We start from the raw sequence: 71,247 nt of genomic DNA on the forward strand, positions 1-71,247 counted from the left end.
AATTACTAAGGTTCCACAGAATATGCACACAAAAAGAGGAATTTGAGATATCAACAAAAACACTCTTTCATTCTCTCAGAAACAGAGGATACGGCAGATCCTGTTTAAGACAAATACGCAAAACCTTCTTAGACAGAAAAGAGAGGGACACCAGGCCAACCATTCCTCTGATAACCTATTACTCAACACTGAGCCAGATAGCCAATGCCAAAATTAAACACAACTTTGAGACAAGGGAGGAGGGCACCTTGGATAATTACAAAATAATCTCAGCATATCGGAGGAACAAAAACCTACAGGACTACTTAGTACACAGCAAACTTAAAAATACAGGGGGAAATAAGCCCAAACGACCAGAATACTTTAAGCCAAGAACCATGATCAAAAATAGGAGAACGAAACAATGGTTCCCAATTAAACAACAGATTCTAAACAAAACAACAAACTGTGTTTATCTAATCACCTGTAAAACATGTGGAATGCAATACATAGGAGAAACCAGGAACTCCATTCAGACTAGAATTGCACAACACCAATATAACATCAGGAATAACAAAGAGAAAAACACATGGGTCGTGAAACACTTCACACTACATGGCCTAGAGGCACTGGAAGTCACAGGCCTACAACACAATCAATACTGGACTACCAAACAAAGGAGATGGCAGGAAGGCCAATGGATCACTAAACTGACCACTCATTACCCACTAGGGCTCAATGAAAGGAACACGAATAGGGGCCAATTAGCCAGTAACGTTTAAAAAAAAAAACTAAAGTAAAGCTAAAGAGTAAAGCTCAAAACAACCAAACCTGGTGGAAGGAGGAGAAGAGAGAGAATCTTCTTCTTCTTCTTCTTTTTTCAATTGGCGGTTGACAACCACATGGTGTATTACCGCCACCGCTGGACTGGAGTGTGGCACAGGACTTGCTTCTTAACTTTACTAACTTAAATTCTTTTTAAAAGCCCTGTTTCCCTTAAAAAGAAAAACAACAACTTCAAAATCTTCCCTTCCCTTCTCTGTAAAATATATTTCATCTCAAATACTTCTTTATTTTCCTCCACCTGAGCAATAAACCTACGCCTTTCGTTATGATACTTTTGGCAGTGTATTAAAACACGTTCCACTGTTTCTGGTCTATTCCATAGACACTGCTCACAGTTGCCATCTGCATGCTTGTTTATTAAAAACAGGGTACTATTTAAATTGGTATGTCCAATCCTTAACCTGGCCAGCACCACCTCTTCACGCCTGGACATGCATGTACTATTATCCACCCTCACTTTTGGTTGAAAATAAAAAAGGTGTCTCCCAGAGGTCCCACTGTTCCAAATATACTGCCATTTCTCATACGATTTTGCCTTTATAATACTTTTTACCTCTGCCTTACTGTATTTAATTTCCACCTCCACTCTCTCTTTTTCTACTGCTTTCTTGGCATATGTGTCAGCCAACTCATTTCCCTCCACCCCTATGTGAGCTGGCACCCACAGGAAAGAACATTTAAAACCTGCCTTTAACATCCCACTTGCTAATTGTAAAATTTCTAAAATAATATCCATCCTGGATGCTGAGTATGCATTTTGCATACTTAAAAGAGCAGAGCTGGAGTCAGATGCTATTGTGTTGTTGTCACTGAGTGCATGTTAGCATGTAGCAGAAAGTGAGAGAAGTAAACAACCTCGACTCCAACCTACGTCTGTCGTCTCCTTGTTGCAACTCCCACATCTTGCCTGTTACACCCAACACTTTCAACCCATAACAGGGCAAACCATATGGCTAAAAGTTCTGCTGTGTAAACCGCCAAATTATCCGTCAGCCTCTTTGTTATAGCCAGACCCATTTCCGGTATCACATGAGCTACTCCCACCCTCCCATCACTCCTTTTTGATGCATCTGTAAAGATAATCAACCTCTGATTATACTGTTCCCTAATGTATCCCTGTAGCCTCCATTTATCTACTCCCCCTTCCTGTTTTGCTTCAAGCAGTCCTAAATCTACGGTCACCTCTTCAAATGTCCAGGGGGGGACTGCAGGGAATGCCTCCGTGGGGCTGATATTAAAATTGCTTATGCTCATATTTACTACTTTATGTTGGATTGTCCACCCAAAGCTTTTCCCTCCCTCATACAGCCTCTCTTGGCAATCCCTCAGGACTGGCTGCGCAATATGGTCCTGTGTCCCTTGAGGTTAGCCCAATATACCAGAGCAAGCTGGTCTCTTCTCAAATGCAAAGGCATCTCGCCCACCTCTACCTGGATTGCTGCTATCGGAGAAGTTTTAGCTAATCCACTACAAATGCGCAACATATCAAGTTTCCTTAATGTGGATTTAGACGCTGACACATAAACCACACAGCCATAATCAAATACTGATCTCATCATGCCAGTGTAGATTGCTCTCAATGCAGACCCAGACGCACCCCACTCAACTCCACACAAGCACCTCATTATATTTAAAACTTTCTTGCATTTAGCCTCCATCTCCTGTATGTGGAAGGCCCAAGTTAACCTCTTATCAAACCACATCCCGAGGTATTTAAAAACCTCAACTCTTTCCAACTCTCTGCCTGTCAACTGAATTTTAAATTCAGGACCAATGTTCCCCCTTGAGAAAAACATAACCTTGGTCTTCTGTACCGAAATCCTAAATCCCCACTGTACAGCCCATTGCTGGACTTCATTAACTGCATTCTGCATTTTCTTAACAATAAATCAAATCAAATCAAATCAAATTTTATTTGTATAGCGCATTTCTTACAAGATGCAACTCAATGCGCTTTCTTTCTCTTTTTTTTAAATTTTTTAAAATTTTCTTTTTTCTTTTTTTCTTTTATTTATAGAAAAAAAGTTTGAAAACATTCTACTGGATATCCGAAGGATGGACCTGGCTGTGCTTCATTCCAGGAAGTTGTTCCCTTCCCTTCCCTTCCATCTAGTCTCATTCACTTCCCCTCACAAATTTCGTTGTATGGTACCTGTACTATATTAATGACAATAAAGACCATTCATTCATTCATCTCAGTCAATTTGGCACCTGTAAGCTCAAGCTCCACCTAGATGTTTCACTATGTTGCTTATCCCTACCCAGTCCTATCAGATCAGTGAAAAGGAGTGAACGATGGGAGGGAACAACGTTCTAGAATGAACTGCAGCCCCAGTCTGTCAAGTGAACAAAAAACTGGCAACATAAGACTGACACAGGTCCCTCTTTCTAAACAGCACCTAGCAACCTCTAACCACAGGAAGTCACCACCTTTTGGACCATTAAGCTGGCAACATTAGGACTTGGGGAAGTCTCCCCCCCCGAGCCCCCCTTACTTTTCATAAAAAAGGCCCAGACATTTCAAATAAAACAGTTTGTACTACACACATTTCTCAGTACATGATTGTGTAATCTGGTTGGATTCAGGCCTGGCTTGCTGCCCTCTCCTTGTCGTGAGGAAGTGCTTGGCAGCGCTGGTGTCCTCTACATAATAAAACCGTACATATACATACATGGTAAGTAAAAAGAAAAAGAAGGAATTGATGGTGGTAGTTCCTGGCTCCGAGTACAATCAAGTCCATGATCTGTGCAGTCTTTTTAAAGAAACCATCATTGTTTTGGTGGAGAGTGGGACTCACTCTATTCAGAGACTGCAGACGCCTGGGGCGTTGTGTCCCATCATGAGCGATCTAACAGGAGAGTTTGACAAGGTCCGAGCTCTCAGATCTCCACGTCACTCTCTTTGTCGTTGTCATGGTCACCGTCATAGTATTCATTGGGTGCCTCTGGCCTGGAATAGTTTTCCTCGGAGCCCCTCTCGTCGGGGTCTCCCTCGTCTGTGCGCTCGTAGCTCAGTATGTCAGATGGAACGTCATGGATCTGGACGCTGGGGGCGTGGTTCAGCATCTTCAAGTTCTCAAACACCGTTTGGCGGATCTGCTCCAGGTACTGTCTGGAGTTCTGGTTCTCTATCCTGGTGCTGACGTCTGGATGGAGCGTGAAGTCTGGAGCGAAATACTCAAAGTACTCACTATAGGGTAACTCATCGCAAATAGGCTCGTCAACCAGGAGGGAGGTCTCGTAAGTCCAGCATCTGGCCACGTTGCGCACCGTGTATCCCCCTCCACCCAGCACCAGCAGAGGGATCGTGAAGCTCTTCACAAACTCCACACACTCCCCATGACCTCGTATACTGAGATTGAAGCATCCTAGTCTGTCACAGCCCAGAGAGTCAGCCCCACACTGGAGAACGATACAGGTTGGCTGGTAAAAGTCCACCACTTGCTTGATGACTGGCTGAAAGAGTTGTCTGTAGCTCTGGTCATCGATCCCATCCCTGAGGGGGACGTTTAGGCAGTAGTACCGACCACTCTCAGCCCCCACCTCATACATGTCACCTGTCCCAGGGAAGAAGTAGTTGCCGTACTTGTGGAACGACACAGTCATGACCCGATCAGTCAAGTAGAAGGCTTCCTGCACCCCGTCGCCATGGTGAATGTCAATGTCAATGTACAGCACGCGTGGGTGATACTTCAACAGCTCCAGTATACTGATGACAATGTCGTTCACATAACAAAATCCAGAGGCCTCAAATTTCTTAGCATGATGCAGACCTCCAGCCCAATTGATGGCAATGTCACATATCTTGTGGTTTAGCTGTGTTGCCCCCTGTAGCGAAGCACCTGTATATCTGGAGCAGAACTCAAACAGGCCTGGGAATACAGGGCAGTCATCTCCCACATTGTTTTTTTATTTTTTTTTTATACTTTATTGCAGGACTTTACATCACATTTCACAAATTCATTTCACACACTTTACAAGTTCTTCACTTGTTTAAGTTCATCCTGCAACATTTTTGTTTGTTTTTTTATTTTTTATAGAGAGAACAAGAAATAAAGAAAATAAAGAATAGAGACTAGAGAGAAAATATAAAAGAAAAAAAAAAAAAAAGAGAGAGAGAAGTTATAGGGATAGAAATAGAAAAGTAAGAGACAAAGGGAGGGGGGTGGGAGGGGTGGGATCGGGGAGGGTTGGGGGGGGGGGCTTCCTTCCTACTCATTCATTCGGTCCATTTACTCCAGTTCATAGTGAATTGCTCTTCACGGCCTCCCACTTTGCAAGTAATTCTTTCCATTTCTTTTATGTCTTCAACAGTTTTTTTCCACATTGAAGGTGTTGAGACTCTTTGTGAAGCCCTGCATATTATTAGGACTGACCTTCTGCAGAAAGTCAATGTAATCTTCAGAGTGAAATCGGCACATGTCATGTTGGGAGGCTTTGTATGGTTTGAAAACCATAATTTTTTTGTAGAGGCCATAGTGCAGGACAAGGCTGTGTGTCAGGGAGAGACGATGGGGCTTCATTGGGTGACCCGCACCATAATGGAAGTTCCCCACGTCCGGGTCATAGAAGTACGCTGTTCTGTTGGACATTGCAAAAGAGCTTTCGCTAACTATGTATTTGGTGGTGTAAAATTATGTTTCAGTCATTTAGCAAATAGCCGCCATTGTAAACACTGAATGATGACGTGGATAAATAAAACCTACATTCCTCCCCTTCTTCCACATAGCACCATCATCAGCAAACAAAGCCACTCCGTCAGTTCCCTGTACATTTTTAAAAATATGATCTATCATAATATCGAACAATAAGGGGCTTACAATGCTTCCCTGGGGGGTTCCATTCTCTGCTATATATCTAGCACTGACCTCCCCATCAATTTTAACCCTCAGGCTCCTTTCATACAAAAAATCCTTAATCCACCTGAACATTCTGCCCCCAACCCCCATTTCCTGCAGTTTTATCAACAGTCCCTTTGTCCACATCATATCATATGCTTTCTCAATATCAAAAAAGACTGCTACCACTACCTCTTTGTTTACTTGAGCTCTTCTAATGTCATCCTCCAAGCATATAACAGGGTCCATAGTACCTCTCCCTCTTCTAAATCCACTCTGGTAACTGTAGCAGATTTTTTGATTCCACCCAGTACCACACAGAGTCACAGAACTTTCTCCAGTGCTCCCTCTTTGCCTTCCTAACAGCTCTCCTTACTAGTGCCTGTGCTCTCTTATATTCAGTCAGTAACTGAAAGTTATGGAGATTCTTCAATCTCCTAAATGCTCCATTCCTTATTTTAACAGCATCTTTGCATTCTTTTGACCACCAGGGCAGGAGCGGGGGGGGGGGGGCATGGAGGCGATGGTGATGTAGATGTCTCTGTTGTTCTTGTCACTCATGCTATGAGTATTGAAGCCAAAGATGACTATCTTGGAGCGGTCGTTGGGCCACTCACACACAGTGAGGTAGAGGTCACTGTCGATGTCCTCCCCTGAGAAGAGACGCACATGGTGCACCTGTTTGAGACGGCTGTGCAGGTTGAACCACCACCAGTACAGGTGGTAGGTGTAGTCGTAGTCCTCGCCACAGTCGCTGGTGTAGGACAGCACGTAGCGACCACACTTGGTGAGGCCCAGGAAGATGTGTCCGGCACTGAGGAACTCCTCGCTGACAATGTTCTTCAGCGGAAAAACACGCAGCTTCCGGAACAGCCGTTGAGAAAACTGACCTGACAGCTGTCAGTACACAGCTGAGAACCGAAAGGCAACTGAGGACATAGCCAGCAGAAGCTAACGAGCATGCCTACTAGTACTCAAGTAAACACCAGCAGCACAAACGGGTGGAGGTGGACAGACACCTAGCATTGTACCTAGCTAGCACTGCCTAACGTTAGCTAACTAACTACAGGGTTGTTTAAAAAGCAAGGTCATGGGCTTGTACAACTGACTTGTAAGCCACCATCTCCTACTTCTGCAAACTTCCCCCAATCCGCTTTCTCTAGTATCCATCTCCCTCCTCTTATTTCACAATCCTTTCCCAGTTCCACCCCCACCCGAACCCTGATGGGGTAATGATCACTTCCAATTGTATTCCCTGCAAGAACTTCCCACTCACATTTATCTGCCACATTCCTGGATACTATGGTTAAGTCTAAGACTGATTCAGTCCCTCTGGTGATATCTATTCTAGTTGCAGACCCATCGTTAAGACACACTAGACCCTCCTCTCCCATGAACTCCTCTATAACAGTCCCATTAGCATCATCCCTATCTCCCCATAGTGTGTTATGCGCATTAAAATCCCCACACCAGATTGTTTTCCCAGACAGATCCTTCCAAATACCTTCCAGTTGTTTAATTTCTAACTGTCTACATGGGTTATAGAAATTACTGATCAGGACTTTACCCTCCTTCGACCAAACCTCAATAATGATAAACTCCAAGTCATCTCCTTTCCTCACCTCCCTGTACTGTATGCCACTCTGAATAAAGGTGATGACCTTATCCTGCTATCACAAAATCTAGTTTAGGAATCAGCCAGGATTCTTGTACACATATTACATTTGGCATAACCTCCAGATCTTCAACATACTTTTTAAATTCCTGCCCATTAGAAATCAAACTCCTTGCATTCCATTGGAGGATAGTTAATACCATTATTATATTTCTGAACATGACTTTGATTGAGATGATTCCTCGACACTACTAGTACCTGATTCATTAAGCGCATCTACTACATCTCCCCACTCAATCCCTTGCGCATTTAAGTACTTTCTGGCAGACTTAACTATAATCTTAATTCTATCTGTTCTACTATGTATTTGGGCAGCTCCATTGATAACATCAGCAATAAAAAGCACAAAATCAATTTTCTTTACAATCAATGTGTCATCCTGAATTTTTCCACACGCTGTAGGCCTACATTCTCCTCCCTTCATGTTATGATATGATATAAATCAAATAAAGATATGATATAAATCAAAGAGAGAGAATCAAGGGAGCAGCCAGCTTAAGTAAGCCACTCCCCAGGTGCCTCAGATCACCTAATCAACCCCTCCATATATGGTTATGAGTGAGAGGGCTGCCACATTCCCTCCCTCAAAAACCCAATAATCCCCCCCAATAACCAAACAAAAACAAACAAGAATTCATAAATTCCCAGTAACCCTGCTCATGGCTCAAAATGCTCAAAATGGCTGATCGCAAAAAGGTGAGGGGATTGTGGTCCGTGTAGACCACCAACGGAGCAACGCCACCCCCCCACGTACACGTCAAAATGCTGAAGACCTCAACTGATCCAGACAATCCTCCATTCTAGGAAGAGGAAAGGAGTCTGGAGGTCTAACCCAATAAAAACGCTGCCGGATGGGTGTTGCATCCCCAACATCCACATCATGCTCTATCAGAGGAGTATGTGACGAGGCATCTGAAAAAAAAGACGGACAACTTTTATGATTAATAGTTTTTTATTATTTTCAATTAACAGACAATGAACAAACATCCATCACACGTAACAGTTGACATTGAACAATAAATTAAAAAGACAAAAAATAGACACAACAAAACATAAAGGTGATGTACAGCAATGTTAATCTACAGCATTGTCTAACAATCATACTTATAGCAGTTTACTTTCACTTTTTACATTTGGGATATTGCTACTTATAATTAAATAAAATAAATACAAATTAAAATAAATGCAAAATTAAAGCTGGATTTCAATCAACATTTCACATGAAAACCACAAAAAACACATCATACTGTACATTGTACTGTATCATCTTATGGACATATCAGTGCACCTGTATTTCTTCTGAAAATATAGAACAAATCTTACCATTCGAAATAAAGCAATTGTATCATTCAAAGAATGCCAGTGTTGGACTTGCTTTAACCTCATGTCTTTGAATTAGGAAACAACTAAACGTGGCTCCAATTGACTGTAAGAACAAAGCAGCAGAAACTGCTGAAAGGCACACTTTCGGTCAGCTCATGAATTGGGTAGCAATTAATGGAACAAATCCCTCAGGCTTTTTTTTTTCAGCAACTGTATTGCATGTATCATACTGTGCTCTTGGATCTATTAGTCACAGTGTTGTGTGTGTTAAACCCAAACAAGTGTTTAGCTTGAAGACTGTGTGATAAGTCAGTCCCATTATTTCAATTCATGCATGTAAAGGTGAGGCGCTTTTGTCATGAATAAAAGTTGTCGGTAAAAGTTCTCTGCTGCAAAAACTATTTAAAAAAAACACAAAAGGTGAGGGGCATCACACTTGTTATTGCTTAAACTCCCGTTGCTGCTGATTTCCTATATCAATCCCAACACGAACAACAGTATCCAATTAACACCAAGACACCTACCGCAGGGAAAGAGATGGCTTTGGCAAGAGTCTATTGAGTGTCCAATGGATCACATTGTTTTTCATTTTTGGCTTCCATTTGAAGCCAATCGGACTTTAATAACAGGGTTTTATTGCAGGGAAATTAAACCCAAAAGCATCAGGGGAGTGGAGTCTTGGGCCCTGTGGGGGTGCGGCTGGGAGGGGCGGTGGTGGTGGTCTGCTTGGCGCCGGCGATGGGGGTGGTGGTGGCGAGCTTGGCTGCAGGGTCGTGGCTCCGTGTTGACATGGCCACAGCCACACCTGGCTCAACTTCGGGGGGTCCTGAGGGGCTACTGTCACCGTCACCTTGGGCCCTGTGGGGGTGCGGCTGGGAGGGGCGGTGGTGGTGGTCTGCTTGGCACCGGCGATGGGGGTGGTGGTGGCGAGCTTGGCTGCAGGGTCGTGGCTCCGTGTTGACATGGCCACAGCCACACCTGGCTCAACTTCGGGGGCTCCTGTGAGGGGCTACTGTCACTGTCACCTTGGGCCCTGTGGGGGTGCGGCTGGGGTGGTCCGTTTGGCGCCGGCGGTGGGGGTGGTCGCCTTGGGAACCACCTTGGGAGCGAGCTTGGCTTCACGTAGTTCCGGTTCTGGATAGTGCCTCGGTCCATTGCGGTCACGCCCATGCCGGCGCTCGGGAACTTTAATAACAGGGTTTTATTGCAGGGAAATTAAACCCAAAAGCATCAGGGGAGTGGAGTCTTGGGCCCTGTGGGGGTGCGGCTGGGAGGGGCGGTGGTGGTGGTCTGCTTGGCGCCGGCGATGGGGGTGGTGGTGGCGAGCTTGGCTGCAGGGTCGTGGCTCCGTGTTGACATGGCCACAGAGGGGGTGCGGCTGGGGTAGTCCGTTTGGCGCCGGCGGTGGGGGTGGTCGCCTTGGGAACCGCCTTGGGAGCGAGCTTGGCTTCACGTAGTTCCGGTTCTGGATAGTGCCTCGGTCCATTGCGGTCACGCCCATGCCGGCGCTCGGGAACTTTAATAACAGGGTTTTATTGCAGGGAAATTAAACCCAAAAGCATCAGGGGAGTGGAGTCTTGGGCCCTGTGGGGGTGCGGCTGGGAGGGGCGGTGGTGGTGGTCTGCTTGGCGCCGGCGATGGGGGTGGTGGTGGCGAGCTTGGCTGCAGGGTCGTGGCTCCGTGTTGACATGGCCACAGAGGGGCTACTGTCACTGTCACCTTGGGCCCTGTGGGGGTGCGGCTGGGGTGGTCCGTTTGGCGCCGGCGGTGGGGGTGGTCGCCTTGGGAACCACCTTGGGAGCGAGCTTGGCTTCACGTAGTTCCGGTTCTGGATAGTGCCTCGGTCCATTGCGGTCACGCCCATGCCGGCGCTCGGGAACTTTAATAACAGGGTTTTATTGCAGGGAAATTAAACCCAAAAGCATCAGGGGAGTGGAGTCTTGGGCCCTGTGGGGGTGCGGCTGGGAGGGGCGGTGGTGGTGGTCTGCTTGGCGCCGGCGATGGGGGTGGTGGTGGCGAGCTTGGCTGCAGGGTCGTGGCTCCGTGTTGACATGGCCACAGAGGGGGTGCGGCTGGGGTGGTCCGTTTGGCGCCGGCGGTGGGGGTGGTCGCCTTGGGAACCGCCTTGGGAGCGAGCTTGGCTTCACGTAGTTCCGGTTCTGGATAGTTCCTCGGTCCATTGCGGTCACGCCCATGCCGGCGCTCGGGAACTTTAATAACAGGGTTTTATTGCAGGGACATTAAACCCAAAAGCATCAGGGGAGTGGAGTCTTGGGCCCTGTGGGGGTGCGGCTGGGAGGGGCGGTGGTGGTGGTCTGCTTGGCGCCGGCGATGGGGGTGGTGGTGGCGAGCTTGGCTGCAGGGTCGTGGCTCCGTGTTGACATGGCCACAGAGGGGCTACTGTCACCGTCACCTTGGGCCCTGTGGGGGTGCGGCTGGGGTGGTCCGTTTGGCGCCGGCGGTGGGGGTGGTCGCCTTGGGAACCGCCTTGGGAGCGAGCTTGGCTTCACGTAGTTCCGGTTCTGGATAGTGCCTCGGTCCATTGCGGTCACGCCCATGCCGGCGCTCGGGAACTTTAATAACAGGGTTTTATTGCAGGGAAATTAAACCCAAAAGCATCAGGGGAGTGGAGTCTTGGGCCCTGTGGGGGTGCGGCTGGGAGGGGCGGTGGTGGTGGTCTGCTTGGCGCCGGCGATGGGGGTGGTGGTGGCGAGCTTGGCTGCAGGGTCGTGGCTCCGTGTTGACATGGCCACAGAGGGGCTACTGTCACCGTCACCTTGGGCCCTGTGGGGGTGCGGCTGGGGTGGTCCGTTTGGCGCCGGCGGTGGGGGTGGTCGCCTTGGGAACCGCCTTGGGAGCGAGCTTGGCTTCACGTAGTTCCGGTTCTGGATAGTGCCTCGGTCCATTGCGGTCACGCCCATGCCGGCGCTCGGAAACTTTAATAACAGGGTTTTATTGCAGGGAAATTAAACCCAAAAGCATCAGGGGAGTGGAGTCTTGGGCCCTGTGGGGGTGCGGCTGGGAGGGGCGGTGGTGGTGGTGTGCTTAGCGCCGGCGATGGGGGTGGTGGTGGCGAGCTTGGCTGCAGGGTCGTGGCTCCGTGTTGACATGGCCACAGAGGGGCTACTGTCACCGTCACCTTGGGCCCTGTGGGGGTGCGGCTGGGGTGGTCCGTTTGGCGCCGGCGGTGGGGGTGGTCGCCTTGGGAACCGCCTTGGGAGCGAGCTTGGCTTCACGTAGTTCCGGTTCTGGATAGTGCCTCGGTCCATTGCGGTCACGCCCATGCCGGCGCTCGGGAACTTTAATAACAGGGTTTTATTGCAGGGAAATTAAACCCAAAAGCATCAGGGGAGTGGAGTCTTGGGCCCTGTGGGGGTGCGGCTGGGAGGGGCGGTGGTGGTGGTCTGCTTGGCGCCGGCGATGGGGGTGGTGGTGGCGAGCTTGGCTGCAGGGTCGTGGCTCCGTGTTGACATGGCCACAGAGGGGCTACTGTCACCGTCACCTTGGGCCCTGTGGGGGTGCGGCTGGGGTGGTCCGTTTGGCGCCGGCGGTGGGGGTGGTCGCCTTGGGAGCGAGCTTGGCTTCACGTAGTTCCGGTTCTGGATAGTGCCTCGGTCCATTGCGGTCACGCCCATGCCGGCGCTCGGGAACTTTAATAACAGGGTTTTATTGCAGGGAAATTAAACCCAAAAGCATCAGGGGAGTGGAGTCTTGGGCCCTGTGGGGGTGCGGCTGGGAGGGGCGGTGGTGGTGGTCTGCTTGGCGCCGGCGATGGGGGTGGTGGTGGCGAGCTTGGCTGCAGGGTCGTGGCTCCGTGTTGACATGGCCACAGAGGGGCTACTGTCACCGTCACCTTGGGCCCTGTGGGGGTGCGGCTGGGGTGGTCCGTTTGGCGCCGGCGGTGGGGGTGGTCGCCTTGGGAACCGCCTTGGGAGCGAGCTTGGCTTCACGTAGTTCCGGTTCTGGATAGTGCCTCGGTCCATTGCGGTCACGCCCATGCCGGCGCTCGGGAACTTTAATAACAGGGTTTTATTGCAGGGAAATTAAACCCAAAAGCATCAGGGGAGTGTAGTCTTGGGCCCTGTGGGGGTGCGGCTGGGAGGGGCGGTGGTGGTGGTCTGCTTGGCGCCGGCGATGGGGGTGGTGGTGGCGAGCTTGGCTGCAGGGTCGTGGCTCCGTGTTGACATGGCCACAGAGGGGCTACTGTCACCGTCACCTTGGGCCCTGTGGGGGTGCGGCTGGGGTGGTCCGTTTGGCGCCGGCGGTGGGGGTGGTCGCCTTGGGAGCGAGCTTGGCTTCACGTAGTTCCGGTTCTGGATAGTGCCTCGGTCCATTGCGGTCACGCCCATGCCGGCGCTCGGGAACTTTAATAACAGGGTTTTATTGCAGGGAAATTAAACCCAAAAGCATCAGGGGAGTGGAGTCTTGGGCCCTGTGGGGGTGCGGCTGGGAGGGGCGGTGGTGGTGGTCTGCTTGGCGCCGGCGATGGGGGTGGTGGTGGCGAGCTTGGCTGCAGGGTCGTGGCTCCGTGTTGACATGGCCACAGAGGGGCTACTGTCACCGTCACCTTGGGCCCTGTGGGGGTGCGGCTGGGGTGGTCCGTTTGGCGCCGGCGGTGGGGGTGGTCGCCTTGGGAACCGCCTTGGGAGCGAGCTTGGCTTCACGTAGTTCCGGTTCTGGATAGTGCCTCGGTCCATTGCGGTCACGCCCATGCCGGCGCTCGGGAACTTTAATAACAGGGTTTTATTGCAGGGAAATTAAACCCAAAAGCATCAGGGGAGTGGAGTCTTGGGCCCTGTGGGGGTGCGGCTGGGAGGGGCGGTGGTGGTGGTCTGCTTGGCGCCGGCGATGGGGGTGGTGGTGGCGAGCTTGGCTGCAGGGTCGTGGCTCCGTGTTGACATGGCCACAGAGGGGCTACTGTCACCGTCACCTTGGGCCCTGTGGGGGTGCGGCTGGGGTGGTCCGTTTGGCGCCGGCGGTGGGGGTGGTCGCCTTGGGAGCGAGCTTGGCTTCACGTAGTTCCGGTTCTGGATAGTGCCTCGGTCCATTGCGGTCACGCCCATGCCGGCGCTCGGGAACTTTAATAACAGGGTTTTATTGCAGGGAAATTAAACCCAAAAGCATCAGGGGAGTGGAGTCTTGGGCCCTGTGGGGGTGCGGCTGGGAGGGGCGGTGGTGGTGGTCTGCTTGGCGCCGGCGATGGGGGTGGTGGTGGCGAGCTTGGCTGCAGGGTCGTGGCTCCGTGTTGACATGGCCACAGAGGGGCTACTGTCACCGTCACCTTGGGCCCTGTGGGGGTGCGGCTGGGGTGGTCCGTTTGGCGCCGGCGGTGGGGGTGGTCGCCTTGGGAACCGCCTTGGGAGCGAGCTTGGCTTCACGTAGTTCCGGTTCTGGATAGTGCCTCGGTCCATTGCGGTCACGCCCATGCCGGCGCTCGGGAACTTTAATAACAGGGTTTTATTGCAGGGAAATTAAACCCAAAAGCATCAGGGGAGTGGAGTCTTGGGCCCTGTGGGGGTGCGGCTGGGAGGGGCGGTGGTGGTGGTCTGCTTGGCGCCGGCGATGGGGGTGGTGGTGGCGAGCTTGGCTGCAGGGTCGTGGCTCCGTGTTGACATGGCCACAGAGGGGCTACTGTCACCGTCACCTTGGGCCCTGTGGGGGTGCGGCTGGGGTGGTCCGTTTGGCGCCGGCGGTGGGGGTGGTCGCCTTGGGAGCGAGCTTGGCTTCACGTAGTTCCGGTTCTGGATAGTGCCTCGGTCCATTGCGGTCACGCCCATGCCGGCGCTCGGGAACTTTAATAACAGGGTTTTATTGCAGGGAAATTAAACCCAAAAGCATCAGGGGAGTGGAGTCTTGGGCCCTGTGGGGGTGCGGCTGGGAGGGGCGGTGGTGGTGGTCTGCTTGGCGCCGGCGATGGGGGTGGTGGTGGCGAGCTTGGCTGCAGGGTCGTGGCTCCGTGTTGACATGGCCACAGAGGGGCTACTGTCACCGTCACCTTGGGCCCTGTGGGGGTGCGGCTGGGGTGGTCCGTTTGGCGCCGGCGGTGGGGGTGGTCGCCTTGGGAACCGCCTTGGGAGCGAGCTTGGCTTCACGTAGTTCCGGTTCTGGATAGTGCCTCGGTCCATTGCGGTCACGCCCATGCCGGCGCTCGGGAACTTTAATAACAGGGTTTTATTGCAGGGAAATTAAACCCAAAAGCATCAGGGGAGTGGAGTCTTGGGCCCTGTGGGGGTGCGGCTGGGAGGGGCGGTGGTGGTGGTCTGCTTGGCGCCGGCGATGGGGGTGGTGGTGGCGAGCTTGGCTGCAGGGTCGTGGCTCCGTGTTGACATGGCCACAGAGGGGCTACTGTCACCGTCACCTTGGGCCCTGTGGGGGTGCGGCTGGGGTGGTCCGTTTGGCGCCGGCGGTGGGGGTGGTCGCCTTGGGAACCGCCTTGGGAGCGAGCTTGGCTTCACGTAGTTCCGGTTCTGGATAGTGCCTCGGTCCATTGCGGTCACGCCCATGCCGGCGCTCGGGAACTTTAATAACAGGGTTTTATTGCAGGGAAATTAAACCCAAAAGCATCAGGGGAGTGGAGTCTTGGGCCCTGTGGGGGTGCGGCTGGGAGGGGCGGTGGTGGTGGTCTGCTTGGCGCCGGCGATGGGGGTGGTGGTGGCGAGCTTGGCTGCAGGGTCGTGGCTCCGTGTTGACATGGCCACAGAGGGGCTACTGTCACCGTCACCTTGGGCCCTGTGGGGGTGCGGCTGGGGTGGTCCGTTTGGCGCCGGCGGTGGGGGTGGTCGCCTTGGGAACCGCCTTGGGAGCGAGCTTGGCTTCACGTAGTTCCGGTTCTGGATAGTGCCTCGGTCCATTGCGGTCACGCCCATGCCGGCGCTCGGGAACTTTAATAACAGGGTTTTATTGCAGGGAAATTAAACCCAAAAGCATCAGGGGAGTGGAGTCTTGGGCCCTGTGGGGGTGCGGCTGGGAGGGGCGGTGGTGGTGGTCTGCTTGGCGCCGGCGATGGGGGTGGTGGTGGCGAGCTTGGCTGCAGGGTCGTGGCTCCGTGTTGACATGGCCACAGCCACACCTGGCTCAACTTCGGGGGCTCCTGTGAGGGGCTACTGTCACCGTCACCTTGGGCCCTGTGGGGGTGCGGCTGGGAGGGGCGGTGGTGGTGGTCTGCTTGGCGCCGGCGATGGGGGTGGTGGTGGCGAGCTTGGCTGCAGGGTCGTGGCTCCGTGTTGACATGGCCACAGCCACACCTGGCTCAACTTCGGGGGCTCCTGTGAGGGGCTACTGTCACCGTCACCTTGGGCCCTGTGGGGGTGCGGCTGGGAGGGGCGGTGGTGGTGGTCTGCTTGGCACCGGCGATGGGGGTGGTGGTGGCGAGCTTGGCTGCAGGGTCGTGGCTCCGTGTTGACATGGCCACTTCGGGGGCTCCTGTGAGGGGCTACTGTCACCATCACCTTGGGCCCTGTGGGGGTGCGGCTGGGAGGGGCGGTGGTGGTGGTCCGTTTGGCGCCGGCGGTGGGGGTGGTCGCCTTGGGAACCGCCTTGGGAGCGAGCTTGGCTTCACGTAGTTCCGGTTCTGGATAGTGCCTCGGTGCGGTCACGCCCATGCCGGCGCTCGGGAACTTTAATAACAGGGTTTTATTGCAGGGAAATTAAACCCAAAAGCATTAGGGGAGTGGAGGCCCCCAGTGTATGCTTTGAAAAATTCTGGCACTTGGACAAATATAGTTGGTGACCCCTGCCATACAGAATGACAATAGCATCATAACAGATAAGTCCCATTCTTTTCCTAATAAACATTTGAATTATTTGCATTATTTTTCTATTGTGACACAGAGAATAAACAACTCTTTGGATGGTTTTCATGTTCAATATGTGTGTGCCAAATGTCTGAGAGCCTTGAACAGATGCTTGCTGTGAAACTCAATCCTTTTATATGTAGACAAAGATACTGTCTCTGTTGATGCCCCAGTTTTCCCAAGACCTCAAAATATTCTTTATTTTTGTAAAAGGAAAAAAAAGGATTGACCATAACAGGAAATAATCTCACACAAAATGCTGAAAAATAGAATCTCTGCTTTCAAAGCACATTTTATTCCATTTAGAATGTAAAGTGTTAACAGAGAGATCCTGCATTAGCATGCCATGTCATTTGCATACAACTTGACTAATAACACTTTATTTGAACTTTACAGTATGTAATAACAATGTCATACTGCGGTCATAATCATGATACAACATTTGTTATGTTATGTTATAAAATAGCATGGCATCTTAAGTTACTGAATGTTAAATGCAAATACACACTGTATTATTATTTTAGGAAAGGGCTCAACAAGCCCAACACCAACGAAGAGTGACCAATGACTTGTTAGTGGATTTCATCACTCAGGACAAAGGCTTACTGCAACATCTTGAAGTGAGTTTGCAACTGAAATGTCTAAGTAAAGTGACACATTTAAGCATAATATAAATAATGAAAGTGAAATGTTTTATATTTGTGTAGTGATTGTACATTTACATAGAGCATCCTCCCAACAAACTATATATTTGCAGGCAATCATGGCAGGACAAGTCAAGTCTCTTTGGGCAAAAAAGAAGGCCACAGGCGTTATGATAGGTCTAACCTCTAGGCTACCCTTGTACAGTACTGTATATCATATGAGGGGAAAGCACGTGATAGTGTGCACAAAATCCCCAACTTGTCCTCCCTCCCATTATTTTGAATATATTTACTTTTCATAGCATATTTGGCCCATTAAACGGCAACTCTACCTCCTGCGCCACAGCCGCCCCAGTTCAAAGTTTAACATCCTCCCTAATGATACTACTACTACTAATAATAATAATAATCCCCTGAAATGGACATGGAGTGTCTGACATTAGCTGATGTGTTTCAGCATGGGTGCACGATTTGAAGAGGCCACCAGAACACCCTCCCCTAGAACACCCCTACTGGCCACTAACAACATGTTTGTATGCAAACTAAGTGGCTTTTCAGGACCAAAAACACTGTTCGAAAATGAGACATCTCATTCCCTGAGCACTACTGATTAAACATAGTCATTGCATCATCGGGAAGCTTTTGGACAGCTGCTTTTTTGGGGGTTTTCTTACCGACTGGATTGATGGCGATGAGAGTGCCTTTGTGCCAGGTCTTGGTGCGTTTCTTTCCCAGAATGCTCATGTCCATGCGGAGCTCGTCGTCTTTCAGGTTGGGGTTAGGCTGCGTGGGGGTGTTGGTGGGAGCCTGGGACACAAACACCGCTGGCATGGGCAACGGCGGGTGGACGCCACCTAGAAAGGAACGACAAACCCCCCCATTGCCGTGTGTTTAACAGTGTCCTTACTCATGGCGATTCTGGGGTGGGTGGGGGGGTACTGTAGTATGGGGTTGTATGTGTATGGGTGAAAATGCTCTTACCTGGCTGGACTGGTTGCGTTTCGGGTCTGGTAGTGTTAACAAGTTTGTTGACGGTCTGAGACAACTTTTGCATATGATGGGAGGTCCTTTGGGGAGCAGCCGACGCGTCCTTGAACTGTGAAAACAACACAAGCACAAGCACGAGCACACACACACACACACACACACAGATGATGATGCATTATGTATTCAAGCAGGGGCAGAAACATGAAGCAATGATAAAAGGCGGAGTGTGTGTGTGTGTGTGTGTGTTAATTCTCCATTCTCACCGCTGTATCCTTAATAGGTGTTGCAGGTTGCATGGGTGGAACCACTGTGAAAGGGTGGGATGTGGGAAACAGAAATCCATTAATCAAAGAGCTAATGTTCTGTCTGGACAGTCTGAAAATCATGTCTAACAGAGGTACATAGTGGCAAGATGCCAGAGACGACAAAATACTGTCTCATTGGGGGCTACCCTGTTTAGACAAGGTTTGTTTTTGTGTTTTAAGTAGTTGTAGGTAAACATCAAAACGTACGACAGTCCACGGCGATGACGTCATCGTCTTCGTCATCGTCTATCTCGATGACCTCGGAGGTCTCTGCCCCTCCGCCTCCGTCGTCATCTGAACTGCTCTCTCTGTAGGTCAGCCCCACCTTGCGGTAAGCCTGTTTTACTAATGTCTCGCACTCCGCTATGGACCATACACAACTTATTGTGAGTCACCTCATATAACGATTACTCGGGTACACAGAGTAGCGCGTCCATCACAAAACCTTCTTCATGCACTCTGAGAATGTTTTTTTACTTTCAACACAGGCATCATGGCTCCAGATCCTGTTCTTGTCTTCTTGAATCCATTGACAAAGTTAGAAAATAGCATATAGTTCATCTTTACCTTGTGTTACTTGTTATGATAACGCTAAAGCACATGGGCTCCAATTACCAAAGGCAATAAATAAGAACTGCAGGTGGAACACTGGAGTCAGAACAATCATTGAAAAATAGGTATGAAGTGAAGCCAAAATATCTCGATTGCCCCCTGGTGGCTGGTTGGATAATAGGTGTCAGGAGTCTGTTCACACTGATAATAGGCTAATAATCATTAATAACATTAATTTAGTAAGAAAATGAAAATATTAAACAGTAATATGCTAATAGTACTATATACAATAGTATGCCTAAATAAAATAATTATTATATTATATATATATAGATATATATATTAAAGTCCGGCCCCCAGTGTATGCTTTGAAAAATTCTGGCACTTGGACAAATATAGTTGGTGACCCCTGCCATACAGAATGACAATAGCATCATAACAGATAAGTCCCATTCTTTTCCTAATAAACATTTGAATTATTTGCATTATTTTTCTATTGTGACACAGAGAATAAACAACTCTTTGGATGGTTTTCATGTTCAATATGTGTGTGTGCCAAATGTCTGAGAGCCTTGAACAGATGCTTGCTGTGAAACTCAATCCTTTTATATGTAGACAAAGATACTGTCTCTGTTGATGCCCCAGTTTTCCCAAGACCTCAAAATATTCTTTATTTTTGTAAAAGGAAAAAAAAGGATTGACCATAACAGGAAATAATCTCACACAAAATGCTGAAAAATAGAATCTCTGCTTTCAAAGCACATTTTATTCCATTTAGAATGTAAAGTGTTAACAGAGAGATCCTGCATTAGCATGCCATGTCATTTGCATACAACTTGACTAATAACACTTTATTTGAACTTTACAGTATGTAATAACAACGTCATACTGCGGTCATAATCATGATACAACATTTGTTATGTTATGTTATAAAATAGCATGGCATCTTAAGTTACTGAATGTTAAATGCAAATACACACTGTATTATTATTTTAGGAAAGGGCTCAACAAGCCCAACACCAACGAAGAGTGACCAATGACTTGTTAGTGGATTTCATCACTCAGGACAAAGGCTTACTGCAACATCTTGAAGTGAGTTTGCAACTGAAATGTCTAAGTAAAGTGACACATTTAAGCATAATATAAATAATGAAAGTGAAATGTTTTATATTTGTGTAGTGATTGTACATTTACATAGAGCATCCTCCCAACAAACTATATATTTGCAGGCAATCATGGCAGGACAAGTCAAGTCTCTTTGGGCAAAAAAGAAGGCCACAGGCGTTATGATAGGTCTAACCTCTAGGCTACCCTTGTACAGTACTGTATATCATATGAGGGGAAAGCACGTGATAGTGTGCACAAAATCCCCAACTTGTCCTCCCTCCCATTATTTAGAATATATTTACTTTTCATAGCATATTTGGCCCATTAAACGGCAACTCTACCTCCTGCGCCACAGCCGCCCCAGTTCAAAGTTTAACATCCTCCCTAATGATACTACTACTACTACTACTAATAATAATAATAATCCCCTGAAATGGACATGGAGTGTCTGACATTAGCTGATGTGTTTCAGCATGGGTGCACGATTTGAAGAGGCCACCAGAACACCCTCCCCTAGAACACCCCTACTGGCCAGTAACAACATGTTTGTATGCAAACTAAGTGGCTTTTCAGGACCAAAAACACTGTTCGAAAATGAGACATCTCATTCCCTGAGCACTACTGATTAAACATAGTCATTGCATCATCGGGAAGCTTTTGGACAGCTGCTTTTTTGGGGGTTTTCTTACCGACTGGATTGATGGCGATGAGAGTGCCTTTGTGCCAGGTCTTGGTGCGTTTTTTCCCAGAATGCTCATGTCCATGCGGAGCTCGTCGTCTTTCAGGTTGGGGTTAGGCTGCGTGGGGGTGTTGGTGGGAGCCTGGGACACAAACACCGCTGGCATGGGCAACGGCGGGTGGACGCCACCTAGAGAGGAACGACAAACCCCCCCATTGCCGTGTGTTTAACAGTGTCCTTACTCATGGCGATTCTGGGGGGGGTGGGGGGGTACTGTAGTATGGGGTTGTATGTGTATGGGTGAAAATGCTCTTACCTGGCTGGACTGGTTGCGTTTCGGGTCTGGTAGTGTTAACAAGTTTGTTGACGGTCTGAGACAACTTTTGCATATGATGGGAGGTCCTTTGGGGAGCAGCCGACGCGTCCTTGAACTGTGAAAACAACACAAGCACGAGCACACACACACACACACACACAGATGATGATGCATTATGTATTCAAGCAGGGGCAGAAACATGAAGCAATGATAAAAGGCGGAGTGTGTGTGTGTTAATTCTCCATTCTCACCGCTGTATCCTTAATAGGTTTTGCAGGTTGCATGGGTGGAACCACTGTGAAAGGGTGGGATGTGGGAAACAGAAATCCATTAATCAAAGAGCTAATGTTCTGTCTGGACAGTCTGAAAATCATGTCTAACAGAGGTACATAGTGGCAAGATGCCAGAGACGACAAAATACTGTCTCATTGGGGGCTACCCTGTTTAGACAAGGTTTGTTTTTGTGTTTTAAGTAGTTGTAGGTAAACATCAAAACGTACGACAGTCCACGGCGATGACGTCATCGTCTTCGTCATCGTCTATCTCGATGACCTCGGAGGTCTCTGCCCCTCCGCCTCCGTCGTCATCTGAACTGCTCTCTCTGTAGGTCAGCCCCACCTTGCGGTAAGCCTGTTTTACTAATGTCTCGCACTCCGCTATGGACCATACACAACTTATTGTGAGTCACCTCATATAACGATTACTCGGGTACACAGAGTAGCGCGTCCATCACAAAACCTTCTTCATGCACTCTGAGAATGTTTTTTTACTTTCAACACAGGCATCATGGCTCCAGATCCTGTTCTTGTCTTCTTGAATCCATTGACAAAGTTAGAAAATAGCATATAGTTCATCTTTACCTTGTGTTACTTGTTATGATAACGCTAAAGCACATGGGCTCCAATTACCAAAGGCAATAAATAAGAACTGCAGGTGGAACACTGGAGTCAGAACAATCATTGAAAAATAGGTATGAAGTGAAGCCAAAATATCTCGATTGCCCCCTGGTGGCTGGTTGGATAATAGGTGTCAGGAGTCTGTTCACACTGATAATAGGCTAATAATCATTAATAACATTAATTTAGTAAGAAAATGAAAATATTAAACAGTAATATGCTAATAGTACTATATACAATAGTATGCCTAAATAAAATAATTATTATATTATATAGATATAGATATATATATTAAAGTCCGGCCCCCAGTGTATGCTTTGAAAAATTCTGGCACTTGGACAAATATAGTTGGTGACCCCTGCCATACAGAATGACAATAGCATCATAACAGATAAGTCCCATTCTTTTCCTAATAAACATTTGAATTATTTGCATTATTTTTCTATTGTGACACAGAGAATAAACAACTCTTTGGATGGTTTTCATGTTCAATATGTGTGTGCCAAATGTCTGAGAGCCTTGAACAGATGCTTGCTGTGAAACTCAATCCTTTTATATGTAGACAAAGATACTGTCTCTGTTGATGCCCCAGTTTTCCCAAGACCTCAAAATATTCTTTATTTTTGTAAAAGGAAAAAAAAGGATTGACCATAACAGGAAATAATCTCACACAAAATGCTGAAAAATAGAATCTCTGCTTTCAAAGCACATTTTATTCCATTTAGAATTTAAAGTGTTAACAGAGAGATCCTGCATTAGCATGCCATGTCATTTGCATACAACTTGACTAATAACACTTTATTTGAACTTTACAGTATGTAATAACAATGTCATACTGCGGTCATAATCATGATACAACATTTGTTATGTTATGTTATAAAATAGCATGGCATCTTAAGTTACTGAATGTTAAATGCAAATACACACTGTATTATTATTTTAGGAAAGGGCTCAACAAGCCCAACACCAACGAAGAGTGACCAATGACTTGTTAGTGGATTTCATCACTCAGGACAAAGGCTTACTGCAACATCTTGAAGTGAGTTTGCAACTGAAATGTCTAAGTAAAGTGACACATTTAAGCATAATATAAATAATGAAAGTGAAATGTTTTATATTTGTGTAGTGATTGTACATTTACATAGAGCATCCTCCCAACAAACTATATATTTGCAGGCAATCATGGCAGGACAAGTCAAGTCTCTTTGGGCAAAAAAGAAGGCCACAGGCGTTATGATAGGTCTAACCTCTAGGCTACCCTTGTACAGTACTGTATATCATATGAGGGGAAAGCACGTGATAGTGTGCACAAAATCCCCAACTTGTCCTCCCTCCCATTATTTAGAATATATTTACTTTTCATAGCATATTTGGCCCATTAAACGGCAACTCTACCTCCTGCGCCACAGCCGCCCCAGTTCAAAGTTTAACATCCTCCCTAATGATACTACTACTACTACTACTAATAATAATAATAATCCCCTGAAATGGACATGGAGTGTCTGACATTAGCTGATGTGTTTCAGCATGGGTGCACGATTTGAAGAGGCCACCAGAACACCCTCCCCTAGAACACCCCTACTGGCCAGTAACAACATGTTTGTATGCAAACTAAAAACCAAAAACACTGTTCGAAAATGAGACATCTCATTCCCTGAGCACTACTGATTAAACATAGTCATTGCATCATCGGGAAGCTTTTGGACAGCTGCTTTTTGGGGGGTTTTCTTACCGACTGGATTGATGGCGATGAGAGTGCCTTTGTGCCAGGTCTTGGTGCGTTTCTTTCCCAGAATGCTCATGTCCATGCGGAGCTCGCCGTCTTTCAGGTTGGGGTTAGGCTGCGTGGGGGTGTTGGTGGGAGCCTGGGACACAAACACTGCTGGCATGGGCAACGGCGGGTGGACGCCACCTAGAGAGGAACGACAAACCCCCCCATTGCCGTGTGTTTAACAGTGTCCTTACTCATGGCGATTCTGGGGGGGGGGTACTGTAGTATGGGGTTGTATGTGTATGGGTGAAAATGCTCTTACCTGGCTGGACTGGTTGCGTTTCGGGTCTTTGATTGATTGATTGAAAACTTTATTAGAAGATTTGCAGGAGTAGGTACATGAAAGTACATATTACATACAAGGTCAACTAACAGGATAAAAACCCAAGAAAGCCACTGGCTTATTTCAATTGGGGTCCTTGATTCTCAATTCATCGTTACATGTAAGACAGACAAAAAAAAAAACTAGTACTATCTACAAGACAATACAGACAAATAACTAGTACTATCTACAAGATAAACATACATTCATCATGGGAGGAACAATATAACAAAACATTAGGTATGTACAGCGGGTAGGACAGGTGGGGACATACACCACAGGTGGGGGCGGGGGACAAAACACAAAGTATGTACAGTGGGTAGTTCGGGTCTTTTAATCTGATTTTTGATTTAGAGGGTCCAGTTACGGATTGCAGCCTCCTGTAAATGTTTTTTGAGAGTGGTTTTGAAGGTGGGCAGTGTTTTGCACTCCTTTAAGATTATAGGAAGGGCGTTCCACATTTTTACTGCATAGTTTGCAAACGAGTTTAACCCCTTGTTTGTGGTGCAACGCGGTTGAACGTGGTTCGTGGAGCTTCCTCTGGTATTGTATGTGTGGACGTTGTTCACTTTTTGGAAGTATGTTGACAGGTACTTGGGTGTCTTTGTGGTGTAGCGTATCTTGAAGACCAGGCCCAGTGCAAGCTGCTGCACTCTGTCAACTACTCGTAGCCAACCAAGGCTCAAAAAATGAGCAGCGGTTAGATGTGTCCTAGGGTTGAGGCCTAGCAGAAGCCTAACCAGTTTATTTTGGGCTGTCTGGAGTCTTGTTTTTTGGGCCTTTGTGGTTCTATAGTACCATGATGTTACGGCATAGTCGAAGTGACATTGAATGAGAGCTCCTGATAGGGTCCTCAGTGTGTTTTTACTGACAAGTGAGGATATCCTGTACAAGAATCTAGTTCTATGGTTCACTTTTTTGATTACTTTTGCTGCCATTTTATCTCCGGAAAGATTTGCCTCTAAGATGGAGCCCAGGTATGTAATATCCTCTTTTCTTGTGATATTAATGTTACCCACTTTTATTTTGAAATTTACAGCCTTTCTGAGTTTAGATGGGGATCCGTATAGGATGGTTTCAGTTTTACCTAGGTGTATTGATAGTTTATTGTCAGCTAGCCAGATGCAGATTCTACTCAGTTCAGTGCTTAGCGCTTTTTCCACCTGCAATATGTCCCTGTCAGAGACCAGCAGAGCCGAGTCATCCGCGAACAGGAACAAATTGCAATCACATGCTGATGACATGTCATTCACATATATTAGGAACAGTAAAGGTCCCAATATGCTTCCTTGTGGAACGCCGCAGGTCACTGGGAGGGGGGGGGACAGTGTTCCGTTCACACTAACCACCTGTTCCCTCCCCTCTAAGTAGGATTGCATCCAGCTCACCGATGTTCTATCGAACCCAATTGCTTTCAGTTTATCTAACAATATGTGGTGATCTACTGTGTCGAAGGCCTTCTGGAGGTCCAGCATGACCATGCCGCAGTACTTGCCCGAGTCCACCTCATGGTTGATGTGGTCGTTCAAATAGAGAAGGCATGTGTCAGTGGAATGGGATGTTCTGAATCCTGATTGAAATTCATACATCAGATTTTTTTCGGTAAGGTACCTATCAACCTGTTCATAAACTATTTTTCCATAAGTTTCGAGATGGAATTAAGAATAGAAACAGGTCGGTAGTTGCCTGGGTCTAATTTGCTTCCTTTTTTATACAGTGGGGTTACCCTTGCTATTTTAAAGTCAAGGGGGACGTGTCCCTGTTTGATGGAGAGGTTTATTATGTGGGTGATGATTGGGGTAATGGAGGCAGCTGAGTCTTTTAGAAATCTGGCTGGAATATTGTCATGGCCCGTGGCCTTTTCTGAGTGTAGAGCGCCCAGTTTTTTCAACACCTCATCGTTTGACACCATGGAGAGTTTAAAATCATCTTTGCGTACACCCAGTTTATTGTAGAACGCACGGATGTGCTCTACACCATAACGCCCTGAGTGGGGTGGTAGATTGTTAACTAATTTAGTGGCTATGGTTGTAAAGAAAGTGTTTAAGCACTTAGCCACATCCAGCTTGTCTGTAAAGAGAGAATCTCCAGATTTTATGCTGATGTTTGTAGACCTGGTTTTGAGTTTTTGACTGCAACCTAGTTGGCTATTAAGTAGCTTCCAAAGGTCACATGGTTTGTTTAAGTTTTCTTCGATTTTGTTATCGAGGTATTTTTTCTTAGCAGATTTGGTCATGGTAATTACCTGATTGCATAGTTTGTTGCATTGTTTTTTAATTTTCTCAAAGTGGGTTTTGTGATCTTCGTTTAAGTGTTTCACTAATTTTGATTTGCATTTTTGAACTTCAGAGCATTTTAGGTCTCTGACTTTCATAGCATTTAGAATGTCCGAATTCATCCATGGTTCCGATCTGGCTTTAACCCTGGTGGTTCTCATGGGGGCTATACTGTCAATAATATTTAGGAATTTGGTTTTGAAACCTAGCCATGCCTCCTCAACCTGTGTGCTTTTTAGTTCATCTAACCAGTCTTGATTCTCCAGTTTATGGTTTAAGGCCTCACTAGAATAGGATTTAAGGGATCTAGTGGTTACAGTTTTATGACCGCCAGCCTTGGGTTTATGTTTTTTACGAGTGCAAAAGATCATGTAATGATCACTTAGCCCACATACAATAACCCCACTCTTGGAGATGTTGGACTCATCCGATGTTAGAATGAGATCTATGGTGGTTTGAGTAGAAATACACACCCTAGTGGGTTTGGTAATTTGTTGGCGGAGACCGTGTAATTCAGAAAACCTAGTGAAGGATTTGAAGACGGATGCTTCATTTCTGAGCATGTCCGTGTTCCAATCCCCAATAAGAATCTTTTCCACGGATTGCAGGGGGTACGTGGAAAGATTTGGAATTATAATTTATTTCCCTTTCCAAAAAAATAATTAAATATAGTCGTTTCATAAACCTGTTGTTAAAATGGTACGCTGCAACTTAAGTTCCTCCCCGACAGGTGATGACTGTAACACAAGTGGTAGTCACGTCACATTTAAATCACGTTCATGATCATTTACGTGCGCACGTCAGCTAGGCCTGTCAGTATACTGCAAAGATGGACAGATGGCTAAAACGACCAGCTACAGTAACGGTCAGATCAGAGGCAGATCAGACGGTCAGATCAGAGGCAGATCAGACGGTCAGATCAGAGAAAAAAAGGACCCCGCTATTATTTGGAAACATATGTTTTGTGGGGATTTACATGTACATCGGCTGATCCACCACAGCCACAGTGCTTTTTCTGCGGCGAAGTCCTGGCTAATAATTCAATGAAGCCAGCCCATTTACAGCGACACCAGAGCACCAAACACCTAGCAACTGTTGGTAAAACTGACGACTTTTTCAAGCGAAAACTGTCAGAGTTCAAGTCAAGTCAGGCTACACTGAAAAAAGCGGCAAGTGTGTCAAGCAAAGCACTGGAGGCGTCCTATGCTGTTTCATTACTAGTGGCTAAGTCAAAAACCCCACATTCAATCGCCGAAGATCTGATTTTGCCTGCGCTATGATTTTGGCTAAAACTATGCTGGACAAGAAAGCAGCTGACGCGCTCAAGTTGGTACCATTATCAAACAATACCGTCTCCCGTCGGATTGATGATATGTCCATAAATATTGTCGGACAAGTGGTGGATAAAATGAAGCAAGCAGGTCAGTTCGCTTTTCAATTAGATGAAATGACCGACGTTAGTGGGGAGGCTCAGCTGCTGGCTTTTGTGCGTTATAAAGAAGAGTCGGACATAAATGAGCATATCTTGTTTTGCAAGATGCTGCCAGGAAAGACAACTGGCGAGGAAATATTTCTGATTATTGACAGCTTCTTCAAAGACAACGATCTGGAGTGGAAATCCTGCAGTCACATCTGTACCGATGGAGCGGCAGCAATGACGGTTAAGGTGCGTGGGCTGCTTGGGCGTGTGATGAAGGTGAACCCCGAAATTAAGTGGATGCACTGTATTATTCACCGGGAGGCACTCGCCAGCAAAAGGATGAGCCCCGAGTTAAGTGCAGTTATGGATGACGCAGTTAAGGTGATTAACTTCATTCAGTCCCGGCCAATGAACCACAGACTGTTTCAAACTCTTTGTCATGGCAGCGGGTCAGAGCATGAGCAGCTACTGCTTCACACAGACGTTTGCTGGCTGTCTCGTGGCAAAACGCTGCTGCGGCTCTATGAATTGCGCATCGAGGTGTTTGCTTTCCTGACAGAAAACGACCACCCTCTTGCAGCCCTGTTTGAGGATGCAGTGTGGGTTGCGCAGCTGGCATATCTTGCTGATGTCTTCACTAAGCTGAATGAGCTCAACCTTTCACTTCAGGGCAAGTACTCACACATCCTTAACATGTATGACAAAGTGAATGGATTCATAAAGAAGGTTAAATTAAGCTCGCTCCCAAGGCGGTTCCCAAGGCGACCACCCCCACCGCCGGCGCCAAACGGACCACCACCACCGCCCCTCCCAGCCGCACCCCCACAGGGCCCACGGTGACGGTGACAGTAGCCCCTCACAGGAGCCCCCGAAGTTGAGCCAGGTGTGGCTGTGGCCATGTCAACACGGAGCCACGACCCTGCAGCCAAGCTCGCCACCACCACCCCCATCGCCGGTGCCAAGCAGACCACCACCACCGCCCCTCCCAGCCGCACCCCCACAGGGCCCAAGGTGACGGTGACAGTAGCCCCTCAGGAGCCCCTCACAGGAGCCCCCGAAGTTGAGCCAGGTGTGGCTGTGGCCATGTCAACACGGAGCCACGACCCTGCAGCCAAGCTCGCCACCACCACCCCCATCGCCGGCGCCAAGCAGACCACCACCACCGCCCCTCCCAGCCGCACCCCCACAGGGCCCAAGACTCCACTCCCCTGATGCTTTTGGGTTTAATTTCCCTGCAATAAAACCCTGTTATTAAAGTTCCCGAGCGCCGGCATGGGCGTGACCGCACCGAGGCACTATCCAGAACCGGAACTACGTGAAGCCAAGCTCGCTCCCAAGGCGGTTCCCAAGGCGACCACCCCCACCGCCGGCGCCAAACGGACCACCACCACCGCCCCTCCCAGCCGCACCCCCACAGGGCCCAAGGTGACGGTGACAGTAGCCCCTCAGGAGCCCCTCACAGGAGCCCCCGAAGTTGAGCCAGGTGTGGCTGTGGCCATGTCAACACGGAGCCACGACCCTGCAGCCAAGCTCGCCACCACCACCCCCATCGCCGGCGCCAAGCAGACCACCACCACCGCCCCTCCCAGCCGCACCCCCACAGGGCCCAAGACTCCACTCCCCTGATGCTTTTGGGTTTAATTTCCCTGCAATAAAACCCTGTTATTAAAGTCCGATTGGCTTCAAATGGAAGCCAAAAATGAAAAACAATGTGATCCATTGGACACTCAATAGACTCTTGCCAAAGCCATCTCTTTCCCTGCGGTAGGTGTCTTGGTGTTAATTGGATACTGTTGTTCGTGTTGGGATTGATATAGGAAATCAGCAGCAACAGGATTAGTTCTCTCTGTAGCCTGGAGCACATCGCCAAGATCAAGAGCACAGAGAGCATGAAGCCCAGAGACCTGCACAGGCTGGGGGACAAGTACGACTCCATCTTCATCAGCAACGAGAGCTACCGGAGCGCCCGGCTGGCTGCCGGGGCCTGCTTCAACACAGCGCAGGCCATCCTCACAGGACAGGTACTGTAGAGCAGTGGTTCCCAACCGGCGGTACGCGGACCCCTAGGGGTACGTGAGGGGATTGCAGGGGGTACGTGGAAAGATTTGGAATTATAATTTATTTCCCTTTCCAAAAAAATAATTAAATATAGTCGTTTCATAAACCTGTTGTTAAAATGGTACGCTGCAACTTAAGTTCCTCCCCGACAGGTGATGACTAACACAAGTGGTAGTCACGTCACATTTAAATCACGTTCATGATCATTTACGTGCGCACGTCAGCTAGGCCTGTCAGTATACCGCAAAGATGGACAGATGGCTAAAACGACCAGCTACAGTAACGGGCAGATCAGAGGCAGATCAGACGGTCAGATCAGAGGCAGATCAGACGGTCAGATCAGAGAAAAAAAGAAAAAAAGGACCCCGCTATTATTTGGAAACATATGTTTTGTGGGGATTTACATGTACATCGGCTGATCCACCACAGCCACAGTGCTTTTTCTGCGGCGAAGTCCTGGCTAATAATTCAATGAAGCCAGCCCATTTACAGCGACACCAGAGCACCAAACACCTAGCAACTGTTGGTAAAACTGACGACTTTTTCAAGCGAAAACTGTCAGAGTTCAAGTCAAGTCAGGCTACACTGAAAAAAGCGGCAAGTGTGTCAAGCAAAGCACTGGAGGCGTCCTATGCTGTTTCATTACTAGTGGCTAAGTCAAAAACCCCACATTCAATCGCCGAAGATCTGATTTTGCCTGCCGCTATGATTTTGGCTAAAACTATGCTGGACAAGAAAGCAGCTGACGCGCTCAAGTTGGTACCATTATCAAACAATACCGTCTCCCGTCGGATTGATGATATGTCCATAAATATTGTCGGACAAGTGGTGGATAAAATGAAGCAAGCAGGTCAGTTCGCTTTGCAATTAGATGAAATGACCGACGTTAGTGGGGAGGCTCAGCTGCTGGCTTTTGTGCATTATAAAGAAGAGTCGGACATAAATGAGCATATCTTGTTTTGCAAGATGCTGCCAGGAAAGACAACTGGCGAGGAAATATTTCTGATTATTGACAGCTTCTTCAAAGACAACGATCTGGAGTGGAAATCCTGCAGTCACATCTGTACCGATGGAGCGGCAGCAATGACGGTTAAGGTGCGTGGGCTGCTTGGGCGTGTGATGAAGGTGAACCCCGAAATTAAGTGGATGCACTGTATTATTCACCGGGAGGCACTCGCCAGCAAAAGGATGAGCCCGAGTTAAGTGCAGTTATGGATGACGCAGTTAAGGTGATTAACTTCATTCAGTCCCGGCCAATGAACCACAGACTGTTTCAAACTCTTTGTCATGGCAGCGGGTCAGAGCATGAGCAGCTACTGCTTCACACAGACGTTCGCTGGCTGTCTCGTGGCAAAACGCTGCTGCGGCTCTATGAATTGCGCATCGAGGTGTTTGCTTTCCTGACAGAAAACGACCACCCTCTTGCAGCCCTGTTTGAGGATGCAGTGTGGGTTGCGCAGCTGGCATATCTTGTTGATGTCTTCACTAAGCTGAATGAGCTCAACCTTTCACTTCAGGGCAAGTACTCACACATCCTTAACATGTATGACAAAGTGAATGGATTCATAAAGAAGGTTAAATTAAGCTCGCTCCCAAGGCGGTTCCCAAGGCGACCACCCCCACCGCCGGCGCCAAACGGACCACCACCACCGCCCCTCCCAGCCGCACCCCCACAGGGCCCAAGGTGACGGTGACAGTAGCCCCTCACAGGAGCCCCCGAAGTTGAGCCAGGTGTGGCTGTGGCCATGTCAACACGGAGCCACGACCCTGCAGCCAAGCTCGCCACCACCACCCCCATCGCCGGTGCCAAGCAGACCACCACCACCGCCCCTCCCAGCCGCACCCCCACAGGGCCCAAGACTCCACTCCCCTGATGCTTTTGGGTTTAATTTCCCTGCAATAAAACCCTGTTATTAAAGTTCCCGAGCGCCGGCATGGGCGTGACCGCACCGAGGCACTATCCAGAACCGGAACTACGTGAAGCCAAGCTCGCTCCCAAGGCGGTTCCCAAGGCGACCACCCCCACCGCCGGCGCCAAACGGACCACCACCACCGCCCCTCCCAGCCGCACCCCCACAGGGCCCAAGGTGACGGTGACAGTAGCCCCTCAGGAGCCCCTCACAGGAGCCCCCGAAGTTGAGCCAGGTGTGGCTGTGGCCATGTCAACACGGAGCCACGACCCTGCAGCCAAGCTCGCCACCACCACCCCCATCGCCGGTGCCAAGCAGACCACCACCACGGCCCCTCCCAGCCGCACCCCCACAGGGCCCAAGGTGACGGTGACAGTAGCCCCTCACAGGAGCCCCCGAAGTTGAGCCAGGTGTGGCTGTAGCCATGTCAACACGGAGCCACGACCCTGCAGCCAAGCTCGCCACCACCACCCCCATCGCCGGCGCCAAGCAGACCACCACCACCGCCCCTCCCAGCCGCACCCCCACAGGGCCCAAGACTCCACTCCCCTGATGCTTTTGGGTTTAATTTCCCTGCAATAAAACCCTGTTATTAAAGTTCCCGAGCGCCGGCATGGGCGTGACCGCACCGAGGCACTATCCAGAACCGGAACTACGTGAAGCCAAGCTCGCTCCCAAGGCGGTTCCCAAGGCGACCACCCCCACCGCCGGTGCCAAACGGACCACCACCACCGCCCCTCCCAGCCGCACCCCCACAGCAGGGGTGCAAACTGGTGATGGCCCAAAAAGGTGACACATTTTTTTTTGCGGCTAACCTCAGGGGAGGGGATAGCGCTAGCACTAATGGTGTAAAATAGATATGATGATGCATGTCTAAGTAGCGGCAGCCCTGACCTTAATACCTGCAGAATTACTTTGAAAACAGTTTACCGTGACTGTGTTCTCGTAGGCCAAACACCCATCTCTGCAATTCAAGTTACATAACAGATATGCCTCAAACAAACATTGTTTGCATAACAATTTGTGCAGGATTATTATGCTAAAGTTGAGAAAAACGAACTTTCACATTAACTAGCCTAAATGGAAAGTCAACAAGGCTCCAGTAGAATTCTCTTTTCAAGACCCTAATCTTTCTCAAAGACAATTTGAATCTAACACACAAGGTATGACCTGGCAGGGGTATACCTGCCTGCATCTGCAAGGGTTTATTTGCAGTAGTAATGGGGACTGAGGTTATGATGATGTACAATAAAGCTGAATCATAAAAGTTGATGCAACCAGGGTAAAATTATAAATTACTACCGTTGAGCATACTGTATATTTCACATGTCTCTTGATATAGCTTATTTTATTCAGGGGTGCAAACTGGTGATGGCCCAAAAAGGTGACACATTTTTTTGTTGTTGCAGCTAACCTAAGAGGGGGGATAGCTCTAGCACTAATGGTGTTAAATAGATACCGCTAGCACTAACGGTGGTCTAACAATGATGCGTGTGTAAGTAGCAGCAGCCCTGACCTTAACACCTGCAGAATTACTTCGAAAACAGTTTACTGTGACTGTGTTCTCTATGCTGTCTGGAATTGTACCTAGCTCCCTGAAGCTAAAAGTTATTTCAACAGCAGCAGAGTTTAGCAGCCAGGGAGATTAGTTAGCTCGCGCATCATGTGACTTGGATAAGACTTAGACCCCCCCCCTCCCAACCCCAAATATGTTTTTTGCAGATCTATACAATTCACATGGATGACATTTTAGATAAAAACGGCTAATTTAGCAGAAAGGTGACACGTTTGCACCCCTGCCACAGGGCCCAAGGTGACGGTGACAGTAGCCCCTCAGGAGCCCCTCACAGGAGCCCCCGAAGTTGAGCCAGGTGTGGCTGTGGCCATGTCAACACGGAGCCACGACCCTGCAGCCAAGCTCGCCACCACCACCCCCATCGCCGGTGCCAAGCAGACCACCACCACCGCCCCTCCCAGCCGCACCCCCACAGGGCCCAAGGTGACGGTGACAGTAGCCCCTCACAGGAGCCCCCGAAGTTGAGCCAGGTGTGGCTGTGGCCATGTCAACACGGAGCCACGACCCTGCAGCCAAGCTCGCCACCACCACCCCCATCGCCGGCGCCAAGCAGACCACCACCACCGCCCCTCCCAGCCACACCCCCACAGGGCCCAAGACTCCACTCCCCTGATGCTTTTGGGTTTAATTTCCCTGCAATAAAACCCTGTTATTAAAGTCCGATTGGCTTCAAATGGAAGCCAAAAATGAAAAACAATGTGATCCATTGGACACTCAATAGACTCTTGCCAAAGCCATCTCTTTCCCTGCGGTAGGTGTCTTGGTGTTAATTGGATACTGTTGTTCGTGTTGGGATTGATATAGGAAATCAGCAGCAACGGGATTAGTTCTCTCTGTAGCCTGGAGCACATCGCCAAGATCAAGAGCACAGAGAGCATGAAGCCCAGAGACCTGCACAGGCTGGGGGACAAGTACGACTCCATCTTCATCAGCAACGAGAGCTACCGGAGCGCCCGGCTGGCTGCCGGGGCCTGCTTCAACACAGCGCAGGCCATCCTCACAGGACAGGTACTGTAGAGGACACACTCCTCTCCTTCCTGAGCTGGACCTGCTCTCTCTGTGTTCGCCTGTATCCACATGTCAGCGTAAATACTTCAGTGTCATTTTGTCGGTTTGTTGATGTGTTTTTTTCTAAGGTGGTTTCAAGTCCGATTCCACTCCCTTTTGTATTTATTTTTTTCCCCTTAAGATGAGAAAGAGAAAGGGAGATGAAGAAACTAGATGAGAGTGAGTCTGTTTAAGCAATAACAAGTGTGATGCCCCTCACCTTTTGTGTTTTTTTTAAATAGTTTTTGCAGCAGAGAACTTTTACCGACAACTTTTATTCATGACAAAAGTGCCTCACCTTTACATGCATGAATTGAAATAATGGGACTGACTTATCACACAGTCTTCAAGCTAAACACTTTTGTTGGTTTAACACACACAACACTGTGACTAATAGATCCAAGAGCACAGTATGATACATGCAATACAGTTGCTGAAAAAAAAAGCCTGAGGGATTTGTTCCATTAATTGCTACCCAATTCATGAGCTGACCGAAAGTGTGCCTTTCAGCCGTTTCTGCTGCTTTGTTCTTACAGTCAATTGGAGCCACGTTTAGTTGTTTCCTAATTCAAAGACATGAGGTTAAAGCAAGTCCAATACTGGCATTCTTTGAATGATACAATTGCTTTATTTCGAATGGTAAGATTCGTTCTATATTTTCAGAAGAAATACAGGTGCACTGATATGTCCATAAGATGATACAGTACAATGTACAGTATGATGTGTTTTTTTGTGGTTTTCATGTGAAATGTTGATTGAAATCCAGCTTTAATTTTGCATGGATGTTTGTTCATTGTCTGTTAATTGAAAATAATAAAAAAACTATTAATCATAAAAGTTGTCCGTCTTTTTTTTCAGATGCCTCGTCACGTACTCCTCTGATAGAGCATGATGTGGATGTTGGGGATGCAACACCCATCCGGCAGCGTTTTTATTGGGTTAGACCTCCAGACTCCTTTCCTCTTCCTAGAATGGAGGATTGTCTGGATCAGTTGAGGTCTTCAATATTTTGACGTGTACGTGGGGGGGTGGCGTTGCTCCGTTGGTGGTCTACACGGACCACAATCCCCTCACCTTTTTGCGATCAGCCATTTTGAGCATTTTGAGCCATGAGCAGGGTTACTGGGAATTTATGAATTCTTGTTTGTTTTTGTTTGGTTATTGGGGGGGATTATTGGGTTTTTGAGGGGGGGAATGTGGCAGCCCTCTCACTCATAACCATATATGGAGGGGTTGATTAGGTGATCTGAGGCACCTGGGGAGTGGCTTACTTAAGCTGGCTGCTCCCTTGATTCTCTCTCTTTGACTTTTGTTTTGACAAACAAACACGGTTGTTTTGACTTCAGACGCTCGAGAGGTGCTTTCGAGAGCCTTTGGCGAGTTGTCAGTCGGATTGTTTGACACGTTTCTCCGGCTGGACTGTGAATGGACAGGAGTTGCTAGAGGGAAGTGACGGTGTAGGAAGGGTATGATGGAGTCGGATGAGGAGGGGGGTGAGCACGCCGGTCGCAACAAGCGGAAAAAACAGGAAAGAGAGGATCAGGTTGGATTAAATGCTATGAGAAAAGATTAAGAGTTAATGGTGTTTGTTTCTCTGGAGAAAGAGGGAGCAACATTTGATGGGTGGAGTCCTATGCAAATAACTAAAACTGTGTATAAGGAAATTGGGGAGGTGAGGAGTGTTAGGAAGTTAAGAAATGGTTCATTGTTGGTGGAGTGCAAGGATGAGGAACAGCTAAAGAAAGCAGTCAAGGTAGCTGTATTGAACGGTCAGAAAGTAAGAAGTGTAAAAGTTCAAAAAGGAAGCAGAGGAGTTATAACCGGTATCCCTGTTAAAGTTTCAGTAGAAGAGGTGAAGGCTAACATTAAAAATGTAAAGGTGAGCGAAGCGAGGAGATTAAAGACTAAAAGAGATGGGATTCTTTGCGATAGTTTATCAATTTTGCTTGCTTTTGAGGAAGAACGCCTCCCAGAGAGAGTGTTCATTGGCTATATGAGCTACGAAGTGAAGGTGTACATACCTCCTCCGTTACGGTGCTACAAGTGTCAAAGATTCGGGCATATAGCGGCAGTGTGCAAAGGGAAGATAAGATGCAGTAAATGTGGAGGAGAACACAAATATGAGGAATGCAGGGAGGGGGCAAATCAAAAATGTTGTAATTGTGGTGGCAATCACAGTGCAGCATATGGGGGGTGTGAGGTATTCAAACGCATGAGAGAAGTTCAAAGGGTTAAAGCTGAGCAAGGGCTGTCTTATGCAGAAGCAGTTAAGCAAATCCCCAAACCAGTTTCTGTGGCAAAGGAAGGGAATAACATGAAGGGAGGAGAATGTAGGCCTACAGCGTGTGGAAAAATTCAGGATGACACATTGATTGTAAAGAAAATTGATTTTGTGCTTTTTATTGCTGATGTTATCAATGGAGCTGCCCAAATACATAGTAGAACAGATAGAATTAAGATTATAGTTAAGTCTGCCAGAAAGTACTTAAATGTGCAAGGGATGGAGTGGGGAGATGTAGTAGATGCGCTTAATGAATCAGGTACTAGTAGTGTCGAGGAATCATCTCAATCAAAGTCATGTTCAGAAATATAATAATGGTATTAACTATCCTCCAATGGAATGCAAGGAGTTTGATTTCTAATGGGCAGGAATTTAAAAAGTATGTTGAAGATCTGGAGGTTATGCCAAATGTAATATGTGTACAAGAATCCTGGCTGATTCCTAAACTAGATTTTGTGATAGCAGGATATGTGTCAGTTAGACGGGACAGAGATACCGGTAGGGGTGGGGGGGGGTCATCACCTTTATTCAGAGTGGCATACAGTACAGGGAGGTGAGGAAAGGAGATGATTTGGAGTTTATCATTATTGAGGTGTGGTTGAAGGAGGGTAAAGTCCTGATCAGTAATTTCTATAACCCATGTAGACAGTTAGAAATTAAACAACTGGAAGGTATTTGGAAGGATCTGTCTGGGAAAACAATCTGGTGTGGGGATTTTAATGCGCATAACACACTATGGGGAGATAGGGATGATGCTAATGGGACTGTTATAGAGGAGTTCATGGGAGAGGAGGGTCTAGTGTGTCTTAACGATGGGTCTGCAACTAGAATAGATATCACCAGAGGGACTGAATCAGTCTTAGACTTAACCATAGTATCCAGGAATGTGGCAGATAAATGTGAGTGGGAAGTTCTTGCAGGGAATACAATTGGAAGTGATCATTACCCCATCAGGGTTCGGGTGGGGGTGGAACTGGGAAAGGATTGTGAAATAAGAGGAGGGAGATGGATACTAGAGAAAGCGGATTGGGGGAAGTTTGCAGAAGTAGGAGATGGTGGCTTACAAGTCAGTTGTACAAGCCCATGACCTTGCTTTTTAAACAACCCTGTAGTTAGTTAGCTAACGTTAGGCAGTGCTAGCTAGGTACAATGCTAGGTGTCTGTCCACCTCCACCCGTTTGTGCTGCTGGTGTTTACTTGAGTACTAGTAGGCATGCTCGTTAGCTTCTGCTGGCTATGTCCTCAGTTGCCTTTCGGTTCTCAGCTGTGTACTGACAGCTGTCAGGTCAGTTTTCTCAACGGCTGTTCCGGAAGCTGCGTGTTTTTCCGCTGAAGAACATTGTCAGCGAGGAGTTCCTCAGTGCCGGACACATCTTCCTGGGCCTCACCAAGTGTGGTCGCTACGTGCTGTCCTACACCAGCAACTGTGGCGAGGACGACGACTACACCTACCACCTGTACTGGTGGTGGTTCAACCTGCACAGCCGTCTCAAACAGGTGCACCATGTGCGTCTCTTCTCAGGGGAGGACATCGACAGTGACCTCTACCTCACTGTGTGTGAGTGGCCCAACGACCGCTCCAAGATAGTCATCTTTGGCTTCAATACTCATAGCATGAGTGACAAGAACAACAGAGACATCTACATCACCATCGCCTCCATGACCCCCCCCGCTCCTGCCCTCAGTGCTGCCCTGCCCCCTCCATCTCTACCATACGCACAGGTAGTGGGGAGTGTCTGGAGCACGGCTACTTGCTGAACTCCAGGTACCAGGTGGTCTACCCCTTTGGGTGGACAATCCAACATAAAGTAGTAAATATGAGCATAAGCAATTTTTATATCAGCCCCACGGAGGCATTCCCTGCAGTCCCCCCCTGGACATTTGAAGAGGTGACAGTAGATTTAGGACTACTTGAAGCAAAACAGGAAGGAGGAGTAGATAAATAGAGGGTACAGGGATACATTAGGGAACAGTATAATCAGAGGTTGATTATCTTTACAGATGCATCAAGAAGGAGTGATGGGAGGGTGGGAGTAGCTCATGTGATACCGGAAATGGGTCTGGCTATAACAAAGAGGCTGACGGATAATTTGCCGGTTTACACAACAGAACTTTTAGCCATATGGTTTGCCCTGTTATGGGTTGAAAGTGTTGGGTGTAACAGGCAAGATGTGGGAGTTGCAACAAGGAGACGACAGACGTAGGTTGGAGTCGAGGTTGTTTACTTCTCTCACTTTCTGCTACATGCTAAAATACACTCAGTGACAACAACACAATAGCATCTGACTCCAGCTCTGCTCTTTTAAGTATGCAAAATGCATACTCAGCATCCAGGATGGATATTATTTTAGAAATTTTACAATTAGCAAGTGGGATGTTAAAGGCAGGTTTTAAATGTTCTTTCCTGTGGGTGCCAGCTCACATAGGGGTGGAGGGAAATGAGTTGGCTGACACATATGCCAAGAAAGCAGTAGAAAAAGAGAGAGTGGAGGTGGAAATTAAATACAGTAAGGCAGAGGTAAAAAGTATTATAAAGGCAAAATCGTATGAGAAATGGCAGTATATTTGGAACAGTGGGACCTCTGGGAGACACCTTTTTTATTTTCAACCAAAAGTGAGGGTGGATAATAGTACATGCAGGTCCAGGCGTGAAGAGGTGGTGCTGGCCAGGTTAAGGATTGGACATACCAATTTAAATAGTACCCTGTTTTTAATAAACAAGCATGCAGATGGCAACTGTGAGCAGTGTCTATGGAATAGACCAGAAACAGTGGAACATGTTTTAATACACTGCCAAAAGTATCATAAAGAAAGGCGTAGGTTTATTGCTCAGGTGGAGGAAAATAAAGAAGTATTTGAGATGAAATATATTTTACAGAGAAGGGAAGGGAAGATTTTGAAGTTGTTGTTTTTCTTTTTAAGGGAAACAGGGCTTTTAAAAAGAATTTAAGTTAGTAAAGTTAAGAAGCAAGTCCTGTGCCACACTCCAGTCCAGCGGTGGCGGTAATACACCATGTGGCTGTCAACCGCCAATTGAAAAAAGAAGAAGAAGAAGAAGAAGATTCTCTCTCTTCTCCTCCTTCCACCAGGTTTGGTTGTTTTGAGCTTTACTCTTTAGCTTTACTTTAGTTTTTTTTTAAACGTTACTGGCTAATTGGCCCCTATTTGTGTTCCATTCATTGAGCCCTAGTGGGTAATGAGTGGTCAGTTTAGTGATCCATTGGCCTTCCTGCCATCTCCTTTGTTTGGTAGTCCAGTACTGATTGTGTTGTAGGCCTGTGACTTCCAGTGCCTCTAGGCCATGTAGTGTGAAGTGTTTCACGACCCATGTGTTTTTCTCTTTGTTATTCCTGATGTTATATTGGTGTTGTGCAATTCTAGTCTGAATGGAGTTCCTGGTTTCTCCTATGTATTGCATTCCACATGTTTTACAGGTGATTAGATAAACACAGTTTGTTGTTTTGTTTAGAATCTGTTGTTTAATTGGGAACCATTGTTTCGTTCTCCTATTTTTGATCATGGTTCTTGGCTTAAAGTATTCTGGTCGTTTGGGCTTATTTCCCCCTGTATTTTTAAGTTTGCTGTGTACTAAGTAGTCCTGTAGGTTTTTGTTCCTCCGATATGCTGAGATTATTTTGTAATTATCCAAGGTGCCCTCCTCCCTTGTCTCAAAGTTGTGTTTAATTTTGGCATTGGCTATCTGGCTCAGTGTTGAGTAATAGGTTATCAGAGGAATGGTTGGCCTGGTGTCCCTCTCTTTTCTGTCTAAGAAGGTTTTGCGTATTTGTCTTAAACAGGATCTGCCGTATCCTCTGTTTCTGAGAGAATGAAAGAGTGTTTTTGTTGCTATCTCAAATTCCTCTTTTTGTGTGCATATTCTGTGGAACCTTAGTAATTAAGATTTAACTATTCCCTTGAATGTGTGTTTTGGGTGAAAACTCTGCTTATGTAACAGTGCGTGTGTGTCTGTATCTTTAAAGAATACTTTAATGTCTAGTGTCTTCTGTGTTTTAAAGTCTGTGCCTTTGTAGGTTGTGGTGTCCAGAAAGTCTATTGTTTCATTATGTGTCGTGTATTTTACTGTGATGGAAGTGTGGTAACATTGGTACCTGTACTGTAGCAATGACAATAAAGACCATTCATTCTTTTACTTTCACACCTTACAACATCTACACTACACCTTCCACTCATCCATACACTGCATTCACTACTGATGATACTGACTAACATATCTATGGTTACTTTAAGTACTTTAAGTTAGTTAATTAAATAAATACTTTTGTTCTGATTTAAAGCTGTGTGGTCTCCCCTTAGTTTGTGTACAGTGCCTTGAGCCTGGGCTGTTACATGCTCGCTTCGCGTCGGGCCGAACAACGCCCCTTAGCTGTGATATAATAAGCATATACCACGGCCTGTCGTGAGCTATTGCTTAAATATACCACTGCACATATACATCCAGTCACCATTGTATGTCATTGCACATCACGCTACCATTTGCACTTTACTGTATAGATTGCTGTAAATACTGCTACTTATCACTGCAATATAATTGCTATTTGTTGCACTTCTGGTTAGACGCACAATCATTTTGTTGCATTTTCTTGTAGCCTACTATGTAATGACAATAAAGTGAATCTAATCTAATCTAATGTGTCTGCCCTGGGGGCAGCTGTACACATGCTTCTGATCATCCTGATCCCAGCAGTCCTTAATACAGCCCATACAGTAGCTGTGTCCACAGGCAGTGGTCACCGGATTCTTCTATGGATCCAGACAAATCGGGCAGCTGAATTGGTCCTTCTCTACAGACATGTTAGTTGGTAAACTGGACTGTACACAACATATTTGTACTACCATTGTACTAACACAACACTTCTAGTATAGATATCAATTGAATTTCAACCATGAAACAAATCATTATTGACCCTTTACTGTGTCCTCCAGTCACAGTGGCAATAATTGTTCATATGACTGATGGTTGAAACTCAGTTGATACCAGAAGTGTTGTCTAGTACAGTGGTAGTGGAAATCATGTTTAGCCTTGGAAATTATCTTGAGTACAGTCCATTATGTGTCCGCTATACAGTACAGCAAGGTTAATTTTGATATTACGAACCCTTAAAAACACATATTATACATTGAGATGATTATATGTTTATATAGGTAGGCCTACCAACAGAAGAATATAGGGGATTTTGGCAAATATTTTTGGGCCGCATTCCACAAATGCATGATCCTTACAAGTTGTACCTTGTTGTAAAGGTGACTAATAAGGCTTTCCAACGATAAAAAAAATAAACTCAGCGGGCCACTTCAACCGACATCACGCACAATGTATTATGACGTATTAGTGTACCACTATAAAACCACGGTGCGTCTTGTCATCGATCACAACTTGGTAGACATCTCACATGTCACGTTGTTTTTATAGCTTCATACGTTGGATAAAACAACTAGAAGATGGAGAATAGAAGAAACCAAGAAAAGGTAAGGATACCTATTTGAAAGCACTGTCTCAAGAGCAACACGCCTATTCATAGTTTGCAGTCACGTGACTGGCGCAGAGCCCTGGCGGCCATAGTGGAAACTCCGCAGACCTGCAGCACCGACCTGTCATTAACCACCTGTTTCAAGCGTCGATTCATTAGATCACCTCTCAAAAGAGGAAAAACAAACTACACTTTTTGGACACTTGTTTTGATTGATTGATTGAAAACTTTATTAGAAGATTTGCTGAAGTAGGTACATGAAAGTACATATTACATACAAGGTCAACTAACAGGATAAAAACCCAAGAAAGCCACTGGCTTATTTCAATTGGGGTCCTTGAATCTCAATTCATCGTTACATGTAAGACAGACAAAAAAAACTAGTACTATCTACAAGATAATACAGACAAATAACTAGTACTATCTACAAGATAAACATACATCCATCATGGGAAGAACAATACAACAAAACATTTGGTATGTACAGCGGGTAGGACAGGTGGGGACATACACCACAGGTGGGGGCGGGGGACAAAACACAAAGTATGTACAGTGGGTAGTTCGGGTCTTTTAATCTGTTATGAGCCTGCTCATCAGGGTGCATGATAGCGTCGCGACCGCGCACCGGGATTTAGGGGATTTATATGATATAAGGATGAGCTGTTATGTGGCGAGCGTGACGCGGGGGGTAACCAACCCCAACCCCCCCCCCCTCCCCCCCTCCTTATAGCAGCGAGAGGCCCTTTCCCGTTTTCGTGATTTCGGCCTCCCGTAAGAGAACGAACGGGCTCGGGAGAGAGAGTCACGGGCCCGCGAGCGCGGACGTCCCGGTCGCGCGGTCGCGACGCTACGGAGGCCGAAATCACGAAAACGGGAGAGAGAGCAGCGGGCCCGCGAGCGTCGACGTTTCGTGCGGTCTCACCGACGGTACGGCGAGGTCACCCTAAATCCCTAAAGGGCGCATGATAGCGTCGCGACCGCGCACCGGGATTTAGGGGATTTATACGTGAACAATCATCCTAAACGACACTTTTGACGTCAGACTTAACAAGCGGATAACAAAACAGTCTCCCTGCCACTTTTTTGGTAAACAGCTCAGGGATGAGGCTGGAGAAATGTGACCACTCTCAAATTCATAGACGGAGCTATGGATGCAAGCACTTGGCTCGGCCCGGCCTCAGATGTGTGCATCAGAGTCAGAGAGACAGGGGTGATGCTCTGGAATTTTTGTTCTGCAAACAGCTTCTCGCTGTGAATCTAGAGAATGAGAAAAACCAAACCAAGCACACAATGATGTTCCCGTACCAGCATATTTACAAATAACAAAACGGTCACACTTTACATTGTGTTGTTTTTATACCTCCTTTTATACCATTGTGTTGTTTGTAATACTCCAATAACATAATTAGAAACAATAACGTACAATCGGCATGGTAACAAATATTCTTAGGTGTCTGTCTGTATGTCTGTCTGTCTCACACACACACTCACACACACACACACACACACACACACACACACACACACACACACACACTAATAACAAAAAATAATCTTCAACATTGTTGTTACAGCAAGAGACAAATTTTGATGATTTTCTACATACATTACAATGTCTATTATAAGAAGTGTGATGATACATACAACCCTAATATATAATTACACAAAAACGATGACACACATTGTATTTTTTATTTTAAAAATGTAAGGAGAAGAAAGGAGAAGAAAGGAACAGGGTTTATCCAGCTTAGGCTTAAAGACACTACCAGTGACAGAATCTATAATCAGTGACGATGTTTGATTCTTGATATATGCCACAGTACAGTGAAAGTATATTGTAATGTTGTATTTGTTAGGATGTTTTAAAATGTACCTTTGTTGTTTTTGTACACATGTTTTATATTGTGTATACTGTGTTGTAATGACTTGCCTCTGTTTTGCCTCTTGGCCAGGTCATCATTGCAAATGAGAAACGGTTCTCAATTGACCTACCTGGTTTGATTTGATTTGATTTGATTTACTGTGGAATTAAAAAGACAGTTTCCAAGGGATAAAAACACATGATAAAGCGCAAGCGCTTATTTCCATCATGGTCCCTGATTGAGGACAGGACAGACAGTTACCATAAAACAAATGTACAGAACATGATAAAAACCATAAAAAAACAAACATAGATAGTTACACAAATTCCCTGCACTCCCTACCTATGACGTGTTTCTACTCTGTCATTTCACTGGCTAGCCAGTGCTTTGTTGCACGTCTAAAGCTTACCTCTCCCTCTAAGCTTTTTAGGGCCACTGGAAACTTGTTCCATTCTGAAGCTGCTGTAAATAAAAATGTATTAGTACCCATTGCTGTTCGGAATTTAGGTAAAATAAAGTCTGTAATTCCCTCTTCTGGTTGCATAGTTGTGCCTGAAGAGGGAATACAGACTTTATTTTACCTAAATTCCGGTTAAATAAAGGTTGAATAAAAATAAAATAAAGAAAGAGCATTTGGTGTTTTTTCTCCCGCATGTTGCTTCTGTCTTAGCTGCGTTGTGTTGGCTGTCTAATGACACATCTACATGTATTGTGTTGGCTGTACCGGTGTTGTGCCTCACACTCACATGTTGCTGAGATCTCCTTTCTCCAATCCAGGTTGATCTCAGAGACTGAACATTTCTTTGCAATCGTTTTCCCTTGGTATAAGTAGCCTTGACAACCAATGGTTCTCCAGCCTAATGGTCCTTCTCCTGTTTCCATAGCATGAGCAGGCTTGATGTACAAGTACACCCCCCTGGACATGACACTGGTATGTCGCAGGGTCTTACCCCCAATCCAACCCTTAATGCTGAGTGCCAAGCAGGGAGGCATCGGGTACCATTTGTTATAGTCTTTGGTATGACTCGGCCGGGAGTCGAACTCACAACCTCCCAATCTCAGCGGACACTTTATTTATTTATTTTTATAGTTATTTTTTCTGAGTGGAGCAGTCCCACTCATATTTTTCATTTTTATTGACAGATACAGTAGAGAATTAGACAGGAAGGATGGGTGAGAGAGAGAGGAGGGATGACATGCAGGATATGTCCCCGGACGGAATTGAACCGGGGACCCTGCGGTTACATGGTCAACGCTTAACCCGCTACGCCACCTAAGCTCCCCTCAGCGGACACTTTAACCGCAAGGCCACTGAGCTGGTTTCCCTTGGTATGGTACTGGTAAATTGACAAGGCAGTCGATTAGCATGGCAGAGCCACTACAACAACTAGATAATGAGACAGCCGAAAGCCACCGGTGCATGAGCGCTGACATGATATCAATTTGGACCGTTACATTACAAACATAATAAGGTTTGGCTGGTGAAGTTGTTAACATTAAGGGGTAAAATGTTCAAAGGGGGGGGGACTGTGCTAGAAATATGATTGATAGAAATATTGTCAACATTATAATACTTATGATACTGCTGTATTGCCAATGTAATAGGCCTCATGATACTTACGATACTGCTGTATTGCCAATGTAATATGCCTGCTTTATTGAAATGTACCATGGATTCTGTTGCTGGGCACTGTACTGCTTGGAAGTACTTGCAGTACTTGGCACCTGTTGTTTATACGGTTCCCACTGTCAACATCCCTATCTCTGCCCTTGATTATGTGCTTTACGGAGGACGGTTCGGAGCTGTGCCTCAGAGATTTCACTGAACGTTGTTGAGAGTGTCTCACCACTGGCAAGTGTAATACATGTCTATAGTGAATCCAGACCTTTGACTCCTAGTCTCACCTTTACCAGAAGTAATCAGGTGGATTTCCCTCAACGCTGTTTCCTTGTTAGCGGCAACACATCTCTAGTCTGAACTAAACAGACTCTGTTTCTGCTCCATGCGAGGAGTTTATGGATCGTTGCATTAAAGATCAGCTTCTGAAAATGTCTTGATCTAAGTGGTCTTGACTGGTTAACGTAAAGGAAATATAAAGGCTATGGTTAAATTGCTGTTGCGTAAATCTGGCTCTGATATTAGCCAGTGCCTCCCCAGACAGGATTTCCTTGCAATGTCTGAGACTGTTAGATACCATGCGGTCATTTAGATTAGGGATATTCAAGAGCAGGCTTGATAGATCTTTGTCTGCTGTTTAGACAAATGATGTTTAGAGACGACTGCTGGAGTGTAGCCACAGTCTTTTGTCTTTGCTTAAGCCTTTAAACCCGATTAGTAACCATACATATTTCTGCTCCAAAAACTGTCGATGCTCATTGAAGGTGGATTTATTTTTTCTCACACTTTATATATCTACATAACAATCTGAACATCCTGTTTGGGATGCATTTAAATATACAGACTTATTGCATTTAAATATACAGACTTATTGCATTTAAATATACAGACTTTAAAGCTAATTCAGACACTAACTGTGATGGATGTGTTAGTGTATAACTGAGTGTGTCTCTGTGGAGCCTCCGTGGAGCGGTGTGTGTGTGTGTGTGTGTGTGTGTGTGTGTGTGTGTGTGTGTGTGTGTGTGTGTGTGTAAGCTGTAAGAGCTACCATAGCTCAATTCCGAGACTTGGATTCAACACTGTGATCAACCAGCCTGCTTAGCACGCACACACACACACACACACACACACACACACACACACACACACACACACACACACACACTAATAACAAAAAATAATCTTCAACATTGTTGTTACAGCAAGAGACTAATTTTGATGATTTTCTACATACATTACAATGTCTATTATAAGAAGTGTGATGATACATACAACCCTAATATATAATTACACAAAAACGATGACACACATTGTATTTTTTATTTTAAAAATGTAAGGAGAAGAAAGGAACAGAACAGGGTTTATCCTAGGATCAAACAGATGTTTTTGTATCTCATCCTGTGGTGAGGTTTGCAGATAAAAAGTTGGACCAACAGTCAAAACATTTACAAAAACCTATTATTTGCTTCTTGTGCGGCTTTCCCTTTTTTTTCACATTTTGGAACCTGTGAAAAATCAGAAGCCTATCAAGCACACTTAAGTTGACTTCCTGTCAGCACACAGACTTTACTGATGCAAGAATTGATGTTTGCCCTTTCAGTAAGCTATAGAGAGAATTATTCCAGTTTTTGAAGCATTATTAGAGAAAGGGATTATTGTTCCACGCCCAAACAGTCCATGCTGCACCTCTATCTTCCAAACAGGAGAGAGCCAAACAGGAAGGCCAAACAAAAGTGTTGAGCTTCGTGCAGGATCATAACAAGGTCAATGAAGCAGTTCATGCACGTAGTACCCATATACAATTATGACAAAGGTACCTGGTAACAGTAAATTCTTCTCAGCGGTCAACCTAGCTAATGCATTATTTAGTATTCCTGTGCACAAGGATTCCCAATATCGGTTTGTCTTTGAATATACTGGCCAATTGTACATGTAGACACAGCCCCCCCACCCCCCCCCCCCCTCCCCCTATTTGCAGCAGCCGTTAGAGATAATTTGGTAGGACTCAAATTAGATGGAGGGAGCAATCTTTTTTTTTTTTTTATACTTTATTGCAGGACTTTACATTACATTTCATTACAAGTTCATTTCACACACTTTACAAGTTTTCTTCACTTGTTTAAGTTCGTCCTGCATCATTTTTGTTTGTTTTTTTATTTTTTATAAAGAGAACAAGAAATAAAAAAAATAAAGAATAAAGACTAGAGAGAAAATATAGAAAAGAAAGAGAGAAATTATAGGGATAGAAATAGAAAAGTAAGAGACAAAGGGAGGGGGGGTGGGATCGGGGGGGGGGGGGGGGGGCTTCCTTCCTACTCATTCATTCGGTCCATTTACTCCAGTTCATAGTGAATTGCTCTTCACGGCCTCCCACTTTGCAGGTAATTCTTTCCATTTCTTTTATCTCTTCAACAGTTTTTTTCCAATTATTAACAGATGGTGGGTTTAAGTCCAACCATTTACGTGTGATTTGCTTTAAAGCCGCGATACGTAGTATGGTGTACAAATATTTATCTCCCTCTCTGTATATATCTAATGGAATAAGACCGAGTATAATATTGACTGGATGTATAGGATTTTGTAAGGTAAATGTATTTTTTATTTTTACTTGAACTGCCTCCCAAAACCTTTTCAATTTAGGGCATGTATAGAAAATGTGTGTGTGATTGGCTTCTCGTTCCGTACATTTCCTCCAGCATTCTGCATTGCCTGTTGGCCTATATTTTGACAACATTTTCGGTGTTAGGAAGATCTTCATATTTATTTTCCAAGCAAATTCTTTCCAGAATTTTGATTGTGTTGTCTTAAATATTCTTTTGCATGCTTCTTTCCAATCGTCATCCGTAATTGTTATTGCTAATTCGTTTTCCCATTTTTCTTTAGTGTTATCTTCTTGTATCTTGATTTCTTGCATGATTTTGTAAATTTTTGAGATTTTTGTCTTTTCACTGTTTCTATTTTTGATCAGATATTCCATTAGTATATGTGATCTTTGTTCCTGTCTCCTCTGCTGTGTTATAAGGTAGCTTCTAATTTGTAAGTACTTAAAAAAATGGCTATTACTTATATTAAATTTATTAACTAAGGTTTCAAATGAGTCTATCATGTCATTTGTAACCATCTGTGAGTACACCTGTAGTCCCTTCCTAGCCCATTCTTCTAATATTTTGTCTGTTTTATTAGGTAAAAAGTCTGGGTCACTGGCTATCTCTCTCAAATAAATACATTTGTCATCACATTTATACATTTTACGAATAGTTTTCCAATTTTTGAGGGTATTTTCTATGCATCTGTTATTTCCACTATATTTTTGAATATCCTTTAGACTCAGAAAAGGTAGTGTTCCTATTGATATTGATATTGCTTGTTTTTCTATGTCTTTCCATTTGGTTTGAACCGAGTTATTCATCCATTTCATTATTGTATCTATTTGAGTTGCATGGAAATAGGACTTTAGATCAGGGAAATTAAACCCTCCTTTTTCTCTGGTTTGAGTTAGTATACTAAGTTTTTTCCGTTTACTTTTGTAGTTCCAAATGAAATTTGAGAGCATTGTATTCCATTTTTTGAAGCTACGCTGTGGAATGGGAACTGATAATGTTTGAAATAAAAACAGAAACTGTGGGAGGATCATCATTTTGACGCTTTCCACTCTACTCATTAAGGATTCAGGTGTTATCCTCCATCTATTAAGATCTTCTCGTATTTTATTTTCAAGGGCTTGATAATTGTCGATGTATAATGTTGTTATATCTCCAGTGAGATAGATTCCTAAATATTTGATTTTCTTTGCATCCCATTTCAACTTGTATTTTTCCTTAATTTCCAAATCTATCTGTTCTCCAATTGTTAATACTTCACACTTACTTTCATTTAGTTTATAACCAGAGTGTTTACTATATTCTGTAATTGCTTCCATTAGGCTTGGTAAGGAGGGAGCAATCTTACAATACAATAATCCCCTGATAAAGAAACATGTAACACAGTGACTCTCTTGAAGTACTTAGCAGAACAAGGCCACAAAGCAAGTTTACAGAAACTACAGTTTGCAAAAGAGAAAGATTGGTATGCATTTTTAATCATATATATAAAAAAAGAAAGGATATAATACATATTCTGTTAAAAGTTCAATCGTACTGAATTATGTCATTACTATACAAGTGCTAGAACGAGTAGCCATCAGATTTGTAATAACGGTGCTATAGACCTCACCATGAATGTCTTTCCTGCCCAGCTTAGGCTTAAAGACACTACCAGTGACTGACTCTGATGATACATACAACCCTAATATATAATTACACAAAAACGATGACACACATTGTATTTTTTATTTTAAAAATGTAAGGAGAAGAAAGGAACAGAACAGGGTTTATCCTAGGATCAAACAGATGTTTTTGTATCTCATCCTGTGGTGAGGTTTGCAGATATAAAGTTGGACCAACAGTCAAAAAATTTACGAAAACCTATTCTTTGCTTCTTGTGCGGCTTTCCCTTTTTTTCACATTTTGGAACCTGTGAAAAATCAGAAGCCTATTAAATTATATGCCTTTGTTGTCTGAAAACCTGTCAAATGCATGTGGAAAACAGATAAAACATGTCCAATTAATGATAATAATTGAGGACAAGATATGGAATAGATGAAAGATGTTCCAGATGTTTCAGTTACTCACCTGAGAGATTTTCTTTGCCAGTTTGCACCGTATGCCCCTCAACTCCTCCATACCTCCACTGGGACAGTTAGACCATTTGAAAATGCATGTTGGCTGCAGAATGAAATTAAATGTAAGATGGAGTGAGTTACTTAAAAACATTTTGAAATTAAGTAAATGAGAGGGTTTGAATTGCTTACCTTTCTCTGCAGCTCCCTTCTCCCACAGTTATGGTTCTCCTTCAGTGCCTGTAGAAGATAGAACATGTTGTATATTTCTAACCTGTTGGCTACTAAAATGAAGAATAGTTATTGAGCAGGTTAAGACCATTTATTCAAAATACAAAAGTATACAGACATCAAAGCTGGACGCTGGTCTGGCAGAGAGAGAGGGAGAGAGAGAGAGAGGGGGAGGGGGACAGAGAGAGAGAGAGAGAGAGAGAGAGAGAGAGAGAGAGAGAGAGAGAGAGAGAGAGAGAGAGAGAGAGAGGGGGGGAGCTGCTTGGTCAAGAGGTCAGGCACAGAGAGAGAGAGAGAGAGAGGGCCTGAGAGGAGCGGCCTGAGAGAGAGAGAGAGAGAGAGAGAGAGAGAGAGAGAGAGAGAGAGAGAGAGAGAGAGAGAGAGGGGGAGCTGCTTGGTCAAGAGGTGAGAGAGAAGACCCCGATCTGCCCTTGTGCTCTCCTTTTCATGTCATATGCAAATATCTACCCCAGACCATAGCCTATCACCTTCACTAGAAATGGTCAAGGGGTGAAAAGGGGAGAGCCCAATATGATGTCACCTGGCCTTAAGTCAGGGGGCAGGTCACAGACGCAAGAGCCATTCCACAACACTCCCCCACAGACAGGCCCATATCATATACAATCCATGCATGTGTGTGTGTTTAAGTACAAATAAACTACAAACACAAGTGTCTAAAAATGAGAATAACACACCCCCACCCTGTCGTCAGTGACACATACTTTAGTAAGAACCACTAAAATTAAACCTGTGTTTGTTTAGGTTATCATATCCTGTTGAGTCTGAGATGGCGGAAAAGAGCGGGTGCCACGCCCTTTTCCGCCATCTCAAACTCACGAAGCCGTGAGTTTGAGATGGCGAAAAAGGGCGGGTGCCACGCCCTTTTTCGCCATCTCAAACTCACGGCGGGCGCCGGATCATTGTGAGGACTGATGATTGCACAGTTGTTCTGTGTAGATAGACCGGGGAGAGTTCAAGGTCACGGACCTTGTGCCATCTCAAACTCACGGCGGGCGCCGGATCATTGTGAGGACTGATGATTGCACAGTTGTTCTGTGTAGATAGACCGGGGAGAGTTCAAGGTCACGGACCTTGTGCCATCTCAAACTCACGGCGGGCGCCGGATCATTGTGAGGACTGATGATTGCACAGTTGTTCTGTGTAGATAGACCGGGGAGAGTTCAAGGTCACGGACCTTGTGCCATCTCAAACTCACGGCGGGCGCCGGATCATTGTGAGGACTGATGATTGCACAGTTGTTCTGTGTAGATAGACCGGGGAGAGTTCAAGGTCACGGACCTTGTGCCATCTCAAACTCACGGCGGGCGCCGGATCATTGTGAGGACTGATGATTGCACAGTTGTTCTGTGTAGATAGACCGGGGAGAGTTCAAGGTCACGGACCTTGTGCCATCTCAAACTCACGGCGGGCGCCGGATCATTGTGAGGACTGATGATTGCACAGTTGTTCTGTGTAGATAGACCGGGGAGAGTTCAAGGTCACGGACCTTGTTATCGTCCATATTTACAGGCATTTTTCTTTACCAACAGTCCTTGAGAGCTTGTTTGAGAGAGACGTGCGTCTCTGCCCTTTGCCGGTTCGAAGCGCAGTGTTTGATCGACTTATCTCCTCTCGGCTACCTTTACCGTTCGGAGGTGGTTCACAGTAAACCCAAAATCGATAACCAAACGTTAGATGCAAAACCTTCCCCACCGACCCACATCACAGTGGGTTTGATCAGTGTCACGGTGTGGGGAATGCGGAGGAAGCGCTAGACTAGTCTGCGCATTTTCTGCGGAGCCTCCTACTACGTGTCCCTCTCGTGAAGCTATCACAACCCAGTCCCCTCATCTACATCCCTCCGGCACAGAGCAGCTCCTCTATAAACAGCCGGCGGCCACGTACACGATCGCGTCGTGTCGTTCGCCGGCCGCGGACGACGTCCGAGGGACTCGCGCCGTTAAAACCCGACGTTACGTTTACCGCCGACTCTGTCGTTTCTCGTGCGGTTTTCCTCTCTCAATAAACGTCTCTCTGCGACGGCGGCGGCGGCGGTCGCGGCGGCGGCGGTACGATCGCGGACGTGAGTCTCAGCCCGAGACCTCCTCGTCTCTCTTATCGTGTTTACCGGAAGGATCGCTCGTGTTTGCGCTCCGCGTGGACGGGATTTAGGGTGACCCCGCCGTACCGTCGGTGAGACCGCACGAAACGTCGACGCTCGCGGGCCCGCTGCTCTCTCTCCCGTTTTCGTGATTTCGGCCTCCGTAGCGTCGCGACCGCGCGACCGGGACGTCCGCGCTCGCGGGCCCGTGACTCTCTCTCCCGAGCCCGTTCGTTCTCTTACGGGAGGCCGAAATCAGGAAAACGGGAAAGGGCCTCTCGCTGATATAAGGAGGGGGGGGTGTTTTTTGGCTACCCCCCGCGTCACGCTCGCCACATAACAGCTCATCCTGGATTTAGGGCCAGTTTCCTGGACACAGATTAAGCCAAATCCTGACTAAATACAATAGAAAATCTAAATTGAAGATGCATTTTAGTCAAGGATTAGTCTTAATCTGTGTCATTGAAACCAGACATGGACTCAGAGGGAAGGAGACAGCAGGTAAGGAGGACGGAAAGCCAGTTGAATTAGCACATGCTTATCCTATGTATTAACACTGTAATAACTGTAGAAATAACATTCTATTAACTTAAAATTAACCTGTGCACATTTTAGAATAAAAAAACTGACGTTGTATTAATGTTGATGTTTGCTTGTATCCTTGTATCTACAACAGTAAAATACATGTTCCCAAATCTGGTTAACGCATTCAGGCCCTGAACACAGCAAAGACCTAGGTTCTAGGCCCTGGACAATCTAGACAATTTGATGGCAGCTACTAGATTGTAATCAAGTGCAATACTGAAACACAACTGTGAACATTTCAAACCTGCAAACTGCGACACTTTAAATGAATGTGCAATAACACTATGTGCAATATGACAACCCTTGTGTACATAAGGTTCAGAATAGGAAATGTTAGGATATTTATAGCATAGCATAGAGTACAGCACAGTGTTTTATTTGTATAGTATAGTATAGTGGATAGTGTACATAGCCTTTATTTATGTAAACCAGCTCTTTTCCCCTCTTGTTTTTAGTATTTTTTTCCTAGCACCAGGGGAGCCCCCCCTCCTAAATTTCGTTGTATGGTACCTGTACTGTATTAATGACAATAAAGACCATTCATTCATTCATTCATTCATTCATTCATTCAACTGATTTTTAGACGATTATGTCAACAATTGATTCCATACGTTAGTGTAAGTGGATTTGTGTGATTTACGTAAGAAGGTAATCCTCATTACTCTCGAATTACGTGGCGATTACACAGTATTAGGCAATCATAGCCTACTGTGGTTATGGTAAATGATAGTTGTTTGTTTGAGTTAAATATAGGTTGTGTGACGGTAAATGATAAGTGGTTAGTGTGGTGTTATGTATTAACAACATTAAGACTTCAGTTCCCAGCATGCACCAGCAGAGTTACGCATGCGCAGTCGTGTATGTATATACTTGAAGACGGTTTACTGTTGTCGCTTACCGGCACGTTGATATGGTTAATTAAACAGAAGACTTAAAACCCTCGCCTGGTTTGTTATACAATACAACTACGAACATAACACGGTGTCAGGAGCGGTCGTTGGCAAGGACAAAGACAGGACAAAGTGGAAAACTACTCTGCAATTTGACACGAAAGAGTGATAGAGTGAATGAAAACGGAGAAAACCCGTTAAACATGAGAGGGAGCCAGAGAGCCTACACATGGCGTGAGTAGCGGGAAGCTAAAAGAAATGTAACGATTATGCTAGCAGCTTAGTTCAATGTAACGATATGCTAGCAGCTAGCTAGTTCAAGGGATGTCTGCTGATAGTGCCAGTGATAGTGAAACCAGAGTATCCGTGGTGTCTTGAAAAGTATTAAAAGTTGATAAATCAATTTTGGGAAAATCAAGACCCTTAATAAGTATTAAAAAGTCTTATCACGATTTTATGAGGTCTTGAATTTTGTAGGTATTTTTCTGAATTAGACTCTGTCCAAAGAGTTTGAGTCCTAAAAACTTTTAGTAAAAGTTCGTGAATTTATTAGTTTTATTCAAAAAACAAAGATGAACCGGACATTCTGTTGTATGATAGTGGTCTAGTCTATTGCAAACTAAAGCTGTTAAGTTAAATGTGTCACTGATGTAAACGGTTACAGCTCCAAGTGGCGGTGAGGTCTGGAAACATATTGACAAGGTCTTTAAAAAGTCTTAGAAAGGTATTGAAATTAACCTCAAGATTCCTGTATATACCCTGAGTAGGTAACATAGACACGGCTGTTCTAGTGTCAACTGTCACTTAGATCCAACTGTCACTTAGATCCAACTGTCACTGAGATCCAACTGTCACTTAGATCCAACTGTCACTTTCAAATTAACCTCAAGATTCCTGTATATACCCTGGAAACGGAGGAACAGTTAACACAAGCAGATGATAATATTGTTCCTGGAGACAACCAAGTTATTGAAGTAGTAGAAATCCCTGTTTTATTTTATTTTTATTTAACCTTTATTTATACAGGTAAAAAACACATTGAGCCCCAAGGGCTCATTTTCAAGTGTGACCTGTTCACAGGCATACAACAACAACATCCACCACAAACAAATACAATACAACACCTGGCCTACATAGTCTAAAACTAAACTAAAACTACATAGTCTAAAACTAAACTAAAACTACATAGTCTAAAACTAAACTAAAACTACATAGTCTAAAACTAAAACTAGTCTAAAACAGTCTAAGATAATCTAAAACTTTCCGTCAGTATAGTCTAAAACTACTACCTCAACCTGTCGTCATGGATAAGCTTACTCCACCTGTATGCAGTTGACTGGTAATATTGCTGATAACTGGAAACGTTTCAAGCAGAGATTCAACACATATTTAGCTGCAAGTGGAGCTGGGGGTAATGATGGAAAACTGAAAGTGTCCATTTTTCTACATGTTATTGCCCAGCAAGCACAAAGACGTTATAAAGACGTCTTTCAGAGACGTCCAGGACTAGGCCAGATCACATGTCGTTTAGGGGATTTTTTTGACGTCTTTTCAGGACGTCAGTTCAACGACTTTTTGGTGACCTAAAACAGCTGGTTGTATTCTGGTCACCAAAAAGTCGTTTAAATTACGTCCTGGAAAGACGTAAAAAAAAAATCCCCTAAACGACATGATCTGGCCTAGTTCTGGACGTCTCTGAAAGGCGTCAACACAACGTCTTTAGAACGTCTTTTTGGCTTGTTAATGGGTTTAAAGGGGTCAAATTTAATACATTTAAGCCGGTTTCACAGACAAGGCTTAAGCCTAGTCCTGGACTAAATCACACTTGAGGGCCAGTTTCACAGACAAGGCTTAAGCCTAATCCTGGACTAAAAAGCATCTTCAATGGAGATTTTACATTGAAAGTGTGATTTAGTTCAGGACTAGGCTTAAGCCTTGTCTGTGAAACCGGCCCTCAATGTAAAATCTCCATTGAAGATGCTTTTTAGTCCAGGACTAGGCTTAAGCCTTGTCTCTGAAACCGGCCCACAGTATATTTCCCTCAAATAATATATTCAGTTATATGTGTATACATGGATTTTGTTTTGCATAGAAAGCAGTCATAGAGTCTGGACATAGAGTCAACAATTCTAGATGTTGGTTAATTTACTTAGCTCAAAGTTATTATTAACATAGGTGACTGCTTAGGACGCCTGTAAGCATTCTCTAGATAATGAGAGAGACTATATTCAATGGTGTTGTGTATGTTAAATAAAATGCCAGAGGTGTGCCAAAATGACTCATTAAATTGAACATTCCTCTATATTGTCAAAATTAGTCACCTGCCATACATACAGTATACATAACAAGTCATACAAATGTATGTCACCCATTCCTATCATGTTTGTAATGTATTAGTTACGTCTTGAACACGTCTTGTGTAGTTTAACTGTCAAAACACCACATACAGTAGTATTACCTCAGTGGTAAAACCCCCAAAATGTACCACTTAATATTTAATATTTCACCCCTTTGTTAACATGAATAACTACTGTTATAAAGCATTTGTTAGTGCCTTAACGAAGCATGAACAAGGCATTATTAATGCATGAGTTACTATGGCATTAATCCATGTGTATCATATTGTAAAGTATTACCATGTAAAATGTTACCAATACAACATTCATTTAGTGTTGTGTTAGTCATGTGTCTGTGTAGTTATAGCACTCTAGCAGAGGGGTGAGAACTCTCTCTCTCTATTCTCTACCCTGAGGGGGAAACGAAACGACTGACTCCAGAATGGGAGGAGAATGAGGGAGGAGAGAAGAGGGCAAGAAAAGTTGTCTCCTGCAGTCTCTGCCTCATTTGGGTTTTTGGAAACGGACAGATCAGCGAGAGGAGCATAGCTAGCCTTGTAAAACCACAAAACAAAACTCACATTTCTGTTGAAGTGGGTTTGCTTGACAAGGCTAGGGCACAACAACAGGCCTTCTAGAACCATACCAGGACCACCGAGCAACAGACAGACAGACTGATCTACATCGACCCCTCACCCCTTCTCTCTCTCTGTCACAGCGCCTCTGAAGACGTCAGAGACCTTGTTCGAGGGGTTTGAGAAGATGGCGAAAAAGCAGAACAAGGAGCAGGTACCCCCACCTGCCGAGCCTCAACACAAGAAACCCCCAGCGGGCAAACCCAAGAAACCAGCCCCTGCCACGACCACGCCCAGCTCCACTCAGCACAAGACCTTGGAGGATGCCTTCAAAGCTGTGAGTATTGAAATACACCCTGTGTTGAAGGGGGGGACGAATCTTGGGCAGAAGTCAGATGTTGAATCACAAATCTCATATAAATAACTTTATGTCTTTTTGTTTTTACTAATGTTTATTTTTTATTCCCTAATCGTATGTCTCCATCTCTCCACCTTCCCCACACTATTTTCCTCACTCTATCTCTCTCTCTCTCTCTCTCTCTCTCTCTTCTTACCTCACCCCCTCCAAATTTCTCTCTCTTGCTCTGTCTCAGTTGGAGATTGTGGAGTTGAAGCAGCAGTTGGAACGCAGTCAGACTCTGTTCCCAGAGAACCCGTCCGTGTGGGTCAAAGACCTCGCAGGGTATCTCAACCACAAACTGACCGCTCCAGAGATCGAGCCTACACTGAGCAGCTATGCTCACGGTCAGTAAGACTAACCTAAACCTTTCCCATTGGCTACAACCATAACCCTAAGTTTGGTCGTAACCCCACCCTTTTCTTTGTGGCTGCTCCCAGATTACCCATACTGCCTTGCGGGGAAGGAGCTGAAGGGCGTAATCAAGGCCCTGATTGTCCGATGCAGTGACAATCGGCAAGACTTCTTTGACCATTGCGTCTATACCATGCTCAGGGAGCTGGACAAACAGACAGGTACACAGACAAACACAAAGACACTGCTGCTACGACTATTTATATATTGTCATATGATCTGATAAAAATGAAATAACAATCTCCCTTTCCCTCTTGTCTCTAGGAGAACCTCTCCACGGCTACAGAGTGTGTATTCAGGCCATCCTACAGGACAAGCCCAGAATAGCCACCCAGAACCTGGCCGATGTGAGTCTTGCTTTGTGTGTCTGTTTGTGAAAAGTTGAATCTGTCCGGGGTCAGTGTGGGTGGGTCACTGCTCTAGGGGCCCTTGTCTGCTACCCTGTCTGCACTTTTTTGAAACCGTTTTTGAGCAAGAGCACGTTGCGTTGATTTAGCTGATGGAAGACGATGTGGTCACGATGTTTGAACTGCACAATCTGAAACCAGCCAGTGCCTGTATTGGCTGTTTGCTATAACCTCTCCCCTTCCACCAATCCCCCCGCCCCCTCTCTCTCTTTCTCCATCTCTCTTTTTTTCATCTCTCCCTCTCTTTCTCCATCTCTCCCTCTTTTTCTCCATCTCTCCCTCTCTTTCTCCATCTCTCCCTCTCTTTCTCCATCTCTCTCTCTTTCTCCCTCTCTTTCTCCCTCTCTCTCTCTTTCTCCATCTCTCTCTCTTTCTCCATCTCTCTCTCTTTCTCCATCTCTCTCTTTCTCTTTCTCCATCTCTCTCTTTCTCTTTCTCCATCTCTCTCTAGTATCTAGAGTTGTTACGGTCAGTTCAGAACCGGCCAGTGAAGTGCCTGACCATCATGTGGGCTTTGGGCCAGGCTGGATACTATGACCTCAGCCAAGGGCTACGAGGTGGGACACACACACACATATACACACACACACATACACACACACACACACACACACACACACACACACACACACACACACAGGCATGTAGTTACCGTACTCATACATTCACACACATGCACAAGCATTGTCTCTCTCCCTGTCGCTGTCTGTCTGTCTGTCCCCCCGCTTTCCTAATGTCTGGCAGGGTGAAAGTGTGTTGGCGAGAGTTGTGGGACGGGGGTTAACATAGAGCAAGAGCACGCAATAGAAACCACAGACGTACACACATCCCCAAAATGAAATTCTGGTGTGACCCAGTTACTGAATGAACAATGTTTTGTGTCCGTCAGTATGGCTCGGCATCATGCTGCCAGTGCTGGGGGTGAAGGCCCTGTCCTCGTATGCCATCGCCTACCTAGAGAGACTCCTCCTGTAAGTCCAAGATGAACAAGTTGTTTTTGGTATTTTAAATACGGTCGTTTTTTAAAAATGATTATTGTAGTATGTAGTAGTGTGTTGCTTACTGTGTGTGTGTGCGTGTGCATGGCCGTTCGCTCCCCAGGCTGCACGCTAACCTGACAAAGGGTTTCGGCATCATGGGACCTAAGGAGTTCTTCCCTCTGCTCGATTTCACCTACATGCCCAAGAACGCCCTACCACCAAGGTAACATTTTCACATCTTACAAGTTGAGCCCATATGTATCAATCACAATATATTGTGAAATATGTGTAAAGTCAAGACTTATTTACTAGTTGACGAGCTAAGTAAAAACATTTTTTAATATATATATCTTTTTTTTAGACAGAGAGAGAGAGAGAGAGGGGAATTCAAGCACTTTCAATGACCCATGTCTATTTTCAAAAACTTTTAAGGCCTTGATTTTCTTTTCTCAAATTCACAAACTTTCAAGGATTTCAAGGACCCGTGGGAACCCTGTATTTAAAAGAAGATTAAAAAAAAAAAGTTCTCAAGAATGTGTGTGTGTGTCGGTCTCCTACCTCCCGATGGTGGGGTTGTTGTAGTCGCCACACCAGCCACACTGGAAGGTCTGCAGACAGTCTGTGCAGGTGGCCAGAGCAGAGCACTGCTTACACTGAGGCACGGAGTGGACACTGGGGAGGAGGACAGACAGACGAGAGAGCAGGGGGGGTGGAGAGAGAGAAAGAGAGAGAGAGAGAGAGAGAGAGAAAGAGAGAGAGAGAGAAAGAGAGAGAGAGAGAGAGAAAGAGAGAGAGAAAGAGAGAGAGAGAGAGAGAGAGAAAGAGAGAGAGAGAAAGAGAGAAAGAGAGAGGGAGAGAGAGAGGGAGGGAGAGAGAGAGAAAGAGAGAGAAAGAGAGAGAGAGAGAGAGAAAGAGAGAGAGAGAGAGAGAGAGAGAGAGAGAGAAAGAGAGAGAGAGAGAGAGAGAAAGAGAGAGAGAGAGGAAGAGAGAGAGAAAGAGAGAAAGAGAGAGAGAGAGAGAGGGAGAGAGAGAGAGAGATGAAGAAGAGCGAAAACAACAGAGAAGGAAGAGGAAGAAAGACAACAGAGAGGAGTTGAATGCACATTGTTGTTGGTGCATTGTTGTGTTAAAACGTCAATCAAATGTTCACCAACAACAACACAGTTTGGCAGAGAGTTGGGAGTTGACCGCTGCCCTGTGAATCTAAGCAGTGTTTACCTGTCATACCAGTCCCTGCATTCTCCGTAGGGGTACTTGGTCTAAGCAGTGTTTACCTGTCATACCAGTCCCTGCATTCTCCGTAGGGGTACTTGGTCTAAGCAGTGTTTACCTGTCATACCAGTCCCTGCATTCTCCGTAGGGGTACTTGGTGAGGTAGGCAGCGAAGTAGAAGCAGGCCTGGGCAGACTCACACCACGCACACTGACTCGAGTTAGACAGACACTCCCCGCATGTCTTCCTCCTACGGGAGAGAGAAAGAGGGGGTGGGGGAGCAGAGAGGGTACTCAGTGTCTTTCGCATTGTTTACTTTTATACAACAGTTATTTCCGACCAAGTAATTTGATTGGACAAGAGGCATTCCATGAGTGCTGATATATAGTATAACAGCACTGGGACTTTTAACTATGTATCACTCCGCCGCACAGATGTTCTACTAAATGACCGTTAATTAGAGTACATGTTTGTGTTCAGGTTACTAGGCAACAGTCCATTTGAAGTTCAGTTGCGGAACTATTTTTTGTTTATTTTTATGATTAAATAAACAAACAAATCATAATATGTTGTCGCTTATTACTGTTAACTAATAAATCGCGCTGTAGAACTGTTGTATAAAAGCAATATCACACTCGAGGTCGTATTGTGTATTGTCTTGGCAAAACGTGATTGCTACTAGGAACACACTGTGGGCCATTGCAGCGAGGGCCTAAAGGAAGCAGCGAGCTACTCACTGGTTGCAGACTCTCGGACACCCCTCTGGGTCGCGAATGGACCCCTCCAGTCTGCCCCGTCGGCTGCATTGGTAGTCGCCCTTCTTGCTAGAGTTGATCTGCCACTCGCAGTAAGGGTCCTGTGGGGTCAAAGTTCACGAGCGGACACACAGAGTTATACGCAGTCCCAGATATAAGCTGACAAAGGATGTAGGGGCCTAATGGAAGACTAATTAAATATGTCAGATCAGATCGGTGATTACATCAGAGGGTTGGGAAGGAAGGATGCCTGTTCAGCAAACTGATGGATTGCATTGACAACTTTTATTTTGTTGGTATTTTTTTTTTTTTTATGTTGTTGTCGTGTATGTTGATGCCTTTTTTTTCCTCCTTTGTTATATGTTCTGTGATGTTATGTTGATGTCATTCTTCTTCTTTGTTAGATGTTTTTATGATGATTGTAGGTGGTGCTCTCCGCCCCCCTGCTCCGCCTGCTCCGCCAGGCAGCGGCCCAGGGACGGACACCAGCCGCAGGACTGGTCCGACAGACACGCCAGACACGACTGGTACCTCGCGGAGGAGCCTGAGCTTGTTTTCTTTTCCAGGTATTTTTTCACTTTGTTTTGTTTGATTTTTTCGCCGACCTCCGCTGCTTTCCCCCCCGCCGTCTCCCGCCTCTCACTGCCTCCGCTGCTTTCCCCCCCGCCGTCTCCCGCCTCTCACTGCCTCCGCTGCTTTCCCCCCCCCCGCCGTCTCCCGCCTCTACTGTCGGACTGCAGTGTTCGCCGCCTCCGCTGCCGGACTGCAGTGTTCGCCGCCTCCGCTGCCGGACTGCAGTGTTCGCCGCCTCCGCTGCTGGACTGCAGTGTTCACCGCCTCTACTGCCGGGCTGCAGTGTTCGCCGCCTCCGCTGCCGGACTGCAGTGTTCACCGCCTCTTCGTTCCTGTCCCCCGGCTCTGTGTTGCCGGCCGGCCCGCTGCGCGCCGCTCTCAGACATCGCTAGCCTGGCCGTGCTGTGCTACTACCCTCGTCCCGGGAGGTGGCCACCATTCCCTCCCCGGTTTGGGGGTTGCCTCACCACACACACACACACACACACACACACACACACACACACACACACACACACACACACACAACACACTGTATCATAGCGTCACTGTGTTCTTTACTGAAGTATCAACAATAGACAAGAGCAACACATCACATGTAAGTAAGTAAGTAAGTAAAGCTTTATTTATATAGCACCTTTCATACAAGAAATGCAGCTCAACGTGCTTTACAACAGGAATAAGAACATCAAGTGAATATAAAAACATATATATAAACATATACAAGCATAGAATGAATATAAAAGCACAGGAAAACACTAAAAAGAGAGACTGTGATTGTTTCCCATCTTCACACCAACTTAAATCCCTACTTAAATGTACGCCGACGACACCATTCTTTACACGTCTGGCCCCTCTCTGAACACTGCCCTGACCGACCCCCAACAGAGCTTTAACAGCATCCAATATGCCTTCTCCAACCTCCATCTTCTCCTAAACACCAATACAACTAAATGCATGATCTTCAATCGGACCCTACCCCCAAGCCTCCTGTCCCCAAAAAAATCACCTCACTGGATGGGTCAGTACTAGAATGTGTCAATACATACAAATATCTAGGTATCTGGCTTGATAGTTCACTCTCCTTCCAAACCCACATCAATAACCTTCTCACCAAACTGTCAGAACAAGAATTGGTTTCCTGTACCGCAACAAAGCCTCCTTCACCCACTCTGCAAAAACACACTTTGGTGAAAAATGACCATCCTGCCAATTCTGGACTATGGAGATATCATTGACAGGATTGCCCCCAAAAACCTTCTCAATAAACTGGACGTCATCCACCATCACACTGTCATCCGCTTTGTCACCGGTGCCCCTTTCAACACACATCACTGCGACCTGACCTGTCCAAGTCAACTGGCCATCACTCCACACCAGGCGACTGACCCACTGGTTCAGTTCATCAATAAATATGTAATAATATGTTACACCTATGGATTTATTCAGTAAGACCATATGTTTTCCATGAACTATTGTCATCTTGTCCACTGTACTTAAAAAGGAAATAAGTTGCAATTCTAACGTATTTACAATGACGACACATGGAAGATAAAGATCGAGCATGTTTGATTGTTGGGCAATTTGTTTGCAGTAGAATATCTGATCAAATATTGTCCTCAGACTAAAAGGGTCAAAGTAAGAAGTTCATACTGCTCATATGGTTTTAGTACCACTAGAGGGCGCACAACAACAAGAGATTGTGTTTGAGACAAGTCAATCATGAGAGAAAAAACGGCCAACCTATAATCCACCCCACTTACTGTAAGTACCTTGTAAAAACGCTATGATCCTCAGACATAGATTTTTCATACATGCTGGGATCAATATCTCACTAATGGACTAATAGACTACAACTGAACAATGCTGAAGATACTGGGCCTCATTGTAATCCATGGAATATAATTCACCTGCATGGTGTTCTTTTCCATTTCCATTTCCATTTTTTGCATTTATCAGTAAATAACTTACAACAAATGCATTTGTCTAACTAAGTGAATACTCTATCCATCAGTCATAGAAAGAAAAAGTCATCTATGCTCGGGACAGGGGACATTGGCAGTCATAATGCTACAAGAAGGATTCTTGTTTTTTTTCCATGTGTATTCACGTGTTTGCTATGGCCATTCACATGTTTGATAATCCATCATCGGCAGATCCCCCCCCTACCTCTGCTTACTACTGAACTTCTCATCCAGCACAGCAATCTCCGCTCCAACAAATATACTATCACTCTGCCCCCCCCCCCCAAAGTCCGCACCTCCTTTGTTTAGTTTAGTTTGTTTATTTAGCACACAAGAAATTGTGCAAGGAGGGAACGACGCCCAGAAGGCTTGTACAGAGTTCCACTCCACGTCAATATCAATGTTTAAAATAAAAATCTAGGGACATTTACTGCATGTCAATAGGAGAAAAGAAACCACAAACAAAATCATATCCAGCAGAAAGGTAGGATAGCACATACAAACACACAAGACAAAACAAAAACAAAAACTGAAAATAGATACAAGGATAGTAAGATTAGTACAAAAATAAACATAGATTTCCATCTTGCCCACCTTTCAACGGGAAAAGCACTACAATATAAAATAAACATAGATTTCCATCTTGCCCACCTTTCAACGGGAAAAGCACTACAATATAAAATAAACAGCTCATAACGAGATTAGATAGATTGTCTGTCTTACATGTAACGATGAATTGAGAATCAAGGACCCCAATTGAAATAAGCCAGTGGCTTTCTTGGGTTTTTATCCTGTTAGTTGACCTTGTATGTAATATGTACTTTCATGTACCTACTTCTGCAAATCTTCTAATAAAGTTTTCAATCAATCAAAAAAAGATATTTTTCCTTTGGCCTGAGTCATTCTGTTCAGTTCGCTGCCCCCTGTAGGTAGCTGTAGGTACCTACACCCCCACTGACTGGAACGTGTTGCAGTGACACGAAAACTCACCACTTTTAAACACTCACTTTTACATGTTGTCTCGGATCACTGCACCTGCTTTTAAGTTAACTTCCCCCTGGTCCCTGCTGTCTTTTACATATTGTATTGTAATGTATAGATGTTTTTGATACATGTGTATCATGGCATTCATGTTTTATATTGTGTTGTGTTTTATATTGTATATATTGTGTTGTGTTTTGTGTACATACTTGCCTCTGTTCTGCCAATTGGCCAGATCGTCTTTGTAAATGAGAATTGGCTCTCAATTGACTTATCTGGTTAAATAAAGGTTAAATAAAAAATAAAATACAAATACAAATAAATCACAGATCAATTAGGCTACACATCACAATCACAGTAATCGATCATACATTAATCACCGTATCAACCCTGCAGAGTATCCCCAAGTACCGGTAACCCTATGTGTGGACACAACAGGGTTAGCCCAGTCTTTTAAACATATATATTATTATTATGTATTAATAATACCGTATTACATCCGTAATACATCATAGGCAGAGTAGGTGCAAGGAAAGTAGGTGCAATTTCAACACCATAATCAACATCGATATTGCGCAGTTGACGTTTATGAGTTGTTGATACAGTACTAAGCATACTACAATAATACTATTACTATAATATCATATAGTATAGACGAGGAAGAGGCGAGTGAATTGTCAGGAAAACAGTCCCTGTATGACATTGATTGGTGGGAGCCGGGGCGAGTTGTATTCGTTATACAATATATAAATCATATCATGTCAACCAAAGGCTAACTAACTCAGACCAAAACAAAATATAGGCTTATAGCAGCATAACTTGTTGATAAGTTGACAAATCAGCACACATACATATAGAACGAATTTGAGGCTGACCAACGTCTGATCACCATATTGCAACATTTGAACGTTTGAAAGTCTAACCGTAGGTTTAACAGGGACATAATAGCCTATGCACAGAACATATACTATCATAATCAGGACAGGAAAGAAAACATAGGCAATATTTATTTATGAGGAAGACAGGCGTATACAGATATGTGTGCTTGGCTTGCAGAGAGGGGGTTGAATTGCATCATTTGTATTTATATGTTAAAGCACTTTGAGCTGCAACGTTTGCAGGAAAAGTGCTATACAAAAAAGGGTTATGATTATGATTATGATTATAATAATGATAATAATAATAATCATCATCATTATTATTATTATTATTATCATCATGCAAACATATCTGTTTGAGCGCGCCCTCCGAAGTTTGACCGCAGACGTAAAAAATACACCATGACGTCATAAAAACCCAATAGAATGGGTTGGTGTGACAACGGCACTATGGCGTCATGATAAACCTATAATAGAATGGTTTGGTCAAACTTTTGTGTGACAACGGTACATACAGACTTGTATAACGGTACATATATAGATAGAGAGATTGTCCGCTGAGAATATATATATTTTGTGTACATACTTGCCTCTGGCGTGTATATATATATATATTATATACCATTTCTGCTACAGTCTGCTACTTTCATAAGGATGAGTAGAAAAAGGAGAAATTCTTCGTTTCCACGAAGCCCCCTTTCGGTATGTTAGTTTTGTCTTCTCTTTCCATTTAATAATAATAATAATATCTTATATCTAATAATGTTATTCATGTTAATATTATTAATATCTAATGTATCTTTTAATGTTAGTTGATGAATCTATATATTAGTATATATTTGCATATTTACTTAAATATGTATAACGGTACATGATAGACAGACTGTCCGCGGGGATACAGTTAAGGATGAGTAGAAAAAGGAGGAATTCTTCGTTTCCACAACGCCCCCTTTCGGTATGTGAGATATCTAAGAGCCAAAAGTGTGTGTTTGTGTGTGTGTGTGTGTGTGTGTGTGTGTGTGTGTGTGTGTCTGAGTGTGTGTGTGTGTATGTGTGTGTGTGTGTGTGTGTGTTAGTGTGTGTGTCTGAGTGTGTGTGTGTGTGTGTGTGTCTGAGTGTGTGTGTGTGTGTGTGTGTCTGAGTGTGTGTGTGTGTGTGTGTGTGTGTGTGTGTGTGTGTGTGTGTGTGAGTGTGTCCGCCTCGTAATGGTAGTTGTAAGTGCAACCCGAGGCTTCAGACATATTTATAAATCAACAAGTGTTCCACGAACTTGAACCCAGTTAAGGTCTTACAATACTCCACCTGGTGACCCTGATTAGACACTTATGCATCCAGCCTGATATTGTGCATCCCCTGACCCTCGTCCTGGTGTTAGTTGCTGTGGGCGTGTCTAACCTACTGTGGGCGTGTCTAACATGATATGGGCGTGTCTAACCTGCGGTGGGCGTGTCTAACCTGCTGTGGGCGTGTCTAACCTAATGTAGGCGTGTCTAACCTGCTGTGGGCGTCTCGTCTCAACGGCAGAGGGGGGGGTCTCGTCTCACCGGCAGAGGGGGGGGTCTCGCGATAATCCACCGCGAGTCCTGGAAGGTCTCTCCTGTCACTCTGCCAGTGTCTCATTCTTTTGAGTCTGTGGCTCTACAACTAAATGGACCTACCCCAACTGTTTTAGTTAATATCTACCGCCCACCCAAACCAAACAAGGATTTCTTTGATGAATTCAACACATTTCTCACCCACATCTGTTCACTCTCATCCAACATAATTCTGTTAGGTGATTTAAATATTCACATGGATAATAGTAATCATGCTCTCACTAAGGACTTCATCTCTTGCCTGGACAGTTTTGGTCTCCAACAATATTGATTTCCCTACCCATTCTAAAGGTCATATTTTGGACTTGGTCTGTTGCTCAGGTGTCACTCCCCTCAACTGTTCTGCTGTTGACCTCCCCATCTCTGACCACATGCTTGTTTCATTTAACTTAAGTTTGTCTCTATCCAAAACCAAACAGTCACGTACTATGTTCTTCCGCAACATCAGACATAATAATTTAGCAGATCTCATAACAGGCATCGACACTTTCCCCATCATCACCCCCCCATGCACCCCTGATCAGCTCGTCTCTCATTACAATGATGGACTCCAAACTCTGCTGGACTCACTCGCCCCCCTCAAAACCCGGACTGTCTCATTCCCCCATTCTGCCCCCTGGTTTTCCCCTCACCTACGTCTGCTGAAAGCCAAAGGACGTCAGCTGGAGCGGCTTTCAAGAAAAACCGGTCTCACTGTTCACAAACAGATGCACCATGCCCACATCCTCCTTTACAAAGACGCCCTCTCCTCAGCCAAATCCCAATATCTTACAGACAAAATCACTGCTGGTGCTGGGAACACCAGGGCCCTGTTCTCAGTGGTCAACAACTCACTCCGCCCCCCCCGACTCCCTTCCCCCACACTTCTACTCCACTGACCACTGTAACTCTCTGATGTCATTTTTCAACTCAAAAATAGCCAACATCCACCAACAACTGACCCCTCTTATGTCCAGTTGTCCATCTCCCCTATCTACCCATCCCCCCTCTCTGTACCTCTCTCCTGCTTCCATCTCCCCTCTGCTGCCGATTTATCTAAACTCATCCGGAAATCCAAGCCATCCACCTGCCAACTTGACCCCCTGCCCTCCTCCCTGGTCATAGCCTCCCTCCCCTCTCTCCTGCCGCTGATAACTACAATCATCCTGAGCTAATTGTTCCTCTTAGCCACTTGTTCCTTGTTTGCGATGTAGGTTTCCCTCCCCTTCTGGTGTTCACTCTATTCAGGCAGATAGCTGAGGAGATGTTGTTGAATGTTGTTGTGTGGGGTTCATAATCAGACACAAACACCTGTGTTCTTTCATAAGGTTCCTGTAGAGTTGCCGTAATAGGAGATTGTGAAGGAGGATCTGAATCCTCAACTAGAGCAACAATTTGTGCAATAGTTAGATGGTCAAAGGTTGTCCCCCACTCACTGGTAGATGCTTCCCCTTCTGATACCCTGGTCTGGCAGTGTCATGAGATGCTTGCCGTTTTGCTGCATATCGCAACATGAGATAACATTTGGCATGTAGTACACACCTGCTGCATGCACATCGGAAGGTTGTGTAACTAATCTACCAAGAAGCTAAAAATGTTTACAGGATTCTGCCCAGCTTTTCAGATTGGAATCAACATTATCTGTTACTGCCTTGTGAAGGTCATCCATACTTGGAAGGTCATCCATACTCCCCCTCACATAGGCTATGACACAATGAATGCCACAGGCTTTGGGTTGACATGATCGAAGCTTTTTAGGACTCACTACTAAGGAGGAGCCAACGTCATATTGTTCGACTCCGGCCGGGGACATATCCTGCATGTCATCCCTCCTCTCTCTCTCACCCATCCTTCCTGTCTAAATCTTCACTGTAACTGTCAATAAAAAGGAAAAATATGAGTGGGACTGCCCCACTCAGAAAAAATAACTTCAAATTGTAACCGTCTTTAAGTTCACGAGGTCTGGCCCTCCCACATGCTCCCCAACATTCAAAATGGGTCAATATTGGATTTTTTATTTTTTATTTTCAATTTCTTTTTTTTCATTTTCGGGGAGCCGCCATCTTGGAAATATGCTAATTAGGCCTCATATAGCCCTAAGGCCCCCAACTAGATGTTCATTTTCTAAATAAGACTTCACGTGACATTGTCGCATGCATCCGTGCCTTGTAATCGCGTGATTGGCTAACAATAGACAACTTATATGTTTGTGATCTTGGTTGCCAGGAATACATACATCAGTACCAGCTTACTGTAATTGATGTCACACACACATTTTCTGCAAGTTTCATAGAGTGTCTCCAGTGACTTCATTAAGGCTGTGACAGGTTATAGTTGTGTTATTTATACATTATGACCACACACACACACACACACACACACACACACACGCACACACACACACACACACACACACACACACACACACACACACACACATTATGGCCTTTGATCAATGCATATTTAAAAGGGAGTAGAAAGCTTGATTTAACTCAAGAAAGTGATACAAATCAATGGGTCTATTTACAGTACAGGATGTGAAATTGAATGTGTGTTTGTAGTAGTACCAGTAGTTGTGTGTGAATGCATTTTTCAGTTTTCATGTTAAGCTGTTACTACATGTTTTATGTTCACCTTGCCTTTCAAATGCTTCTCTTCAATGGTATCCATTAAAGGGACAATCCATCATTTCTAAACGCCAGCCCAGCCACAAAAAGCTGAGGGATGGGTTTGGAGAAATGTGCCACTCTCAAATTCATAGACGGAACAAATATCTTTCAAGAATCAACATGGGTATATATACATTAATATATCCAAGAAAGGCATCCCAAATGACAGTTTGTGTCTGTAAGAACCCCATTGGAGAGTATTTTCTATGACTGTATGCCAGGATTCTTCACACATCAGTAGCATAACACATTTCAGTCTCACTGCCTTCTCCCTTAGTGTACTGTATATGCCTCAGTGGAATGTTATGGCTCTCTTGCGTTCACATTGGTCTGTGTATCATCCTGGATTCCATGGTCTGATTCGTGCAAATAAGCATGTCCTATCCTTCATATGATTTACATCTGTTAACCTTACATATACTGTATGTTCTGTCATCCCTATAACTTATATAGAATGCAGTAGACGTGGAGGACAACGAGGGAGAGAGAAAGAAGAGCATCAGAATGGCTGTTTTTAAACTACAGAATGTGGAGGACTACTATGAGATCGGAGAAGTGCTGGGCAGGTGAGAGAGTATAATCGTACAGAGTACTACTGTCTCTCCTAAAGACCTCTTCATCCCCACTACCCCCGGTACTGTTTCTCTACTGCAAATAACATAAAAAATGTATGTAAATTAGTTGGTTTTGTTATTGATCTAAATTGAACATCATATGAAATGTTGAACACACTGCTGCACAAAAAGTGTTGAAGTGTTATTAGGATTTTAAAAAATAATAATAATTAAACGCCCCCTTATTAAAAAAACAAAGAAGTAAACTCCAGAGACAAGTGTGTATGTTTAGACAGTTGTTACACTGCTAGGCCACACACATGTCAAATCTTTACTAGGAGGTGTGAGTAGAGATGCAGCTACAATGATGATCCTCAGACTCCTCTTTTTTCTTTTTTTAAAGGAGAGTGGACATCTACCCTCCTTCACTCTTTATGTTTCTTTATTTAGATAGGTAGAAGTTGTAGAGGTGGGGTTACATTGAGAGAGAGAGAGAGGAGAGAGCTATGACATTCACCACTCTGGCTCTAGACTAACCCTCAGTCCTCACCCAAAATAGTGCTGCTCTTCGTTTGGATCTATACTTGAAAAGTTGAGTGAAGTTAAAGTAGAGATTCTCAGCTTTTATTGAAGTGTTCTGTGGATGTTGCTATCACCATGCAGCCATTACAACACGTTTTAGACATATAGTACCCTATTTAATCCTTTGTATACAAAGTATACAACCCATTAACCACACCAAAAGTTGGGTATCCTCTCTGGTGAAGGTCTGCCAGGCCTGTACGTCAGCCATCTTCAGTTGTTTCTTTTGAGGAGGTTTTGCCTTAAGTCTCCTCTTTAGCAAATGCTTAAATGCAAAAGGATTTAAATCGAGATTGACTTGGCCAGTCCCTGAAAAGCTCCCTAGTTGCTATGGCTGTATGTTTTGGGTCATTGTCCTGCTG

At 45.4% G+C, this 71,247-nt stretch overlaps 3 protein-coding genes across 3 annotated transcripts in view; 2 read left to right on the forward strand and 1 right to left on the reverse strand.

Annotated features, from left to right (window-relative positions):
• Positions 1–3,488: 3,488 nt before the first annotated feature.
• LOC308159209 (histone deacetylase 3-like) lies at positions 3,489–5,481 on the reverse strand. Its single transcript, XM_080532955.1, has 2 exons — positions 5,151–5,481; positions 3,489–4,725 (listed from the first exon to the last, which is right to left on the reverse strand). Exons 1-2 carry the CDS (start codon positions 5,415–5,417, stop codon positions 3,706–3,708), a joined length of 1,287 nt encoding a protein of 428 aa, XP_080389081.1. The 5' UTR covers positions 5,418–5,481; the 3' UTR covers positions 3,489–3,705.
• Positions 5,482–33,757: 28,276 nt separating this feature from the next.
• On the forward strand, positions 33,758–59,370 carry LOC308155468 (transmembrane protein 214-like; the record flags this gene model as incomplete). Its single annotated transcript, XM_080528790.1, has 10 exons — positions 33,758–33,864; positions 34,113–34,281; positions 37,880–38,285; positions 57,089–57,282; positions 57,539–57,689; positions 57,783–57,917; positions 58,021–58,103; positions 58,615–58,720; positions 59,053–59,134; positions 59,265–59,370. 10 exons carry the CDS (start codon positions 33,758–33,760, stop codon positions 59,368–59,370), a joined length of 1,539 nt encoding a protein of 512 aa, XP_080384916.1.
• Positions 59,371–70,253: 10,883 nt separating this feature from the next.
• The window catches only part of LOC308155568 (death-associated protein kinase 2-like), a gene marked incomplete at both ends in the record, with an annotated part of 12,627 nt that continues 11,633 nt past the window's right edge, over positions 70,254–71,247 (forward strand). Inside the window, one exon of the mRNA XM_080528908.1 lies at positions 70,254–70,315. Within this exon, the coding sequence (XP_080385034.1) occupies positions 70,254–70,315 (62 nt within the window). The remainder of the gene's footprint in view (positions 70,316–71,247) is intronic.

This window comes from Nansenia antarctica (genome assembly GCF_963989245.1).
Source record: "Nansenia antarctica genome assembly, chromosome: 1".
NCBI lineage: Eukaryota > Metazoa > Chordata > Actinopteri > Argentiniformes > Microstomatidae > Nansenia > Nansenia antarctica.

Excerpts from the sequence above, each read along its gene's own strand:
- LOC308159209 (XM_080532955.1), bottom strand. The coding sequence starts at position 5,417 with ATGTCCAACAGAACAGCGTACTTCTATGACCCGGACGTGGGGAACTTC. Across the intron at positions 4,726-5,150 it reads AGAGTCTCAACACCTTCAAT|GTGGGAGATGACTGCCCTGT; the intron begins GTGGAAAAAAAC and ends TAAAAAAACAAT.